The sequence below is a fragment of the Fringilla coelebs genome (genome assembly GCF_963513975.1).
Source record: "Fringilla coelebs genome assembly, chromosome: 9".
In the NCBI taxonomy this organism is placed as follows: Eukaryota; Metazoa; Chordata; class Aves; order Passeriformes; family Fringillidae; genus Fringilla; species Fringilla coelebs.
Window position 1 is genome coordinate 17449533 of NC_140067.1, and position 53726 is coordinate 17503258.

The 53726-nt window shown below is 38.7% G+C and overlaps 2 protein-coding genes and 1 long non-coding RNA gene across 3 annotated transcripts; 2 read left to right on the plus strand and 1 right to left on the minus strand.

The window, feature by feature from the left end:
- Window positions 1–6093: 6093 nt before the first annotated feature.
- ABCD3 (ATP binding cassette subfamily D member 3) lies at window positions 6094–33331 on the plus strand. Its single transcript, XM_084211826.1, has 23 exons — window positions 6094–6333; window positions 16021–16057; window positions 17047–17148; window positions 18601–18689; window positions 19544–19613; window positions 20394–20491; window positions 21059–21182; window positions 22109–22165; window positions 23297–23439; window positions 23757–23826; window positions 24247–24316; window positions 24439–24536; window positions 24615–24706; window positions 25174–25262; window positions 25338–25410; window positions 26380–26443; window positions 26800–26877; window positions 26970–27035; window positions 27138–27227; window positions 27444–27563; window positions 27954–28058; window positions 29409–29465; window positions 30273–33331. The coding sequence occupies exons 1-23, from the start codon at window positions 6221–6223 to the stop codon at window positions 30348–30350; spliced, it is 1983 nt and encodes a 660-aa protein (XP_084067952.1). The 5' UTR covers window positions 6094–6220; the 3' UTR covers window positions 30351–33331.
- Window positions 33332–36652: 3321 nt separating this feature from the next.
- LOC311157052 lies at window positions 36653–43086 on the plus strand. Its single transcript, XR_014616385.1, has 3 exons — window positions 36653–36862; window positions 37234–37483; window positions 42965–43086. It is a non-coding gene; the product is annotated as an uncharacterized lncRNA (long non-coding RNA).
- On the minus strand, window positions 41121–48409 carry F3 (coagulation factor III, tissue factor; the record flags this gene model as incomplete). Its single annotated transcript, XM_084211427.1, is given in 10 exon segments — window positions 41121–43044; window positions 44142–44301; window positions 44413–44594; window positions 44989–45173; window positions 46973–47087; window positions 47976–48067; window positions 48069–48244; window positions 48246–48283; window positions 48286–48298; window positions 48302–48409. Coding segments are annotated over 10 exon segments (1218 nt in total). The 3' UTR covers window positions 41121–42895.
- Between the last annotated feature and the right edge of the window lie 5317 nt (window positions 48410–53726).

Genomic DNA, 53726 nt, shown 5'->3' on the forward strand with positions numbered 1-53726 from the left:
GGAGACAGTTTCCAGGAATATGCCAATAGGGAGAGGAGTGTAAAACTGGACCTTCACTACTGATACTAAGCAAAGAGATCTGCAGATAGAATGTATTAAAATCCTTGTTCTATTAACATTCTTTCTACATTACCAATGTTAAAACCAAATTGTATTTGTTCAAAGAACATGTCATCACGATGTATTTGTGGTCATAGCTCCTGGAAAACTGGAAGATGGGTCTGCTGAAGTTATTATGGTTTAAACCTAATGTCTGATACTTATGACCAAATAAAGAGAGAGAGATGATTCCCTTTTTGAACAACTTTATGATTTTAAGCTCCATCACCTGAAATAAAAAGGAACCATGATGTAAACAGTGATGATGACACAGCTTTCCAAAAGTTTTCATATAAGTTTGTCTCTGCCAAACCCAATTCTGTTGCAAACCATGGTGATAAAATACAATGATCTAAAAGCTTGTTATATTCCCTTAATATACTGAAAAACCCCATATTTTCCCATTGCTTCATTCTGGGAAATAATTGGACCACATTGGCATGACATCTTGTATTAAATAAATTGATATCTAAGCTGAGACAGAAAAGTTATGCAAACTTTCAGTTTGCATCATTATAAGTCAGCAAATACATTCATGGACAAAGATATAATCAGCTGAGAAGCACTATTTATAAGGGAATTATGAAGCAATCTCAAGAAAGGAATTAGAGATGTACCTATGAAAGAGATATTAGTTGTAAACATATTTTAAATGCCTTTCTTTTAATTACTGAATTCAGATATCAAACTTGACAGCTTGACTTTACAAAGATCCATGATACCGTTCATGAATGCTTTTTCCATAAAATGTTCCTTAAGAATTTCTTTCTGTTTTCTCACTTTTGGATGATAAATGGAACACTTTTTAAACCAAACATTATTCTAGGTATGATAAAGAAGTTAGCATCAACAACATCTGGTCTTCTATTTATTATGTATCTAATAAAACATAAAACAATGCAATATTTGAGATAAGCTAGAAATAAATATTGAGCAGTGAAATACCTTGGCTTTCAGACCACCAGAAGCTATCAAGATCAAACTGAGCTCTGATCCGCTTCAGAACAAGCTAAACAGGAACATCCAGTTTCAGTTTCCATTTTTTTACCCACTCACCTAGTCCTAACAAGGTAGGCAAGAGAAGCTCAAAATCATAACTGAAACTGTTCATAAATGCAGAGTACTGTACTTTGGAGGAAAAATCTAATTCTGTACTTTATACAGATTGTCCAATTAAACTAACTCACAAAAGGAATATCAGCATTCTAAGTATCAATGTGAACAGCTTTGTTGAGACATCTTTGTCTAAATGTTGAAGTCAGAAGACAATTAACAACAAAAGCAAATAAAAACAGTAAGGAAAATAAAAGTGAGTTCTTAATACAAATCAGGTGTTTTCTCTCTCTGCAGTACCAGTGTGTTTCCTGTACCAACAGAATATGAGTGATTATGCTTACTGACATGAAAAATTAGAATGGGTGTCAAACACCATACTTTAGAATGAAATAATTGTGTGTTTGAAGTCAGAGTAAAATCCAGTAAGAAAGCAGATATGTGGAGTCTATACTGTCTCTAAGAGTATCTGGTACTATTCACATACAGAAAGAAGACCAGATAATTTCTGAGTCTGGTATAATAACAGTGATTCCTGTGTATTTTCACATTTTCACCCAGACTTATAAATTTATGAGCTCTGCTTACAAAAAAGCAATCTGCAGTCTTTTATATTGGAAAGGCATGAGCTATTAAGCAGAGGCAAGAGTTGCTTGTACAGAGGCTAGTCACATCAAAAAATCCAAGTATATAAAGCAAAACTACAGACAGAAATCAAGGAATTCCACAAAGTAGACTTGTGTGAAGCAATTAAGCACTTGTGGGTTACAATGTCGGTTAATAAAGATTAGAAAAAATACCCTTATCAGTGGAAAAGTGAAGTAGTAATGGCACAGAAGGTCTGCAAACATCAATTTAAAAGCCAATGCTCTGTACATCTAAGGTTTTTTTTCTATACACCCCTTATCTTCTTCTGTCCATGCTACTCCCAGATTTTACTCACTCCTCAGAAAAACCAACTTCTTACATCTAAAGTTCCTGTAACACCCAATCATCTAAGGGGCATGCAGTGGGTGGGTAAGAAAAGGGCAAGAACAAGAAGAGAAAATAGGAGGTGCAAAGAAATGGAAGCTTATCTTCTCTCTGTGTTCTGTAGATCAAAGAAAGTTTATGTCCATTTCAATTTTGCTCTGTAGGCCCCACTGCATCAAACTTGCATTATAATCAGCATTGGAGTCTTATGGGTTTTGAGTGGTTGATACCAGATCTACACTACTTCACCTGCACTGGAGTTTGAAGTTCTAAGAAGTGACTAAACATATAATGATACCAGCTGGCAGACATAAGTTGTATTAATAAGATAATTGAGCATAATCTGTATCATTATTCATATACACCCATTTGCACATATATGAATTAATACATGATATAATGCAGCTCAACTTCAGATGTAAAACCTCCTCCTGTGAAACATCAAGCAACAAACTTAATACCCTGTTGTAGCACTTCAGCGGAAGGACAAAACCTTATCACTTAGTGCTGATGACTGCATTAACAGAACAGTTTAATTATTTCCCTGCAAACCATGCCAGATTCTACTACTAAGTGATATATCCAGGAGATAACACAGATTTCACAAAACAGACCACATCAATCCCTGGAACTTTCCTTCTTGCTCCATTAGTTATTAAGTTTTCAATACCACCGACTTTACTTAAAATTTAAAAACTTAACAATCCCACTGAATTTATATAGACTTTAAAATTAAGCAAATGTAAGTCTGCAGAATGGAGTCCAGGACTCCACAAATCAACTTCAAACTTAATGAACATACATGATACAGTTTGCATCTTACAGTTTACCTCAATTTACATAAATGAATCCCATTTTTCTGCCATCTTTCACAACATCTGTAAACTACACTCCATGATATTTATATGTTACATTGGACCTACAATAAACAACATGATTTTTCATTTAATTATTAGATGACATGCTGTTCTCAGAATATAGCTGAGTGTTGTATGCCAAGTGCCAACAGCAAGTAATACAGGTTCTTCCTGTTCTGGGAGAAACCAAATGGGAGCAACTTCTTATTTGTCAACCTAGACTCCATTAAGTAAAATGTCTTCACATAACTATTAGTGGGACAAATATTCACTCCATAGTAATTTTTTATATTTCTGACTTTGAGTTCTTAAAACTCAAGCATCTAAAATCAAGAGTAGCTGAGGACATGAACTGAAAATCGGAACTGTTTAGCAATATTCTTACTGCTTATTATTATTGGACTGTTTTTTAAATTGGGAAATAGGAGAACGGCTTAGGCAGATACCACTGCTTAACACTTCAGACACAGGAGCCCAGGTTAACACTGCCAGTTATGAGGTCTCCTGATGTCCATTAGAGGGATTTAAGATTTCAGTAGTAAACATATATTTTTCTTCCTACAGTCTTCAGTCTTCCAGAGTGCATGTTCTCATTTAAACAGCTTGCTTGCTATGGATGTTCCTACTTAGCTAGTAAGAAGTTTGAACGATACCATGGACTGTATTAAAAAGATGGTTGTTAGTTTGACCTTGCTTTATCAGAGAAACTGCACACTGTACTGTTAGTACAGGTAACAGAGCTGCTACTCTTTGTCTCTTCCAAGCTACCTTTCCACCTCTAGCTTTTACATTTGAGATACATTGGAATTAACATTGCTCTTATTTGTTACCTTGGAAAACCCTCACAGTTGACTTGTACCAAGAATATCAAGAAAGCAATACGGCTGCAATGTTTAAAGTATTGAAATGCAGCAGATCTCAAACAGAAGGGGGAAAAAAGGAGCTTTTTCACAAAAACATTTGATCGGTGTGGGTGATTTTATCAAGGATATGCTTAGTCATGAGTGCTGTTGGAAACTGATGAAATAATGGATCAATAAAAATCTCATGTTTTGAACTAAGTGCCCATTTGTCCCTCATATTAAAAAAGTTATTCTGAAAAAAACCCAACTTTCAAGAGTCGAGGCAGCAGGAGACAAAGTGGAGGTCTGGACGTATGAGACAAGTTTCTCAGAAAATGATAGGCATGTGTGAAATTATTTCAGGAAAAGTTAGAAGAGAAATAAAATATGTACTGGGTCATGGTATTGGCTAGTGTCAGAAAGTGGGCTAAGGGCACTGAGCAGACAAACAGCAGAACACCAGCCACACGGACGTGCAAACAACAAAGGTCAGCACGGCCCCAGCTGATGGACAGTTCATGGAAAGAAAGTTAGGCTGTACTAGATAGCAACTTCTGTGGAAGGGTACAACCAACCTAAGCTTAAAGAGGTAAGAGGAATTTGTAAAGAAAAGCAGACAGTATCACAATATTCCTGATCTCTGTGCTGATATTGAGATTAAAAGTACCAGCAAAACTGTACTACAAAGATTAGTAAACCTGAAAATTCAAAGAAATTTTCCTTTTTGCAATTATTTTAGGAAGTTTATTTTGATACCAAAAGTACCTCTTTTTAGGTTCTCATACTCACCTCCTCTCCAAGTATCTAAGATTTTAAAAACCAAGGTATTTTCACAAACATTCACCTTCAAAAACATTAATTGATTAATGCTGGGTGATTCTGCTACATATTGAGGATCTGAAATACTTCAAATAGTTGACAATTCCTCCCACCCACACCAAAACCACCAATGTACAGCATATATTTTAAAGCAGGGAGATTACTGATGTGTCTAAGGTCTCAGAACAAGTGGCAGAGAACTAGGTTCAACACTTGTGACTCTGATGCTCTAAAAAAATGCTAACAATTTGAGAATTTGAGACTTCAGCTTTTACACCAAAACATAAACTTGCTTTGTTTGATGATGCCTGATGATACCAAGGATAGGGAAAAGGAGCAAGAAAGAAGAGTATATGTGGTGATTCAGAATGAAGAACCAGGGATTACCTCTCAAACTGCAGCTTCAAACCTCCTACTCCAGGCAGAAATACTTAGAAGAAATAGAAGTACCTGATAAATGGACTGACCTATGCATACACTCTTGTGCTGCAGTAACAAAAAGCACAACATTCACAAGTATATATATACATGCTTTTAAAAGTCTGTATGAGAACATTTTTCAAGACTAAAAATAAATACATTGATTCCACCTGCATTTTGATCTGCGTTTAAATTTAATCAGAGAAATAGTTTTGTCATTTCAGTGTTAACCATGGCACCAATATAGGCTTTCAATATATGACCAACCAGTTTCCACAGAAAATAGAGACACTTCATATACATTATCAGGCATCTTTCTGAGGGATATGACCACAGGGGAAGATCCAGTGTAAACACAGCTATGCTGGCATGGGTGTTTTTGCTGGTATAGCTCGACATGCCAATCTGTTATTAACTCTGCTGGAAAAAGCACCTGTGCGAGTATAACTGGTTTTTGTGGAACAAAGCTAGCTGGTATCTCCTGCTGTACCTGGCACGGCTCTACTCTTTATAGGGATTATTTTCCTGCACTTGCACAGGCGACAACTCATTCCACCCTATGCCTGACAGCCAATCTTGGCAGCTCCTCTCCAGGCACTAACAAAATAAAAGAGAAAAGACAAGGTGTGGCAAACCCTACATCAAAGTTTTTCTGAATTTTTAAAACGTTTTAAAACATATATATTTTTAATTTTATCTTTATTCCGTCGTTGCCACATTTACAAGCCATTTCTAGATCACACTCGGGAATCACACGGTACCCCTACACCCCGGGAGAGTGGCTGACCGGAGCCCGCTCGGCAGAAGTCGGTGCCTGGGAAATTAACCCGCGGGCAGCGGGGGAGGCTCGGCCTCAGCCGCTCAGCCCGACCTCTGGGCGAGGGCGGCCGGCGACAGGCCCGGCCCCGCCGGCGCGGGAGGAAACGCCCCTTCCTCCCCTTCCCTCCCCTCCCCTCCCGTCGGGCGGCGGGTCCGCCCGCTGGCAGGGGCTGCCAGGGAGCGGTAATTGCCGTCCCGGCGTTGCACAACCCGCTCCCGGCGCGGCGCGGCCCGTCCTGCCGGCGGCGCGGGGCCGGGCGGCGCCGCCCCCTCCCGGCATCCCTCGCTCGGCTGCTCGGCTCGGCTGCGCTCGGTCGGCGGCTCCGCGCTGCTCTCGCCATGGCCGCCTACAGCAAGTTCCTCACCGCGCGGCACTCCGCCATCGCCGGGGCCGCCGCCGCCTGCGCGCTGCTCTGCCTGCTCAGCAAGCGGCGGGGGGCCGCGCAGCACGGGTGAGCGCGGGGCCGGGCCGGGCCGCGGGCGGGAGGGGCCGGGCGAGCCGCGGGGCCGGCGTCGGGAGGCCGAAGCAGCGGGAGCTGTGCTCTCCCTCACGGCCCTGGCCCCGGCGGAGGGGCAGCCGCGCCCCTGTGCCACACACAGGGCGCTGCCACCGCCGCCCTCCGCTCGGGAGGCGGCTCCTGGGCACGGGGGGCAGCCTGCTTCACCCCACGCCTTCCCCGGATGCCCCTCTTGCGAGCATCCAACCACGGCCCCCTTGTTACCCAAGTCATGTTGGCTTTTTCTTTTTTGCGGACTAGGAACGAGTATCGACACTTGACTTCTAGGGATTACCGTGTCTGCATAGGCAATTAATGGACTCAGCTGTTGTTTGGATGCTGCCGTGTGACAATAAGATACACGGGCAGTGATTTCAAAGGGGCCGAATGTGGTGATGTTCTCTGTGAGGCTGCCTTACAGGTATATGGTTCTAGGGTGTGTTAATGCCTTATAAAGCACTGGTATTGCAAAGTGCGGCAGACGGAATGTATCGCAGGCTCAGCCCTTCCACGGTTTTACTGTATTGGAGATTGTAAGTTGTTAACCATACGCTTAAGACATGATGTGTTGCGATATTGCAGTGCCTACAGGTATCTTGTAAGGACTCCAAAATACTGAGATGGACTTACTCAACAGACTTAAGTAATAACATATCTGAGATTAAGCAAGGATCCAGTTTTATTTTACCTAAGTCCGCTCATGCACAATATCTGTAGGAGTTTAATTAAGTTAGGTAACTGTCACACAACGTGGCAGACATTGATACTCCGCTGACAAGTCATGCATTTGCTATCTTACATTGTTTCTTGCATGTGCGTTAAAACAAGATCCTGAGCTATGGCTGCGAGTTACTCATTTATCAAACTCATAGGGAGTGAGTTTTTCAAATATCTGCCTAAGTTACTGAAATACCACTTTAAAAAAGCAGAAAAGCTGTATGGAAAGGCACAAAAATGTTAAGCTCAGATTTTCATGCCTAGTATAGTGGTATTTGTAAGAAATACTGGGCCATGCAGATGTTCCAGGAGCAGTTATGTGTTAAGTCAGTCCAAGAGTATTCTTTTAAAGTGAATCTCAGTTGTCCACGCTTACCTTATTCTGCCTTCCTTGAGGAATGATCTTGGAGCACACAAACCAGCTTGCATTCAGATTGGAGCACATTTTAAAACATCGATGCAGGTCCAGTATAGTTTTGAAGTGCATTTAATATTTTCCCACTGTTAGTAGCATTCATTTGATAGAAGCAGCTAGAACTCATCCAGAGTAATCTCCCTATACCTGAAATAGATATTATGTGGGTCCTGGGTTGTCCCCATTAAACTGTTTTGCTTTCATGTCTTATAATGTTGATCTGCAGGACTTGACAATGGCAATGCATGCGTTAGCTTGAGGGTCAGTGTATGGAAAGTGTTAGCCTAAATGCTGAAGACTCCTTGGAATGTGTCTTTCCTGTGTGGATCTTCAATTTTGCTAGGTATAGTGTTAAAAATCTGAGGTATTCATATATATTAGGTGGACCAAACATTATTACAAGATTAGTGGGTTTTGGGAAGGGAGGTTAACTTACGAATTACATTCCAGCTAATTCAACAGATGCATGGGCTTGTGAGAGCCCAACCTCATCTGTCCCTTCTGCTCTTTCTGTACTGCAGTCTTTCTGATACCTTGTCCTTTACTTCTGTTACTACTCTTTAGTCATTTTGCATTCTTAAATTTATTAGAAATGCAGTTGCTAAAGTAAGTGCCATGCTTATAAACTTGATTTTTCCCTTGTGTGTATGTGTTGTTTTACACATTTGAGTCCCTCCACAGCTTAGGTCTTATTTACTGCTGGTACTGTATTGTGGCCATGGATTCCAAACTCTAACATCCAACATTCGGTTGTTTCAATAATAGCTGTGCTGCTGCTTGAATGCTATTTTGAGGATGGTTTTTGCCCACTGGTCTTCGTTCTTTTCTCCATGTTTCCCTGTGAGGCAAACCTTGCCAGGAGCCTTACAGAATGCTACCTATCAAGACTAGGCAGTAGGTAAGCTACATTGCCTATATCACCAGCCTAGACAAAAGCATCTGGTTATTACCATTGCCTCATCCTCCTTTGGTCTCATTAGTTCATGTATCATTCATTTCTTCATGTTTTGTTGCTGATGTAAATTAGAGAATACTTTTGAAAAGGATTGTCTTTGTGCTAAATCTTTGTTTTCAGCATTTGTGTGCTGGAATATGATGCTGACATATATTAACAAGTGCACAACCTTTGACATCTGCAGGGCCTAGGGTGTCCTTGTCTGTGTTGTATATCTCTGACTCTCTGGGAAGAGGAAGAAGTTGGGAAGGCATGGCTGTCCTAAATTTTTGTACTTATTCCTAGGGTGAAGACTTTTACTAGGCAATCTAGATAGTCTGGAAGAGGACTGGTAGTGTATCTGCTGCTTGAGGTTAACTGACTAAAATCCTTGAGGTGATTTAGCTTTTTGTGTGTGAATTCCTTTGTTAACCTTGGTGTATAATGCTTGAAAATGTTGTGCCATGTTAGTGTGAGTTGAATTTTAACTTCTTGAATTCTGGAAGGTGAAATTCTAGTTTTGAGCTTTGTAAAGGCAAAGGTGAATGTTGCAGACCTGAATATAACCCGCAGAATGCTGGGCTTAACATTCAGGTGAATCACTGAAGTGTTCTAGTGCAACTGTGAACTTTACCTGCAAAACTTCTTCCTTCCTCACATAGTTTCAGAATACATTCTTGTACATACTTTGTGTTCAAAATAACATTTTACATTTTCCTATTATTTCATGTATTTTTTGAGTACCTGCCATTTTTCTGTTTGATTTTGTGTGCTTTTTAAATTTTTGCTGGAATGTCAGCAATAGGTTTGCTGCTGGTTAAACTTGGAAAGTAAAATAACATATGAACTGAGAAAAAGAAAATCCATCTTTTAGCAAATCAGGTGTGTTTGAATGTGTAGCAAGAAAGTTATGTGTCAGGTTTGTCATGTTGTATGTGTTTGTTTTTATATAGAATAACCAGTTTATAGCCATGACAGCAGGAAGGAGAGGTAGCAACTTTCACCCATTTTTCTGCTGTCAAATAATAGGGGCAAAGTTCAGTACAACTCATATAAAGTAGTAATGTATGAATAATTAAGCTGGATATGTCATGCCAACCTGCCTTACTAGGTCAAAGATCACTTAATTAGTACTGCCTGGATTAGTCACAGATGTTTTCTCTAAGAGGTATTGCACTGCTCATTGATTTTACAGAACTGAGAGGTGGTGTCACTTGCAATTTACAATGCCTTATTACTACACTTTTCTGAAATCTTCCAAAGTAGAGTGATGTAGAACTGTCTGCTTATAGTGACTTGTGAGTTTTCCATCTTACTTCCTTGGAGTAAAACATGGAGAAAAATACATTGGTTCTTTTTTGAAGTTGCTCTCAAAAAGTCTATTTCCTTGCAAAAGCTTTGTGTCCTCTTGGAAGGGGGGAAGTTGTGGTATCTAAAGGCAGTTATGAGTTCAATTGTAGTATTTGGGGTTTTTTAGAGTAATGAGAAGTTCTTTGAGAAACTACATTATCCTGTTTATAATGCAGGAAAAAAGTCTGTTTATTCTCTTTCCCTAATCTTGCCTCAAACAAGAAGTTAGAGAATATTTGCTTAAGATTTGATTGCTTCAGAATTAAAACCTCAAGGGGTGTTACATAAAGGAGCTGGATATTTTCCATTACCCCTCTAATAAGAATTTTTCCTGAGTATCCATGTAGTTTAAAATAAAGTACTTACACAAGTAGAGAATGATCTTAGCTTACTTTTAAGAAGAAGATATTTAACTCCTACAACTTTCTGCTGGAAGGAGGGTCTGAAAGAAGTAATAGAAGGTAGTTAGGGTAAAGAGTTCGAAACTGCAAGGTTAGGGAAAGGGAATAAACAGTTTAGAGTAATAGGAAGGTATTTGTAGTGAATGGGAAGGTGACAACATGTTTTAGAATCTGCTTGTAGGGCCTTTCCTATCACCTAGCTGCATTCATTAGAATCCAAGAAGATGCTAAGATGTGGACACAGTTTAATATAAACTGAACTTCTGAAATCCCTGTGATGGCATCCCACCTCTGGGGAAAAATGAAGCAAGAATAGTGCATGCATGGGGCCTTAGAGGTTAGGCAAGCCTAAAGCTCACTCAGTGGAGGGAGGCTGAGTTACAGACAGTCTATGTCAAATAGGGTTTTGTACAGTTCATCTTGGGTGACACTTAACCTGTGCTCCTGCCTGTCACTGTGCTCCTCAGCCATTGTCTGCTGACAGAGTGGCAGCACATGTCACTCGCTCAGTCGATGTCACTGCTTGTGTCCTCAGCTGCACAGCCTGTGAACATGCAGTGGCAGTGATAGTATTGCAATCAGAGGTGACAGACACGTGTCCAAATGTTCAGAGGTGCTTTCAAACATAAAATAGGAGTTTAGGTATAGCAAGTGGCACTTGTAGCTTGAAACAGATGGTGCATTTTTATTCCATTAGTGTATATTTAGAATGTTCTTCTCTCTTGTTAGTTTGTGTAATTTCTCTAGATTCTGAATGTGCTTGGGTGGGCTTTGCCAGTGTACTTCAAATGGAGGAACCTGTTCTGGTTGAGGAAGGGTGAAATTACATTGCTGCACTTTAATAGACTGCTTTTGTGTATGTGAAAGCCTTAAAGGGAACCTGTGTTACTTGAAGGAAAGGTGGCAGGTAACAAAAACAACTTTATGCTAACTACAGTGAAGTAAATGTATCCAGATGTCTATGTGACTGTCCAGTCTACTGCTTGCAGTAAGTGCACTAGTGTTGAGGGGGAAAAAAAAAGACTAAATATGCAGATAGGATTACTAGAAAATACACTGAAAATGCAGGTTTATAGAAAAACCTGCCTGGGGCTCAGGAAACCTGAATTCAGCTGGAGGGTATGGAGATAGGTGAAACCAGATGACTCAGCCCTAATCCTAGTGTTTAGACAGCCTTTGTTTGGGGCCTGGCTAGCTAATTAGTGGTTTCTCTCTTAATTAAGTTGCATAAAATGCTTGCTGTCTAAGGCAAGATCTAGTGTAAGTGTGTGTGACAGTGTATAAGTTTTTTAAAAATTATTTTAAAAAAATTTTTAGGAAACTAGCTAGAAATCTTTTTCCACTGTTATCCATGAAGGAGATCTGCAGCCACAGCTCAAGCCCAAGCACAGCTTAAGACAAAATTAATAGTGCTGAGGTTTTTCTTATATGTAAGATATGTTATTGAGATGCATTCTTCTACTGAAACTTAGAATTTCCTTTCCAACAGTTCTGCTTTATTTTCTTCTCATAGGTTTGTAGAAACCTTTTGAGCTTTAGCAATCAGAGCTCCTGTTTGCAGTAACATAGCTCAGAAGCTGTGACCTTCTGAGTCCCCTTCTTGCTTGCCTGAATACATTCCTCTCACATTATTTTTGGTTATGCTGCAACTAGCCACCAATCTAGAGCCAAGAAAGTTCTGTTCTTGGTTTCTGTGTGTGCTCAGATTGTACTGTGTAAATGGGCATGCTTTTGGACTGTGCCCAGACTTCTGAGTAGGGTTGCTGCCCTTGACCTGAAATAACTGTACTGTTGCTCTCTACCCCTCTGTGTGAGATGTGCACTATGAAACGCTGCCTGCCAGTTAGCTACACCAGACTTTTCTCACTATAGCTGTTATTTCTTCACACTGTTGCATTGCATCTTTAGTCATTTGAATTTTATTCTCTCTTTACAATGTCTTAGTGACTCCAAAACTAACCTGAAAACTGCACAAATAATCATGAACTATTGCAAAATTGTTTATTTTGTATGATTTTTGGAAGCTGTGAAAACTCTCCAGTGCCATTTCAATGTAAGGTCTGCAGGATACAAAGGTTGCCTAGAGGTAACGATTCTTTGAAATGCTACCCTTGATCTTTGCACTGTGTTGAGTAGACGCAAGTCATCCTAACTCTATAGAAAGAAGGTAGCACGATGTGAAATGTGTAGGGTTTTTTTCAGTTAAGGACAGTGTATCACTTTAAACCCTTACTTCCTCATAATGTGTCATTAAACAGCAAGTCTTGCTTATCACTCTGTTCATCTGCAATTCCCCGTTGTACTAGGTTCGGTGTAGATTGCTTCCTCTGAACTTTGTTCTGGATGGAGACAGGTATTTCTAAAGACAGTAATCCTTTAACTTTTTCCTGTTTGCTAGTAAATACCACAGAACTAGTGTGCCTGAGACCTTTCAGTAAGAAGACTCAGGCCTCTTGAAGGCTTTTTACAGTTTCTCAAATCACTTTCTTCTTCAGTAGTGTTGAGAATGATTCTGTTTGAGTAACCAGTATTATTGCATGTTTCTTTAGAGAGAATAGCCTCACTGATATGTTAATAGAATCAAAAGAGCCAGTGCTCTGACCAATACTTATTTGGAGACTGGAATTGCATGATTTCTCCCTCCCCGCTGGGCTACCATACTGCCCTTGAAGTTGGATCAGCTGTCAAATGCCTGTACAGAGTCCTGAGACTCCATTAGTTTCTTTAAAGCATCTTGCTGGTATGGGCTGATCATGTTTCTCAGTGTAGGAGAAAGGTGTTTTGTTGTATTGCCTCCTGCCTACTGGGTAATTGCTTACTTATTTACTTCTCTTTAGAGAGTTGCTATTCAGTTACCATGCACCTATGAATGGCAAGTTTGGTGTAGTTGTGTCAACCCAGTTACTGCTGATGCCTTTCTTTGCTTTTTATATCTGTGTTTGCTGTAAAAGCCCTGTGCAGTTAAATAATGGGTAGCAGGCTACATCTGAAATGCTGCTTTTCCTGAAACTTTGTCAGGTGATGTGTGTTCCATTATACCTTTAGACTCTTTATGGTCTTAAAAAATTTTACACGTTGAATTCAGACTGCTTTGTTGAAGGCTTTGTGCAGTTAGATCTTGAAAATATATGGTGGCAAATTCCACTGTTTTTGATGCACTATTAGAAATGTTGTGCTACTGTGTTTTTTCTTTTTTTTCTAAATGTTTTCTGGATAACCCTTTTCAAAAACCTTTTCATTGTCATCCGCCCTTGTCTGTGAGGGCCCGAAGGAACAATGGCTCTGTACCAGGGGAGTTACTTGCAATGGAGAACTTGGCCAGCATGTAGCACTTACCTTCCTTCACCACTGAGGCTTGTGATGCTCCAGCATTATGTAAATGAGAGGTCTGGAATAATGGAGAGCTTGAATCTATTCCAAGTGTTAGAGCTCTCTGCTGCAACCAGATAGTCTTGCTGTATTCTTGCTGACTAATTGAGAATATTATTTAGTCTTTCAATTCATTGGGAATGCAACCACCATTCTCACAAAAATGTTCTGCAGTAGTACAATGGAATCTGGAGTAGTGCCAATAGGTATTGGACTGGAAAGGTTTTATTCCAGGCAGAATTATGGCAGTCTTTATTTGCAAATAAAATGAGACCTATGTAGGCGCATTTAATTTATTTTTTTCTTCTAGACTTCATATGTAAGATTGTTTCCATTCTTTTTGAAGTATTAGTCTTGTTTTGAGATTACACAAATATTTTTAGAAAAAGAGAACAAAACACTGTTAAAGCTCTTTTTTTATTAGATTTTAAATTTAAAAATGCTTCATTTTTATCTTAAACTTTATAACTATAAATGCCAATTAAATGTGAGTTTATTATTTAACGTAAGATCTTGATTTCTGAACAATCCTTTCTCTTTAATGGATAATCAGTTTCAGATCAGTAATTTCAGCTGCTCAATTTCTCTCAACAGCTACTGTAGGAAAAATGTATCAATAAATACATCAAAGATAGTCAACTAACTGACAGAGTAATTCTGGGCCTTATCTACCTAATAGATTATTAATATATGCACTTCTCATCCTTTTAAAGCTGAAATAGTTGTGTATTATGACTGTTGTGACTTCAAACACTGGCAGAACTTGAAGCAGTCAAGCTTATAGGAATCATTACAGCGTATATGGAAGAGCAGCGTGCTTTCATCTTACATTATGACAAGTCATGAATCATCTAGGGAAATAACCACATAGTTTGATCACTACTTATTCATGCTTAAGAATACTACTTTCCTCCTACTGCCAAACCAAGTGTGATTGGACTGATCCATATTCAAGTTTTATAAAATTGCAAGATGTATTGAGGAGTTTCTTGTACCAGAAATGCATTGCTCTTGCATCACCAGGATGTAGTCTCCAACTAGATTGTTTCTTAGGCTTTACACCCTGTTACCATTTCCATGGGTGTTCTTCCCTCACAGCCTGATTGAATGTCGTATCTCTTCTGAACTTTTATTATTTATCCCCCAATCTGGCCCCTGCTGCCCTTCATATTCATTCTTTGTTTTGTCTTTTACACAAGTAGTCTTACAAGATTTTTATCTTCTCTCAGGCTTCCATCTCTATTACCTTAATTAAGTTCTTGTTGAACTGGTGGATCTCCCTTCTTGCTTTCATGGTCTCCTCCTTCTCTTCTCATGTTCCTCTGCTACCTTGCCTTTTTCTTTCATAGTAATTAAGTTATTTCTTTTTATTGGTCAGTGACATTCATAGATCTTTCTAATAATCATAAATTAAAATAGGCATGGTTTCATTCTAGATATTTTCTTGGCAGAGCTTTAAAACACAAGTGTGTAAGGGCGCTGTTGATGAAGTTATGGGATAGCTGGTTGTGTGGCAGTCTGCTCCTATTTCGGTATTGTAGACTGAAGGAGTTTCTGTTTTCTTAAAGTGTCCTGGGTTCTGCCTTGAAAGTGTATGAATGTTGTAGTTTTAAGGCAGCCTGCTCTGAGTGTTATATCGTCATGGTTAATATGGTTTCATATGGTTGGTGGCCTATTCTACACTACATAAATTCTCCAAACAGCTTCTGATGCTTGAGTGTTCCAAAAGGAAGAAAGACAAGCTATAACTGCTTTACTGTTCAGCTTTTCTTTCTTAAAAGTAGAGGCAAAAGAATAGTGTTGTGCTTTTGAATGTTTGTTTATCACCAGTTGATAAATATTTTTCTAAGTGTTCTGTTCAATGCAGAGGAAAAAAAATAGACTAAAAACTAACTCCCCTTTTAATGGACATATTTGCAGGAACTTGATTTCACAGAAGCTGGCTTTTTTTCCCCTGTAGCACATGTTTATGAACAAATAATCTCTCTGTGTAGTAAATGTGTTATTTTTGAAGTCAAATGCAATGCGAAACAAATCTGGTTAGCTTATGTAGATAGTGTGAAACATCAAAGTTGGATTGCTGGATCTGCATTCTTGTAGTTTTCATTTGTGGTCAGTGGAACCATGTAGCCATGCTTGTAAACTACGTGTGAGAAACAGAAAAACTCTTGGAGTTCATGATACAGAGCCAAGGTAAAGCAGAACTTGGAGATGAAAGGGTGAGACTTGGTTTTCCTACGTGAAACTGGTTGCTGGAATGAGTGGGGTTTCACTGCCATCACATATGTATAAAAGCAGCAAGTAGGTTTGACATAGGAGGTAGCCCTCCTGTATTGCTCTGAAAGAAATAGGTAGCAATATAATCCCAAGATTTCCTCTCCGTCTTTTATATGTAGAGATCCAGACAAAGAAAAGTGCGTTAATAACAAATAAATACTTTTTTCTTTTCTCTGCAGTAAAAGAAGTGGAAAACAAGCATTGCAGAATAATGAGGTAATTATTTCTTCATGTCAAATATTCTTTAATAACTTTGAATAAACCTGATTTTTTAAAACTTTAAGTCCTATCACTGTTGTTAATCTTGGCTACAGTGCAAGTATGGTTTGAATGATACTTTCAGACTTGCATTGGTGAAACAAATGGAAGTATCAAGTTAATCATGAGGCTGAAGTTTGACTCCATAATGATGGATTCTTTATGTGCACAATGTCCTTGTATCTCTTATTGCCCTATGAATTTGTCAGGACCAGTGTTGTGAGATTTTCTGTATAGATAGAAATGAACAGCTGTGTGTAGAGTTGGTATAACCTGTGTTTATTTTATATGTAAAAGAAAAATGTATGGAACAAGATGTTGAGTCTAAATTAGAAACTACTTCAAGCATCTGGTAGGAGGTTTGTCATTTCCCTGATCTTTTGTGTGTTTGTTAATTAAATTATTTGAAAGGGATATACTAAATCCCTTTAAGCTAAGATTTTTGTTTCATAATCAAATGAAATAGACCAAAAGGCAGAGTCTGTGATTCTGGTGTTACAATGGTATGAATAGATTCCATGTACATACATATTTGCTGAAAACTTAAAAAAAAGCTTGCACTGAATAATAGAAGGGTGTACATTGTATTTTCTGAGACCTCTGACAAAGGGAGGAAATTATGAATATGACTCCATGTTCTTAGAAGGCTAATTTATTATTTTATGATACTATATTATATAAAAGAATACTAAACTATACTAAAGAATACAGAAAGGATACAGACAGACAGCTATAAGTACAGGTCTACTAGTACTGTACTCTTGCAGTTTGTTTTGATAGCTCCCAATTCCTTATTTTACTTGTCTGAACAAGTCTCAGGATGGCAGGAAATATTGCAAATTCTGCAGAAAGAAGGTAGCTGTAAATTACTTGGGTAGGGAAAATATCACATCAACAGTTCAATAATACAAACAATTCTCACTTTTCTTGTTTTGTTCTGTGTGCAGCAGAAAGAGGGAAAGAAGGAGCGAGCAATGGTGGACAGAGTGTTTATTGCACGAATATGTCGAATCCTGAAAATAATGGTCCCTAGAACCTTTTGCAAAGAGGTAAGCATTGCCTGCAGTAATAAATAAAAAATAAAGCTGGGGTCAAGTCTCTTTTGAAATTACATCAGAATATATTACTTAATAGGACAAAATTGTGCTATGTACTTTAAAATAGAAACATAATAATATAGCTACTGAGCATAACATAGACTTTTATATCACTAAAGGTTCTGTTTTCAACTACAAGATAGGCCCTTTACTGTCAGCTGATAACTGCTGTTGTAGTATAACTTTTAAAAGGGCATCTGGGTTTGTCTTGTACAAGGCAGTGCACTGCTGTGTGTGAATGCTTCCTGTCTTTAAATAGAATGCAGTTCATTCATTATTTGATTTAGTAACTTATAGCTAGGCCAACCTGTATTAGAAAATGAATTTGTCGAAAATTCTCTTCAGCATCATTTCTGGAAAGCTATGCAGTGTAGAAATCAGTGCCTCCATCTTTCTCAGGCTCTCCTGGGCACTTTTAAAAGAAAAAAAGGTCCAAAGCAGTAGTTGAGCTTGGAACTTATGCAATGAACTGTAAGAACTTAAATGTGCATCAGGCACAAGAGCAGTGAATTGCGATGTCCAGAGGGTAGAACAGAGACCTTCAGCCACCTGATTACAAAAAGGAGGTGCATAGAAGGTAGAAGCATGGATGGAAATGCCTGTGAGAGTGCTCACAGAGCTAGCCTTTATCAGCTGCAAAAGGTCAGGGCCATTAGAAGAGGTTATGGATAATCCCAAAAAAGCTCAAGCCTTGCTCCCGTATTTGAAAACAAGCTTACTGGAAGCTACAGGCTGGTCAGCCTCACCATATTCCTGGCAAAACTGTGAGCAAAAATTCCTGTAACTCTGGCCACAAAAGGGACAAAAAAGTGACTGTAAGCAACCTGGATTTACCAATGACAGATCATGCCTTACTAACCTGATTGCTTTCACTGATGGGAGAACTGGCTGTGTGGACAAGGGAAGAACAGAGGATATTGAATATTTTGATATCAGGTCTCCCTTAATACCCTAACAAGCCAAACTGAATTGGCTGGATGAGTGGACAGGGAAGTGCATGGAAAACTGTCTGCACTGTTGGTCTGACTTGTGACTGGTTACTAAAGGCCCTGTTTTGAATAGGGAGTTGAAGTAGATGATGTTCAGAGGTCTCTTGCAACCTTATGGCAGAAAGGTGTCTCAGAGTAGCAGTAGCTTCTTTATTCCTGCAATCCTCCATCTTATGTGTCCAGTATATGTATCAACCAAATACAGCTTTTTAAAAGGCAAACTTTCACCATCAAAATGTAGCCAGTACTTTATTTAAGTTATTGTATGCTAATGTGTTTCCAGCAAAGTAAGTAAATATTACATTAGCTAGGGCAGCAGGGTAGTACTTTTCTGTTAGATACAGTTGGACGACTTACTGAAAAAATGGTGAATTTTAGCCATTATTTAACTGTTGCATTTCTGTGGTTTTACTAGACAGGTTATTTGCTGCTTATTGCTGTGATGCTGGTTGTCCGAACTTACTGTGATATTTGGATGATTCAAAATGGAACAGTCATTGAAAGGTAACTATACATTTGTTAATTTTAAACATTCTCTCGTGTTTAACAGGGAAAGTTGTCTATCAGAAAACATATTTGGACATTTTATAGCTTTCTTGTTTAAAACTGATGTAGTTACAATTTGGGGAGAGACCACTATATTTTGGTAAATATATTAATTTTTTTTTTGTGCATCAATAAAATTATCTGATTAAATTAATATTTTTAAACTATTTATTAAATATTCATTTGGTAACATTTTGTACACTGATGACTCTAAATCTTGTTGATCTGAATATCCAAGAAGGTACTTCAGAATAGTGGTTTTATGTCTTAGACATGTTGTGTGGCTATTAGGACTTTTATTTCTTCCCACTGAGCTGTTTGCTCTTTAGATTGATAAAAACAATGCTTTTGGTCCTAATATGTTAGAAAGTAGCTTTTAGACTTCTGATTTTTCTTGCTGGTCTTGTTGCTAACTGAAGCCAGTCACAATGTGTCTTGAACTGTGAATTCAAAATGATACTGTGTTTGGGGAGAGACATTTGGTGCTTTGTAGAATGGAAGGACGGCTTTGTTTCTCTTGTGAGAATCTGGGAAAGCAGAGAAAGGAAAGGACTGATATTTTGTGACCATGAATTTTTGAGCTCTTAATGTGGGCAGTTACAGAGGAGCAGAGAGGAGATAACTACTCAGTCTGCCTCTTGCCACTTAGCTTAGTCCAGCGTGTCAGACTGGATCCTAGAGCTGATGCTACAGGTTTCTATGATGATTTTGTTTTCTCTGTGTGGTCCCCTGAGAGTTTATCCACTAAGACATGCAAGTTTATACTTTGTTGTTTCTCTTGTAACTGACTCTTAGCTGGTGGTCATTTACAGTGCTATCATTGGCCGCAGCAGAAAAGATTTCAAGAAATACTTGTTCAACTTCATTGCTGCAATGCCTGCTGTAAGTGCTTTTCTTGTGCTGACCTATTAGTAGAACATATTTTAAATGTAAATTAAAGTGTTGAAGAAAAGATCTCAAAGGAGTGTCTTAAAACCTATGGAAATAAGTTGTTTTACATACAGGTCTGTATGAAATTAAATGTGTTTTCATGTATGAAAACACATTTAATTTTCTGGCTCCAGTGTGTGGGAGACTTTATTAGCATATTTCTTTATTGGTAGCAACTATTTTTTTAACAGATATGTTCAGGTTTTCAGGTTAGTTTTGTTGGTGGCAATTTTGACTATAGGTTTGGGATTCTTTTGGCACCATTGAAGATGAAGATTTCTTTTAGACTTTAATTTTTATGTTTCTTACATTTGTCACAGGTTTGTTATGCTTTCTTCCACGCTTTAACTTCCCTTCAGCATTTTGACATCTCTGCTCTGCACCAGATAGAAATAATTGTTGCTATCTGGTTTGCAATACATTTTAAAACTAGCTGACAGATTTAAAGCAGTGATTGTAAAATGGTGGCTCTTTTCTAGAGTTTATCAGAAGAGCTGAAAATATGTAATATGAATGTATTTTATGATAAGTGGTGAGATCCGCTGGGACCTGGAGACAGAAGCCTAAGCAGTGGTCCTGTAGACGCTGCCTGATTGGTCCTAGGTGTGTTTATGGCATTATTGACTTCAAGGGGAGAATTGATTTGTTTTAAAGTGTTTACACAATTTATGCTGCAAATTGATCTAAGTATATTTGCTCTTGTTAGTTAAATATTATTGCCTCTTATTTTAGATCTCTTTAGTGAATAACTTCCTGAAGTATGGTCTAAATGAGCTGAAGCTCTGCTTCCGAGTAAGACTTACCAGATATCTCTATGAAGAATACCTTAAGTAAGTAACACCTTGTCTACAGATTTTAAATTTGATTCAAGTATTTTTAAGTACATAGTAGGAAGGTTGCAAGGTTGCAATTAACTTGCAGTTGAGGGTGAGTGGCAGGTTATATATGCCACAGATACAAAGACAGTAAAGTTGGCTCAACTTGGGGACAAAATGCACTGCACTGCTTCCATGATTGGGTCAGATTCCAAAGTACTTCAGGTGCCTTCATATGGTGAAGACTCAGTTGGATGCATGAGCTTGAGTAGCTCCTTCTGGACTCAATTTTGGTTGTCAGATGTGCTGTAGTAGATTGTGTGAGGGTTTTCTAAGTTCAGTAGCAGCACAGCATGAGCCTGAGCTTCAGCTCAGACATTCTGGAGCCTAAATACCTAAACAATCCTGCAGCATTTGATGTGGATTTAGTCAGGTAAAAGCACAAGCTGCGTTGATTCCATACAGTAATTTAATGTTTTCCCTACTTAGCATCTCAGTTGTATGAAGCAAGGGTGTTCCTGTTGTTTCAGATCCCAGGTAACAATTTTTTTTCCCTGACACTTAGCAATTGTTTTGTTTCAGAACTTATACATACTACAAAATGGGAAATCTGGACAACAGAATAGCCAATCCAGATCAACTCCTTACACAGGACGTGGAAAAATTCTGTAATAGTGTAGTGGACCTGTACTCAAACCTTAGCAAGGTAAGTCTTTTGAGAGAGAACTTAGAGTAGTAGCTGTAGACATTTAGTATGGGGTTATCAGCTCACAAGAATTGCTTGGAGTATGATACTAAAAAAATGGTTTATGATGCTGTAGTGTTTCACACTCTTTGTGGCTTTCATGACCAAAGCACTATTGTGAGTTGTTATAATTTGTATTAAATTTTCTTTTAAAGAACATACAGCATTCTTTTGCAGATGAACAGTGATGATTTTGCTCTCTCAGGTAGATAGTTTTCAGAAGAAAAGCAATGGCTAGCTCTCAGTTACATAGAAATATTTTTGTGTGTAGGGAGGTGTGGTTGAATAAGCTTTTCCCTGTTTCTGGTGTGAATTTTAAGGTGGCTGGGTAGTGAATGAGAAGAATGTTGATGTTTTTAGACAAAATTTTTTGATGCTCTGTGTTTATGCAAGCTGAGTATAGGTAAACTACAATTTACTTTCTTCTTAACCTTTTGACTACAAAACCTGTAGTTCAGCTGTTTTAGCTTCATGAGGAAGGTTATAGAACTTTGGAATGTTCCTTCTATCAGGTACATAGCCAAATATATGGCATTATCTTTTCATTCAGTATTTCTCATAATTACTTCAGTTAAATTATTATGGCTTCTGGCCCACCTTTGATAAGTGAGCAGAGTCATTACAGACCTAAATTAGCAAAGTACTCTTTTCATATGGTATGTATTTATCTGAAGATCATGATGTTTTTATGTTCAATTCTAGAGCCAGTGTTTTCAGGGAAAAGTCATGTGACTGAGCATCCTTTTGTCTTAGCTTTTAGTTTGTATAATAGACTAGCCAGTATTTTGGTACAGAGCTGTAACTGTTCTTGGGGTGGTACATGGCTTCTGGACCGTTTTACATTGGTTTTGTGTTTGTGTTCTAAGGCTTTTTTCCTATGCTTACAGCCCTTCTTGGATATAGTTTTGTACATCTTCAAGCTAACAAGTGCAATAGGAGCACAGGTAAATTGAGTGGGTTTTTTAGAACTATAAGCACATTTTGCCTTCTTTGGTTACAGCCTTGTACGTGTTTGGAATCGGAGGAAAACTCTAGGTGGTAGTTGGGGATTCCGGCATTATTTGAAGTGCTATACTGAAAATAGGCATTTACACGTAATGTTTTGTGTGCTGTAGTGTCCTCTGTTTTGAGGCAAGCAAAATAAAAACCAGTACTTTCAGGTATTTGATCAACAATTTGAAGGACCAAGAAAGTTCTTAATTTTCTTCTAGTACTTATTTAGAAATCCTATTTAGGACAACACCCTTTTAACTGTTTATGTCTTGCATGAATTGCATTTAAAGTTGAAAATAAGTTTTCTGTTTCTGTGCAGCCTCTGTAAAGAGGGAACCATTTCTTGCATTGAGCTCTAAGACTCAATAAGCTGAATAATTGCAGAATTAATTCTTCAAATTAGTGAAATGATGCATTATCAAAACTGTTCAGGAGTTGAAAAGGAGTAGCTGTGGGTCACATGGTGCAAGTTTTGTTGAGACAGACTTGCAGTAAGGCTTAACTGAACCTTGCTAACTATCAGTCTCAGATGTCTTTGTTCTGCTCTCTGTAGTAGTTATTGTGCGCAGTTTATGCCAAATTCAGTTTATGCCATTCCATGCTTCAGTGGTATTTAATCATCTGTCCTTCATCTATGGAAACTTAGGATCCAGGACTGCTTGAGAGACCAGGAAGCATGTATAGTGGACAATGGGATTGAAATACTGACTGCTGTGTGACACTTCAGCAAATGTACAGAAAAAGAAGTAGGAGGAAAGGAGGGAGAAGAAATGAGAGGGTATCAGTCAATCATTAATGAAGTAATCTAGGACAGTAGGGGACAGGTCACACTGAGTAGTAATATAAACCTGAATGGAAGGCTGGGGTGGGAAGGACATCTAGGGACAGAGAGTTAGTAAAATGAGTAAAGTAGATCTACAACACCAAAGAAGGTGACATGATGGGAATTGCGAACGTAATTGAATTGGCAACATAGGCACATAGGAGGTGAGAACTAAGGGATTCATGCTTTATGGGCACTTTGGATACAGATACTGTCATTTGAGACCACCTAAGCTTTTATTCTTTTTTGATATTCACAGGGTCCAGCTAGCATGATGGCGTACTTGATTATTTCAGGGTTTTTCCTTACACGTTTAAGGAGGCCAATTGGCAAGATGACTATCACAGAACAAAAGTATGAAGGGGAGTACAGATATGTCAACTCACGGCTCATTACAAACAGGTACACACTTGCTTGGCTGCTAAGAAACAAGTGACTTTACTGTGGGGTAAATGGAAGTTGTGTGTTAGAATATGCTTGGAAAGTTATCAGGTCTGAGCCAAGTGTTTGCATCTTTATGTACTGTAAAGTAATTTGTATTTGCATTATATTCCATAGTCAAGACTGAGTGGGGCACAATAATTCCATGTTCTACTGTTGTGGAAAAACACAAGCCCTTATTTCATAAAGTAACTGAAAGCGCTATATTCCCATATTTTATGGCTTTTTCAAGACTGTCTTTAACAAAATGAAGTTGCATTATTTTTGTTTCTTTTTAGTGAGGAAATTGCTTTTTATAATGGAAACTTGAGAGAAAAACAGACTATTCACAAGACTTTCCGTAAGCTGGTAAGCCTCTTTTATTTCTTAAAACATTTTAAGCAAAACTTAATTCTATCATGATGATTCTTGACATGTGCTCATAAAAGTTGGCTTACAGTGGCTTTATATTTTTGCTGCTACTTTCATTTGATTAAAAAATTAACTGGTAGGCTATAAGCAGAACAGAAGTTTCTGTTAGAATGGCCTTTCTCTTGCCACTTACCTCCCTGTCACCCACCACAATTATTGTTCTCACTGTTGTAGGTTGTTTAGATCACAAATGTAAGTCTTTGCCAGCAGAGACTCTTGTGCAGTGCTTACCACACTTAGAGGCATGTTAATGTATCTGAGGTACTGAAAATTAATTGTTTGGAACCAAATGTCTAATAAAAGATAGTAAAACAGGTACTGGTAGAGTTTGAACTTCTTTCTTCTGTAACTTACCAGGTGGAACACTTGCATAATTTCATCCTGTTCCGGTTCTCTATGGGTTTCATTGATACTATCATTGCCAAATGTAAGTGTGTCAAATGCTAATGGATTCCTATAAATAAAAAAACCAAACTTTTTACATAAGAAATGTCTTTTTTCTTACTGTTTCAGTTAATGTGCAGCTTAATTTTTATTCTTACACTGCAGACCTTGCCACTGTGGTTGGCTACCTGGTTGTGAGTCGTCCATTTTTGAACCTGTCTGATCCTCGTCATCAGAATAGCACTCATGCAGAACTTTTGGAGGTAAATAGACCAGAATTAAAAGAACCTCTAGATTTTAAACTTTGTTAGTCCACATAAAGAAACTTTATTCTACTCTAGGATTACTACCAAAGTGGAAGAATGCTACTGAGAATGTCTCAAGCTTTGGGCAGAATAGTCCTAGCAGGCCGTGAAATGACAAGATTGGCTGGGTAAGCTTAATAGTAAGAATCTTTCTCATCTCAATTTCAGAAACTGATTGTAGAATTAAAATAAACTTATGTGCTTTGTTCCTTGCAGAGTGCTAAAAATTTAGTAATTAAAACCATTTTATGCTGAAAACACATCTGAAGATGTACTGTTATGTCCACTAGAAATTTCACATCTTGATAGTACTAGCATGCAGTTTGAATGTGTAGTTGAAACCTTGTCAAATGCTCTTAAGTCAATTAGGTATTGATTATTTGCCAATTTTAATTTTTTTTTTTACATTATAAGAAGTAAAATTTAGGTAATACAGAAAAAGGAAAAGGAGCTTTTAAAATATGGGGCATATTAGACACCCTAGTGCAACTCTAAAATGTAAACATTCTGCTTCTGTGCTGTGTTGAATAATTTTATCATTTTAGCAGTTTGACAGAGTTCTTATTAGACCTTCTGTGGATTTTTTTTCTTTAAGTTTCACAGCTCGAATCACGGAATTAATGCAGGTTCTGAAGGACTTGAACAGTGGCAAATATCAGCGTACAATGATATCACAAGAGAAAGGTAGATGTGCTATAATATGCAATATGTCATCTCCGTGTAGCATTTCAGTCACTAATACATTTTTCTTTATTTAAGATGGAGATAAAAAGCAGCCTTTGTCTTTGATACCTGGATCTGGAGAAATTATCAACAGTGATAACATTATCAAGTATGTTTGCAAAGTTTCCGCACGTTCAATAGTTCAGTATTTTTAAAGTAGACTTTTTAAAAGTCTTTGTCTCTGTGACCATTAATAGAGGGCTGAATACCTGTTATTACAATTTGCAGTTCCTGTTGAACTTTAGTTTATTTATTAGTAATCCCACCTCAGCATTTCTGTTCTGTGAGCCAATCCTTTTCCTCTCATATTAGCCGAAGAGGTAATCTGCTCTCTTAACTTGGGGGTTTTGGTAACATTCCTACTGTCCTTTAGAATATGACTTCTCAGACCATCTTGTTTCCTCTTAGAAATATATTAGTTATGGATTTTATCCTCTTATATTATTCAACTGTAAAAATCAAGGGCAAGTCTGTATTCATTTACAAAGTACTTGCTTTTACTTCTGCATGCTTAGAAATTTTGTTGATGTACTTGTGCTTGATGTTCCTACATTCTTTGCAGTCTGAGGAAGGTAGCATTGATGTACTAGTACTTAAAGGCAGTTAAAAGATCAAATAATCTCAATCTGGACACTGTGGGAAGCAGATAGGAAGGAAGAGGGAAAAGAGATGATATAGCTATTTTTATTCATTTAAAAGCAGACAAGGGGGAGGTGAGCAGAGAATTCACTCATTGCATGTTGTAGAACTACTGACATACACTTCACTACTAGATTTAAAATGCCATGCATCCTTAAATGTAGGTTTATATCCACAAGATGTTTTGGAGACCAAAGGCTTAGAAGGGTTCAAAAAAACCCCAAACAAATACAGGGGATAAAACCAAGCCTGTAGATGTAGATGTTTAAAAACTAGGCTTTCAAGAACTTCTTTAGATGTTCATAGCTGGAAACTGGGAGAGTGAATTAAGTACTGGTGAGGTGTTTCCCAGTGCCTTAAATCTCTCAAGTAAACACACAGTATTAGCTTCTTTTAGACAGCTGTTGTTTTTTCTTTTTTAACTTTGCAATACATACAGGTTTGATCATGTTCCATTGGTGACACCTAATGGAGATGTTTTGATTGAAGACCTTAACTTTGAGGTAAGATTTTACTGTCATAGGAAACAATATTAATATAAAATTTTCAAGGGAAAGTGATAGCTTGAAAGGTCATCCTGTGTATAAAAAAAGTACAAACAAGTTGTCATGTTAGTTTTAAAAAAAGGCAATAAGCTATTTTACTCAAAAAAGTTTTCATTGTTACAAGTTCATTTTCTTCCAGCTGCAGTTGGTGCTAAACCAATTCGGGAAAAAACTAGTTTTTGCTGGAAATTGCTGATTGTAATGTCAGAAAGTTGTGAACAAGTATATGATGATACCAGATTGTCCTATTGATTGTAGAAACTTTCAGCAATACTTTGTCTCTACCATTTTATGTGTTGACTTTGCAATTTTAGGTTCGATCTGGTGCAAATGTGCTGATTTGTGGGCCAAATGGGTGTGGGAAGAGCTCCCTGTTCCGTGTGCTTGGTGAGGTAAGGGAACTTTATACAACAAACGGGGGAGAATGCAGAGCATGGTTGTAATTGGACTTTTTTGTCACATTTTAATCTTTTTCCCTTTGCAGTTGTGGCCTTTGTTTGGTGGGCGTTTAACAAAACCCGTAAGAGGAAAGTTGTTCTATGTTCCTCAGGTGAGACCAAGTACTTTACTTGACAATAGAGTTCTCTTTCTTTGTACTTTGACTATGTTTGGAAATGTTTGACATATCTTTTTGGTTCTAATTGTATCTCAGAGACCATACATGACTCTTGGAACGCTCAGAGATCAAGTTATATATCCAGATACTCTGGAAGATCAGAAAAAGAAAGGGATTTCTGACCAGGTAATGCTAATTAGTTCATTAACCCTTTGTCTTGCTCAGGAAGAGTAATGCTTCCAATTCAGAAATACTGAAACTGCTGTGAAAAGCACTGCATTTAATAGGACTTGAATATTTACCACGGTTGAAAATGTTATGGTGTAATCCTTTATAGCTTTTTCAACCACTTGTCTTTTAAGTTCATGTAAGCTTTATTTGTCATTCCTGTTTCCATAAAAGGTGCTGAAGGAGTACTTGGATAATGTTCAGCTGGGTCCAATCTTGGAACGTGAAGGAGGCTGGGATAGTGTTCAGGACTGGATGGATGTACTCAGCGGGGGAGAGAAACAGAGAATGGCAGTATGTCTCAAAAGTATAAATGCTTAACAAATACAGAACATAAGTAAAAAATAAAATCTGAACTGTAAGCTATTTTTATTTATTGAATATTAGTATTTGGCTTAGAAGAAACTCCCAAAATGTGAAATACCTAAATACTGAGTGAACAACTGGAAACAGTGGGGTTTGTACTCAAAATTTAAAAGGAAATACTGGCTTTTAAACATTGTCTTGGAAAAAAAAAGTATGAGATAATGTGCAACTTTTGGATTTTCAGGTTTCAGTGGGTACCAACTTAATTCCCTTTCCATAGTAGATTTTTGGACACTAATTCTTAGTTTAACTTCTAACACTGCTCCATTGCTGGTAGTTCTGTATCCACAGTATCTTTTTTTTTTGCTTGCATTCCAGATGGCAAGGCTGTTCTATCATAAGCCCCAGTTTGCAATTCTGGATGAGTGCACAAGTGCTGTTAGTGTGGATGTAGAGGGCTACATTTACAGCCACTGCCGAAAGGTGAGCTCTTTGTTTCCAGAATTATCTCTCTGTGCATTAACAAGAAACCTTAAATGGTACAAGGTTCACTCTTCCTTTGGCCTAATGCAGACTAAAAATTAAAAAAAAAAAAAAATCTGGAAAAAAGCTTAGAGGGGCATACTACTTTCTGCCTGCTAGAATTCAGTAATCATTTTGTAGTCCCAGGATAATTTAGATGTACGTGTAGCCTCTATGATATACACAGAACTCTTACTAACTGCTAAGTAGCCTTAATTTTCCAGATAGAGTCTTAGAATGTCAAGGAGCACCAATAACCTAAAATTGTAGCATGCTTTCTTGTTCAAAAGGCTTCTTTTGGCCAGGGCAACAGAAGTGAAATGTTGAAAGTTAACATTTCCATCTATTTTGAGATATGAAAAGCCAAGCACTCTAGGAAGATGTGATGATATAGCTTTGTGTTTCCTTGTTGTCTTAAACTCACTGTTTCAGATTCTCTGTAGTGCCATGTGAAATCAGTAAGATTCAATTTCACACCCTAGTTTGGGAAAGAAAGGGCTTGAAATGACGTTAGTTATTGAGTAGCAGTATTCCAGAATGATAACAGAGCCAAGCTGTGCAAGCACTGAAATAGGTGCTTGAAACTAAAGGAGCTCTCTGGAGTAGTGAATGGATATTAGGTGAGGACTCTGCAGGACAAGGAGCATTACTTCATGAACTGATTTTTACCACATTGGTATCAATACCCTGACAATTTTTGAAGCATATTTTCCACATGCTTCTTATTCTACAAACATGAACATTGATTTGTGCTTTCCAAGTGGCTAGTGCATGTTGCTGAAAAAATAGAATTCCTGGTTAGGCTGTCCTTCCAGAAAAAAAAAAAAATATTATCTTGCTTTATCATCAGAGTCATTTTGTCCTTGCTCCTACTGTTGGGGATAAATAGTTGGCTAAGTTGAAAGGAAACAAAGGAAGGTTATTCACTTCAAATTGTCACTCTAAGTGTGTAATTGATTACTGCTTTTGTGGGTTTGGAATTTTTTTTGTGGTTAGAATTCCTTTATTCACCAGCTTTATTGTTTTACCTTCTTCCTGCCTTGTCCCTTTTACTCACTTAATTCTATGTTTGACAAATCTTTAGGAGCAAAAGAATAGTGAAATCAATTAAAAACGATATGTCCCTCCTGATTGCTTCCCCCTCCACCCCCCCACAAAACCTTGTAATAAAAGCTGTGTATGTGTAGTGTTAATAATAGTCTGGAAGTTTGTGGTTATGAATTTAAGATCTTCTGATACAATTACTGAAAAATTATTACCACCTTAGCTGTGAGAAAAATTAACTGTTTCATTGGTATTTTTGTCATATAGGTTGGCATCACTCTCTTCACTGTTTCCCACAGGAAGTCACTCTGGAAACATCATGATGTACGTAATCTTAGCTTTATTAAGAATATTTCTGGGTTTTGTTGACTGACTGTAGGAAACTGACTTGGTGATTCAAGCTTTTATCATTTTACATCCGAATAGGTCATGTTCCATTTGGGTTTTTATAAGGTTTTACTTTTCATAATCTCATTTTACTCTTTGAAATATTCTTATGTTTTTAGTTATGAAAGAATGCTATCCAAAAATTTTTAATGTATCTATAAAATATGAGAAGCTTGCTTAAGTCTTCTTTCTTAGACTCAAAAAAGTTCTTGAACTAGAATTCAGTACACAGCATAGATTTTTTTGCTTTCATTATTTCTAATACATTTATGCTTTTAAAAAAAGTCTCTAAGACATGGATTTTTTTATTGCAAACTAAGATTTTACTGTTCTTTTTATGCAGAGAGACTGTACCTGTGGATAAAAATACTGAATTCGTACATGGGGATGAATCTGTGCCCCACAAAACTCAAGAGAATAGTGTTAAGTCTAGATATGGCTGTTAGCAGACTGATGTATGACATGCAAAAATGCAGTTTAACATTTTTAAAGAGGCAGGTGAATTTAATGATGTGTGAGGTGAGAGCAGCTTACCCTCTGAGTTGAAGTTTACCCTCTAAAACTTTTTAAACATTTTTTGAAGAATTTTAAATATTATATTTCAAAAATATATTTTAAAATTTTATTACCTATATATTTATATTTTAAATATATACATTTTAAAATTATATTTTTATTATAATTTATTTTGGTCTTTATAGAGCTGGTAATTTTTAGGTAATAACATATGTTGATTTTTTTCAGTACTACTTGCATATGGATGGCCGAGGAAGCTATGAGTTCAAGAAAATAACTGAAGACACAGTTGAATTTGGATCTTAAAGTCATGAACTGAACTGCTAGAGATGGATGATTACAGGAAATGTGTAGAATGTCAGACAATGTACCATAAAATTACTCAGCTTGTTAAGCATTTACTATTATGTAGGATATTGCTAATTGTGTATATGTTGGTGTAATTATTGATACGTACTAAGAATGTCCTTATTCTTGTGGTTTAAAAACCTGCCTAAATTAAATTGGGCTTAAATTAGTGTAACCTGATTCATCCTGGGATGCAAACCATTTGAAATCGGCTGATTTGACTTTTGTAGACCTTCTTTCCCTTTGGTGAAAAGCCCTGTTAAAATTAGGGTTGCTACCTCTCTTGTTCCTGCAAAGCAGTCTTGGATTTTTGCTCTGTTCTATGCATGTTTCAGAGAGATCTTGCACGGTGCAGGACATTGTCCCATCTTCAGATCTGTGCCCTGTTCAATGAAAGAGCCTTTTCCTTGTCCAAGCCAATGTGCCCTAATGAAAAAGGATGAACTGAAACTAAAAGACAAAACTAATTCCTTCTGGTGTTTTAAAAAAATTAAGATTGTTTTTTGCTGGGATTTGGATTTATCTTTAACATCTGTCTGTCCATGCAGTTCTCTCTGCAGTTCAGCTCCCATTCTCTCTCAGTTTAGCAAAAGCTTCTTCCATCTTTTGGCCCAACTGTCCTTTTTCTGTCAAAGAAATATTGTGGTAATGAAGAGTTGAGAGGAGGTTGAGGGAGGAAAGGACTGACCCACAAGAAAAAATGGGAGGGAAAGAAATGTGATGATCCTTGTATCAAAGAAGCTTGTGAGTGTTTTTAGCTCTGAAGAAATGAATGATTCCCACAAGAAGGAACAGAGAAAAGAATGTGGGTCCAGTCACTCGTCAAATCAGTAGAGGTTATAATGAGCTCAAAAATGTTAATCTGTGAAATAGCAGACAGTTATCCTGTGTTCAGTTCTATAAAAAGTAACAGTGGTTACTTTTTCCAAGTTCCTCCTTTTCTCTCTCTTCAAAAAAATGGTGATCCTATAGTTTTAGCTGCCCTTCATGTCTCAATTTGAAAGCTGGTGATAATGGTACTCTCTGTTTGGTCTTCTGGACTGTGAAGCCTGAAACAATGCTTTCATTCTTCATGTTTATTCTCTGACTGTCATGATGTTTCTTGATTTCCGTTGCAAATTATTTACTAGTGATTCTCTGTGTTTTGTAAGGATTTCCAGTCCTTGCTGGTTTTCTTGTTCCAGCTTCCAAATCCCCTCAAAGGAACTATTATTACAATAGTTTACTTGTAATTGTTTTTTCCATACAAATATTACTGTGGTTATCATTTGACTTTGACAAGCATAAATGCAGCAAGGTGTTTTTTGTGATCAGGGAATAGGAAGGTGTAATTCAAACTGAATTGCTGTTTAGGCTTTAAAACAAAAAAATTACAATACCTGTTGTACAGTGAAGGTCTAGTAGTTTTTTAGTGTTCCATGTAAGATATAATATAGGAATGCACTACATGAAGGCATGCATAAAATATGCAATACATCTGTACTTTGTGCATCTTTTATTGAGGGTTTAGATTTAAAAAAGCCCCCACTTTTTATAAAATTAATATGTACTTGGATGCACTGCTGTTTGTTAATTTTTATCCAGTTTAATTAGGAAATTTCTTTCATGTTGAAATTGCTACCTGTGAATATTTTTCCTTTTATCGTAGTTCTTGCCCCTACCTGTCAGTATTCTTTCAAAGTACTCAAACGCAAACAGCTGTCCCGGTACAAGAATCTAGTGACCACAGTGGAATCTGAGTATAATGCATCCATGAAGATCATAAAAGCTTCTCTCTGAAGTACAGCATATTCCAGAGAATAAGGTACCAGAATAATTTTTGTTCTTGTTTTACAGGAAGGCAGATAGGTACCTGATTTCACTCATCTCTTGGTTCTGTGCATTCAGGTTCTCACATCAGCCATAACAGAGCAGGTAGCAGCATGCTGTGTGTGAGGTCGTAGTCTTTCAAAGTGTAACCATGGAAATAGGGATGCCACATAGGTTGGTGTGGGATGGTTTTTTTGTTTGGGTTTTTTTTTGTCCAAGTTCTCAGCACAAATACAACTTCTTCTCTTGGAAGGGATGTTTTAGTAGCCTTTTAGAGAGACAAAAAAAAAAGTTCTCTAAACTGAGGAAGTTGCTGTTATCTTTGTGATTAGGGCAGTCTTTTGCAGTGGAGTAGTGAACTTGGGATACTTTAATATGTTTTTAATGCTAACAAGTAAAACCATACACAGTACACTTACATTGCCCCAGCAGCCAATCCCAATTGTACTTTACAGTTTTACTGGATGTAACAGAATTTTGTGTAATCTTGTACTTATTTTTAAAACTAACAACAAGCAAACAAAAAAATCCATCTCCAAAACCAAGGAGGAATAGGTTTGCCTTTAGGTGCTATGAAGTTTGTTGAAACTGAGTGTGCTGGTATCTCCTTAGGGGCAGGACTTGGTCTTTCTTATTATACTGGAAGGGAAAAAAATAATCCTCTGTGCTTGATTGTAAGGGAGGCTTATAAAGAAAATAGAAAAAAGAATGATAATTTAGAATTATATTCTTGAAAGGCCTTACATTAAATTGTTTGAGATAGACTTGATCTAATGAGTGATTGTAAAAAAATCTAATGAAAATGATCGACGTCTCAGTTCTGTTGCAGAATTGCACTGTGATACTGTATTTTAGTTATGTTTCTTTAATAGCACAAGTTGGAAGTTCATGAAGTGGAATTCTGAACTACCTTAATAGACAACATACTGATGAATACTTTCAGTCTCAAATTGCTGGTGTTTTGAAGATGGTACTGGAAATAGTCAGATGGCTGCATTTCAACGGTGGGAAACATTCCTGTGTGTAAATACTGTAAAGTGTTTTGGAGGGGGAAATGGCGCTATGTAAATGTAAGACATTAAGTGCCTCTGAAATAATAATAATAATAAAAAATCTAAAGATAAAATGTATGTAGGCTTTTCATGTTTCTTAATGATGTGATTAGGAATTCTGTAGTAATACAGTAAATGCATATGCAACAAATGCCAAGTTGCTCAAAGAGTTGATTGTCTTTGTGTTCAGCCTTGAAAAGCTGCAGTGCTGTCTGAAATTTGCCCTGGAATCAGCCAGGTGATGCCATCCGGTTTAGGCTTAACCAAGTAGGTGAGCTCAGCTCTTGAAGACACGTGCTAAGAGCAATGGGATTATAGATGCATTAACCTGCTCGAAGTCTGCACTGAGGTTGGCTCAGTTGGCTGTAGTGTGTTGCTAATTATGTATGAGCCATTGACCTAAGAGCTGGACTTGATCCTTGTGGGTCCCTTCCAGCTCACAATATTCTGTGATCCTGGCCTCTCCTTTGTCTCCTGGCCACTTCTTTTCCCTTTGTTGATTTTAGAAGGGCCTGAGTAAGATTAACATAATATCAGTATGTAATTCTTTTGAGTGCTCCCTAATCTTTGTACTTTGAGGATAATAAGTTAATATTTTTCCACATTTATTGTATTTGTAATTTTTAATTGTTTTCCTTTGTTGTGGTAGACATACCACCTATCAGGATACTTGAAACACAGTAGTGTAAAAGTGCAGCCAAGATATGCTTGAATTGACTTGATATTTAAGTGATCAGTGTTTTTTAATGCTAACAAGTACGGATTTTTTCTTTTCTTAACTGAGATTAGTTGTGCAACAAGTGTATTGTAAAGCATTCTTAAAGGGTAGACCTCCCTTTGAAAGAAAATGTCTCAACCAAGAATGCAGTCTTACAAATCAAAATGTTGTTCAATTAGATTGATGAGTTAGAGGAGGAAAGAGAGGAATTTCTGTGATGTGGTGGGGATGTTTAATACGTACGTTTATTTTTTAGATACAATGAGGTAGAAGTTAAAAATCCATTATTAAAATTTAAATTTAATTGTCTCTGGTACCATGAGATGTCTATAGAAACATCCATGGTAATGATCATCTGAAATCCCACTGCAAAAAATAGTGGGGTGGAAAGGTTGCCTAGGTTTTATAGAGAAAATAAACCACAACAGAAGAAGAAGAAAATCAACAGTGTGCAAGTTCAAATTTCTGCTTACAAGGCTGCTGTTCAAAACAGTTATTTCTGTGTATAATCTATATGCTTCTTTACTAGGTGTACATAGCCAGATACTTTGTGCAAATCTCTTTCTTGAGCATGGCGAGAGGTTTCTTGAGAGGTTTCTTGATTTTACTAATCAGGGATGTGTAGCTGGGCCAGGAGGAGGTGGGTTGGTGGTTTTCCCTTCACATGTTGTGGTTCAAGGCTCTTGCCAGTGGTCTGGACACAGTCAGGTTTTTATTGTGATGCCTGAAACTTCACTGGGAAGTTGAGAATGGCTGTGCACATTGCAGGTCCCTATGTTTGTTTATATGTTCTGATGAAATCCAGCCTGTCACACCTACTCAGAGGGTGAAACTGATTTTATTCAACCATTCTATCATTCAAGTTGGGTTATTATGAAAGCAGCTTGTCTTTCATGTTAAAAACCTTAGAAAAAATGTTATCTTCAAAGCCGCCTTTGAACTTCTGCATAATTTTCTTTCCTTGAATTCAAAAGCAGAATCAGGTGACAGATAGCCTGGAACCTCATAGACAGAAGCTGTTTTAAGAGAGTAATTTGGAAAATACAGTAAATTCAGGGATTAAATAGGAATAATAGGCCTAAGCAAATTCCTTGGGGATTGACTTGGGAAACTGAAGACATTTTGCCAGTAATCCTGCAATGAATGCTACAATGCAAGAATAATCATCTAGTTGGCATTTTAAAGTGGGAGAGAAGGGAAACTTGGACACTTTACTTTTGTGGAATATATCTTTCACAAACCAGGCTTAACAGTTTAAAAACTAGTCTCTCTTAACGCTGCTTAGAAACCTCACTCTTAGTGGCCTTTGGCAAGTCTGAACCACAAAGAGTGAACACAATTGCTTTTACTGGTGGAAGGAGCACATTAGTTATGTGCTCAGCCCTGTTCCCTGCTCTGCTTGTCCACAAACCAACATCTGTCATTTCCCACCCATCCCTCATTTTGGGAAACAAGTGGCATCTACACATGATGAACCAAAATAGAACAGAAGTGGAAAAATGAGGTCAATTCTGTCTAGACAAAAATAAAATGCTGAGACTGGTTTACTTGGGTGGAAGTAGGGAACTCCACCTACTAAGCAAATTTTCTCCATTAAAGTGACTTAAGAGTTTGGCCCAAATCAAAGCTAATTTTTTAATGTTGATTATTGAAAGTTTGGGGGAGGCTGCTTTGAAAGACAATCCATGTGTGCAATTGAAGAGGCATTCTATAAAACCAAATATACCCTTAAGCTTCTTATCCTGAGTGGTTTAGAGCAAGTAGGTCCTAAAAACAATTGGCTACTTTTAATTACTGTGAATCATGACAAGTGTAAAGGTGCTCCCCGAAATAAGCTAATGTTTCTTGAGCTTAATTTACTTAATTGTAGTATTTTACTGCAGGAATGTGTTGGCTCAAAAGCAACAGTTAAACACAGCTGTATCAGAAGCAACTGATGGGACAGACGTGGTAACACGCTGAAAGGTGAAGTATCTATAGAGGGTTTAATGTGTTGGGAAAAAATAATGGTTAAAAAGCAAAGCATGTGTGCCAGAGGCTTCTTAAAACTTGGATGCAATATTATGTATTGCAACAAGACTTCTCTGAAAAGCCAGGAACCATGTGCAAAAACTTTTTGGAGCATAGTAGGGAATTAAGGGCTAAGGTCAAATCTCAGCCCATCCATGCTAACTAGATTAAGAAAAAAAAGCTTTCCATTTTTTTCAATTATGAAAATAGTGGTGTTGGAATTTTAGTAGGGCTATGTCTGACAGACAGTAGTAGCTCCTGCAGGCACCATGTATTTTGTTGTCTGCAAGTTTATTCTGTAGGGACCTGCTTGATAGACAGGTACAGAAGAGCAGCCTCTCAGCTGAGGCCTGTTTTGACTTCTTGTGCCTATCACTGGCTGTGGAGTGGAAAGTCATTTTTTTCCAAACGTGTTTTTGGGGTTGCTTTTTCAAGACAGGCTCAGCAGAACTCAAGGCACATATGGCCCAAAATAGCCCCGGTTTCAAACACAGCTGCCTTCCAGCTATTCCTATCCTTGCATTTCTTTTCCTTGCCACTGGAATAGCATGTTATCACAGTTCCAAACATAGCTTGTACTTTAGCATAATTCACAGGGCTTCTACAGCACTATTTATGTCATGTGCATGCAGCAGTAGTAAAACATTCTCCAGTTCTTCTAGACAACTACAGTTCTTTCTGTAAGGTACTTAGTCTGTTCCTCTGAGTTAAAAAGGCAGTAAGAGGACTCTGTTTGAAGCAGGAAAGAAAGTCTAGTAAGAAGCTTAACAGTCAGCATGAAAATCTAATTCTGAGCTATTCCTGAGATTCTGAGACTGAAGTTTGTCAGGAGAAGGGAGTATGGTTTTGTGCAGGCTTCAGCATCAACTTGCAAACAATAGGTAAGTACTGATGGATTGTTAACTGGGGCCTTGTTTCCAGCAATGTTTGAATATTGGACAACACAGGGTATATTGCAGTCCAAGATTCCTGAAGAAGCTGTCAGAGGGAAGCGCTGTATAGGACATGGGAGGTGTTCAGGAGGAGAGGTGTTCCTGCCCTTAATATCAGATCTTACTGAGCTGTTCATTCTCTCTGTTCCTTTTCATTATTAGAAAAGAGAGCATCTAATAGATTTCTCATGCCCTTTTCCTCCAAATTTTGGTGAAATCTCGATTCAAACTGGATCTCAGTGTGTTAGTCATTTAGGAACATTTGGATTGTTACTGTGCTGATTATGCCCCTTTTTACCACTTGGTGTCACCTTTTGTAGGCTCACGAAGCGCAGAAAGCAGGCACAGATTGCAGAATTCCTGCGGAGGCGATGGCTGACGGTAGAAGCTGTACGTGCAGGGGCGCTGCTCCCATGGATGGCTGCGGGGGGAGGGAGGAGCGGGTGACGGTCCTGCAGCACTGACTGACACACGGCTGTGGTGGCACCCTCGGTGCTCTCTGGAAGCAAGCCGTCGTGTAAGAACCAAGTGGAAAGCCGGGAAATCAGACTGAGTGTTATCTCTGGAGATGTACGTATTTGGGTGAATGGATAGTAAAGTATGAAGGCAGCAGAGGGAAACCTTTGTGTTAATCAAGGATGCACTCTTTAAAATGAAAAAACTCAACTAAAAAAACCCACATTTTTCCCTGGAATAATGAGTGCTTCCTATTGGAGTAGGTTTTAAAATCTCATTTGTCACTCTAGCTCTTCTAGTATGTTAGCTGATTGAGTTGTGTAATTACTGAATAGCTAATTAAAAAATTACCATGTGATCTCACTGGGAAAATATTTCTCTGTTGAAAGGAAGGTGAGTTTTAATTAAACCTCTTTTAATGATTTTTTTTTTTAATTTAACAATGTCCAATGTCAGTACTTTGCTACTTAAATATTTCTTGAAGTAATACGGTAGAAAACTTGAAAATAAAAGTAGAAGAAAATGCTGGAACTGTAAAGCTTCTGTAAGTTCGTGTTAATAACTTCATTGCTATTTTAAACAAGACACTAAAAAAATTACACTTAAATTTAATTGTGCAGTGAGGTACTTGGAGCAGTGCTAGTGAATGATCTGAAAGTTACTGTCTCAATAATACTGACCAAGGGGAGCTGTAGAAGATAAAAAAATAATGCTTCCATGCTATTGATATGTCTATATTATGATTAAAATGGGATCCTGCCTACCTTTCTGAAGAAATAAAGCAGAGGGTTCATCTCTCATGAAAAATAAGTAATGAGAATCAGTAGGGGATGGAGGAGAGGAAGGGATACATCAAGAAAGGAGCAAGGGGAAGCCAGGAGCAGAAGCATTTCAAGCTTCTTACAGGAGCCAGTCACACAAATATGTTGCTTTTGACAAGATGAGAAATAGGTGCAAACTCTGCAATTGGACATCTGGGACAGCCTGGCTGTGAAACCCTGGAGGCAGTCAAGGTGGCTGCATGTTTATAACCAGGTACTGGCAGGTTTTTCTGGAAGAAACCACCCCTGAGGGAAATCTTGCTGTGAACTTGGCTAATTCAGCTACAGTTAGAGGCTGAGGAGTTACAGGGAAAGATGTTCTTTCTGGGTCCTTTGGGGGGGGTGCTGCAAGAGGTTCCGTGGGCTGAATGAGAGCCTGTGCCAGAAGAAGCAGAAGGATCTCATGGTGGGAAGGTTTCTCAATATATGTTGCAAGGAAGAGATCTGTAGCACATCTTTTTGTCCTGAGCTTTGCTGAAAGTTCTGCTGTAGAACCCTGGAGGACACACGCATCAAATAAGGGAAGGGCAGTTCTCTGTGGCAGTTTGTCTTTGTAAGGGACAGACTGGGCGTAGTCTGTGAGGGAGCATATGCCATGGTGAGTAACACCACACCTAAGGGTTGTGGAAAGATTTTCAGCTGACCAGTTCCTGCTTCTGTCCTGTCCAGCAGGTTGTTCTTTTCCTGTCATATTTTCAAACATGCACACCAGGACAAACATAGGCTATAGAAAGCATGGTTAGTTGTATGTGGATAAATTCTGTGTAATTAGAAGATTATTCAGTTGACTCTTGGGTCTGATAATGTGTATTACAAGGTTCTGAAACTGTGGCAATCACTACTAACCTGCAAAATAATCAGTTTTACGAAACTGAACTGACAGGGTAATCTATCACAGCTGTTTATTCTCACTTCATGCAGAAAACTTTGTCATGAGTTGCCACATAACTAGTGATCCAAGTTAAGCTCATAATCACGTTCTTATCATTACATGCCTCTCAGCAGCAGCCTTCTCACACTGGAAAGCTGAGTCTGTTTGCTGCCATATCCATCATGCACTTTTGAAGTCCTCTACAGTTGTTCAAGTAAAGGCAGTAATTTTATTGTTTGTGTTGCTGTTAGGGCTGACAGAAAAGTAGCAGAACAGCATCAGCCTTTATTTGCTTGCCTGAAGAAGAACATGGTTTTAAAGCAGGCTTGTTAAAATGTACAGTGTTACGCCTTCACTTGTACAAGGAGAGGGCACAAATACTGTGTGAGGGAAACAATGTAAATGTATTTATCCACTTGAGATATTGAATACCTTTTTCCGATGGTGGAGCTAAGTGGAACAGAGGAATAGGGAGCATCAATAGGAACATGCTTGCTTACAGAAGCCTGCTTAGAAGAGGAGCCAGGGAACTTAGGTGCATAGGAAAAGCCTTCCCTTCCTCATATCCATTCCTTGTGTGTCTGGCTTCATCTTAAATCCGTACAGTGCTGAAGTGGCCGCATGTGTGGGCCTAGTCTTTCTTCCTAGTGACAACACCTTTATTGGTATAACAACTTCTGTCCAACCCAATACTCTGAGAAAGTCTCTGCATAAAACATTTTGTGTGGGTTCAGCCCAAGAAATAGAACTTGCAGAAGTTTGCAATTAAGAAGCCCCTTTCTCAACTGTCTCCACAAACAGAAAACACCCTCTTGAAATAGGATCTGTGAGCCCCGTGACTCTGGTTACTCAGCATTGTTGGATGATAACATACTGCAGCTAGGAAACAGAAGTGCTTCAGACTTCCAGAACTTGTGCAGTCAGGGGGTCTCTCTTTTACCATTTAAGGGACTTGTTTGCGATCACGTGGGTGTCCCTTCTCCCCTCCTTCCCTCCCCCCATATTCAGAACAAACCCAGAATCTCTTTAAGTAACGAAGTATGATTTATAGCATACTGTGTCGTTTATGACAAGCAACTGCATGGCCTAATTTAATAAATGCTATGCTGTAATTACAGGCTTTCCTTTTCCTATTAGCTCTTCCCTTTTGTGAGTCTGGCACTGAATGAAGCTGAGGAGGCAGAGTGCCTCAGGGAAGGGAAGTAATGATGACAACTTTGGAATGTTTTTAAATTGACTCCCACGAGCTCTCGTGTTTTTGATTGCTGTTGTAAGAGTCCTTCTCCATATAAGGCTTATGCAGAAAATTCATTAAGCATTTATTGCTCAACATGAAGCAAACAGGGTTTTGGGGGGGAATTCTGGTGCTCTTCTTCCCTCCATAAAAAGAGGAATTAAAGACCCAAGAAAACCCCCCATAAACCACACTTTCACATTCCCAGGAGTTTTAACCCATACACAGATGATAGCTATAGTACAGCAGGGATGAAAAATAAAAATACAATTCTGTGCAAATTGTTAGATTGGGATATTAATTTTGTAAGGTATTCCTTCTCATGAATACAGTGGGTATCTTCTTTTAAGGCATGTATAAAGTGTTGAGATCCACGACCACTTAGTTCCAGCTACAAGGTGATTTTTTTCTATTCTGTTGAAATTTTGTGTTTGTGTATGCTGACCACCCATCATTAGCAGTTCTCATCTCTGGGGCAGGCCCATAATGCCTTGAATGAACATCAGTAGCACAAGCACAAGTACAGGCAGCACTGTAGGAATGGAAGGAGAAGCTGTGAATGCAAACCCTGACCCGTTGCTCATGTAAGAGGACAGCAGAAATGTGACTTGGAACTCTTCAAAACCTCCAATTTGTGAACTGTGGCTTCTCCTGGTTTTATCCTTGCAGGTGCCCTGGTAGTCTGCTTTATACACTTGTTAGATTGTGGCAGTTTGCCTACACTGCTGTCCCAAAATAAGTTTCCTAAATGTATATTTAATTTAGTTCTGGAATTAATACTGTACATTGTTTTGAAAAGGAAAAGAAAGACTTATGTTTCCAGTCACCTTTATTTCACTAGAAAAGTATAAATTACCATCATAAATACAGATAACACCAGTATAAAAATTAGATTCTCGTTTATAAAATAAATACTAAAAGTCAAAGCAATGGATATCTCCAAATCCCATCACCAAGATGATTTGTATCTACACCATAGAAACCATTCAACTGTTAATTAAAAATTATGTTCAAAATGCAGTAAATAATGCTACCTATACAGTGCTTGCTGAAGTGAGTTACTGTTGACTCAAAGCCTGCAAAGTGTTTGTTTGAACACTTAGTTGGAACTATCAGACTCCCTTGTCTATATAACTCTAGGTGTAGTGTAACTGGATATACTTTCCAGGTAAATAGCAAGTACCTGCTTCAATAGTGTTTCTTACAAGTTGCCAGTGCAGTAGTTTCAGTTTGTTTACCTTTGTCTGCATCCAAAGATAAACAAACCAAGTTAATTTTATCCAAGAAGTGCAAAAATAATAGTAGCAATTTTGTGGCATCTGAACTATTATTTCACCAGTTAATATTGTTAAGAGGCAGATAAATACAGAGTTTGTTTCATAGAAACAGAAAAATATTCCTTTTAGTTAGGTAAAGGACACCTTTTTTTCAAAAGTAGTGTTTTTCCCCTTACAAGTACCGTAAATATTCTGGCTCAATAAGGCCATGCTGATCAAGTTAAAAGTACCTCTAGTTCAGAATCCTGTTTGACAGGACAATAGAAGGGGCTTGGGAACAGTCTAGGAAAAATCTCTGTAAAGAGACCTTGGCAATTTAGAGAGGAGCAATCACCAGCCCCAGGAAGTTCTACAGGGGGAAGTGCTGGGCTCGGCACCTGGCATGGAGCAACCCTGTTTGTACAGACAGACTGGGGAATGAGAGGCTGGACAGCAGAGAGGGGCCTGGGGAACCTGGTCAAGGGAAAGTTGAACATGAGCCAGCAGTGCCCTGGCAGCCAGGAGACATCCCTGTCCTGGGAACATCGGGAACAGCATCACAGCCAGGCAAGGCAGGGGACTGTCCCCCTCTGCTCCGAGCTGGGGCGGCCTCACCTCGAGTGCTGGGGCAGTTCTGGGTGCCACAATGCAAAAAAGACATTGAGCTGTTAGAGAGAGTCCAAAGGAGGGTAACAAGGATGGTGAAGGCTCCAGAAGGGAAGCTGTGTGAGGAGTGGCTGAGGTCACTTGGTCTGTTCAGCCTGGAGAAAAGGAGACCGAGGGGAGACGCTTCAACAACCTCGCGAAAGGAAGCAGAGGGACGGGTGCCAATCTCTTCACTCCTGTGACCAGTGACACGACTCAAAAAACCAGCATGAAGCTGAGTCAGGGAAGGTTTTGGTTTGGTATCAGGGAAAAGATTTTCACCCAGAGGGTGTTTGGACACTGGAACAGGCTCCCCGGGGAAGTGGTCACAGCAGCAGCCTGGCAGAGGTCAAGAAGCTGTGAGACAACACTCTCAGGCACAGGGTGTGAGCTGTGGGGATGGTGCTGTGCTGGGCCAGGACTTGGACTCAATGATCCTGATGGGTCTCTTCCAACTCAGCACATTCTATAATGCTATGATTGTAACAGATAACCAGAATGCTCTTCCAGCCTCTGGCCACTAATGACATTAGTGAATTTTTCGTCTGTACTGTCTAGTGGATGTTTTTAATCCACATAAAGTTTGGGCTTCAGAATTCCTATTTCAGAGAGCCTAAAAGGCTCCACTCAATTATTCAATTTTGTTGCTGGCATTTTTTCTGCTTTGGCTCTGCCACTAGTGTCTGCAATACTTTTTCCTTAGACACCATTAAGCAGCTCCTTTTCTCTCACAGCTCTTGCTTTCTTTGCTTTCTTGCGTTTACACAGAACCACTGGAAGGACAATGGTGAGAATGATGACTGCAACTGCTACCACTGCTAAGATGATAAAGAATTCTGTTCCATATTCTGTAGGGAAAAAAAAATTCCAAGACTCAGTTTTCAGAACCCACAATGTCACAGTGCTACAAACTCTTAGCACTCATTCCAGTGAACGAAAAAATGCTTTCTATATGTTAGTCTCACAGAAGTGGAGTCACCACTTCAGTGTGAACTGAATACATTTTAACATGAATTTGTTGAACTGAAGTAAAGTTTTATTCTACCTGGTTCACTCTAGGTTTTAATCTAGTTTAGTTAGTGCACCAAAGTACCATGCTAACACTATAAGAATAAGTTAAACCACTCCCCCTGCCTGTACATTATTTCTGTCCAAGTGAAAATCTATTCTAGGTTACAAGCTAGAAAACACCAAGAGAAGATTTTTCTGTTTAAATTTTAATAAAATTGCAATTTATCACTTTTGTGGTAAATTCTCTGGATTAGAAAGCTAATTTGAGTTCATTTGCCATTTTAGAAGAGTTTTTCTAGAGTGCAAATATTCTTACTCATGGAGAAGAAAGATACAGTACAGCAATGTGATATTATTTAAGTAATATTGACAACTGTATATTGAAAAGAGTGTTATCCAAATGGCTAGTCTGAAATGGCTGGCTGATTCACCTACACTTGCTAAAGAAGTCTACGTGCCAACCTCTGACCTTGGAACAGGAAAGAAAGACTTATTCTCATCATCTGCTTTTGGCATAACTAAAGGTCATTTCATACTACAAGTAAATGGATATACAGGTTTCCTGAACTTCTATGTTTTAGAGCTAATCCTTCAAGCACTTACTATGGCACCTGCTATTGGAAGGATCCAAGGAAAACAATTGGAAACAAAAATGAAGCTGAAGGCTAGTGACGACATCTGCAACCTCAGACACCAGTCATCAACTCAGACATTTTAACCAAAACAGTTGGGCAAAACCCTAAAACCAGCTCCAACTAACTAAAGATGGTGGACTCGTACTTAAAGTGAGTTCTTCCCATGAATTTCCATGTTCCAACTGTGTATTTAACTTACATGGTAAATAGTTTATTTTATTGCCGGCACCAGAATTTAAAGACGTGGGGTTTTTGTTAGAATAGTAAAGGCTGAATGACAAACCTCACTTGATACTTACCATCTAAGATATTCCTTTCTACACTGGTACAGCGCACCCTGCTTTCTCGGCCACTACGATTTTCTCTGCGAGAGGGAATGATTCCCTGGACATAGAAGCAATAGTTCTTTCCACTGTCAACGCTTACTTCAAAATTATGGCTTTTTGTTGTTACATCTTTCTGTAAAGGAAAATAATATTTCAAGTGTCAACTCTAAAGGTAGCACAGAAATTGTGTAACTCCATAGAATGTAACAATTATTACAGAATGAAAACTAGAGTTAGACCTTACCTTTCCAGAACTTTGATCTTTCCAGTAATAGAGTTTGTATTCCAGGTCATGCTGGAAAATATCTTGAATACTCAGAAAGCTTCCATTAGGAAACATATATGGTGTAAGTGGATCTTTGAACATGACATTCAGTTTGGAACCTTTTTGTGAATAATCCTTTATCTCTGGTTTTCCAATAACAGCTAAACAAAGATTTTTAGAATTAAAAAAATGACATCATTTATATAGTACATGCTCTTTTTCCTTCTGCCCTCCATTACCTTCCCGTCTCAAATCTATTACAAGTTTACCAAGCCAGTGAAGGCCTAGATTGTAAACAAGTATCCTCACCTAGTACATAATATTAACTAAATGGTCTACTCAGTGCAGTGAGAAACAAATGGTAACTAAAATCTTTCACCCTCCCCTGCAGCAGGGAAACCTTTATGACTGAATATCTTCTTTTCCAGTATCAGCAGGGTTACTGTAAGAATGTATAGAAAAAAACCTTTAAGCTCAATCTAAACCTTGTTTAGATCAACAGAAGTAATCTTGAAAATACATTTATAGTAAGATTAAATTGGCAATCCTACTTACTCTGGCTATAGGGTATAAATTTTTCAGAGACTGCAAAAGGTGGCTCTTCAAAGTTATCCATCTCCGCAAGCTTTACAGACAGTATGTGCGCTGTATAGGCCTCCTTTACATTCCTGAGCACATCAGTAACATCACACTCTGTTTCTGATGTCAGTATGCATTTTCTCTTCACATCAGATGTCTGTCTGAAAAGAGCAAGAAGGAAGTGTCAACACTTTTGAACCAGACATATAGGTATCATATATTTAGATATGTTAAAAATATTTTCCCACTCAAACTGTATAGATTTCCCTCATCCAGTAGAACAGCCTTGCAGGCTAAAAGGAGAAGAGAAAACCTCAAAAACCACTATCTTGTACAGCTGTATTTCACAATTCAAAGCAGAATTAAGTAAATCAATTATGATCAATAATAATTACAGAAATGTGCTATAGGACACATTTGGTTTTGCATCTATGCAAATTCTACTAAGAACCAGAGAGTAGCAGCAAATTTCAAAGCAGAATTGCAATTTAAAAACATTGACAAAAAGCATGAACCATGCACTCCTCTTGATTTTTAAATGATAGAAAGTGGGTCCATTTGCTTGCAAAATGACAATGAGACTATGAAAAATGTCAATTTCTCATTTTACTTCCTCACAGGAAGGAACAAAAAAACAGGTTAGATATTACTCCTTCAATTCTTTTCCCTCTTTTTGCTGGTGAATTAAGGAGAGCAAAAATTGTGTGATCTCAGCTGGAAGAGTGAGTGCTGACTGTTTGAATATTAACAAAGTGTTTTTTTCTCAAAGTAGATCAAGTTTCCTTGTTTAGAGCCAGCTGAACTCACTTCATCAGTTTTCTTTTGTCACAGATCAGTGAGGAACAGTCCCACAAGAAATGCACTGAAGGGAATAGAGGTTTGACCTTTTTGATGAAACAAATGTACTCTGTAAATATACATACACAAGAAAGCAAACATTTAATCCCTTTACCTCCATAACAGCAACTTTAGTTAAAAGAGATGCCTCTGCTGCAGAACTACACCTGATTTTATACTGAATCTCAGGCAAACAGATTTCAGTTTTTTGCAAGCAAAATGTCTGGAAAGAAACTCCAGACTCAAAAATTCCATAAAATGTGTTCTGCTAAGTGTGTGCTTTTAAGTCAATTAATCAAATCACTCCTAAAGAATGAAAGAGAACATTAAGCCATTACACTGGTATTTCAGTTTTTAGTCATGAGAGAACACTCATTTTTATGCCACTTTTAGAGACAGTAGAGACTACAGTACCACTTTTTCATTAATATGTAGGAAGTTTGATGATGCATTTTCCCCTTAGGGCACATTTAATAATGCTCTATGTATTAAAATGGGAGCTAAAACCAGCACAGATTTAGTACTGAACTTCATGGAAAGTTTTGTGCAGTTCTGAAAAAGGTATTAGGCATTTCACATAAGCTGGCTATGTTTTATGTCCACAATATTTTACAGCTTATATAAAACATGGTATCTTGACAGAGGTAGATGAACAAAGGTAATTTTTAGTATTACCCAGCAAGAAAAAATTATTAATTACTGTGATTCACCAATTAGAATAAAATGCAGACTCATTTATTAGGCACCTCCCAAGACTGAAGACACAAGTCCAGACACCTTGAAAGACATAAAAAGGTGAAGTTCTGTCTAATACGTGGTATGTCAGGTTGAGTATCAACTCCTTCAAGTATCTTGGCTGGCTCTCTCGAGCAGCACCAAACCCCACAGCTGAAATACTGATCTAAAGCTCATCTCTCCATTTCTAAAGTGGGCAAAACCAGAAGTCTAAACCTGATATTTTTACAGCTGGACACTTAGAAGTATTAACACCTGGGTTGGCAGTTTTCCTAAATCCTAACATTTGGGCACTTTTCCTGTTGCTTTCACTTTTAGGAATACTCAAACACACTCTTTTCATTTTCTTCAATTGTCATTAATGAACATATCACAGTTATCTACTTACCCATGTATTTCTACAGTATAGAAGTAGCCTGATGGTTTTGGTTGCCACTGTAGTATAGTTTTAAAATTGATTGAAGACCAAGTTATATTGACTGCTGTTGGTAGGTCGTTATTGCCTTTTAATACAGAAAAGAGTGCCATCAGTCATATTATATATAAGTCCTGTTTCCCTGCAGTCATTGTCCCGTTAAATGAATCAGTTGCCATTAATTGCAACTTGGAAACATTTTCTTGTTTCTCAGTCCGGCCCTTAGGAAAACACTGTTCATCTTACTAAAGGAATGTGTCCTGGCAGAAGTGAAGAATGAGAAGAAAATTATTTTCTGTCTTGTAACTCTGAAATTGATGAGTTAATTTGGAGTTCTGTTTAATGCTTCATTTATCCAAGACCTCTGCGAAGATACAAAAGCTTGAACATGCACGAGAACGTTCAAGCACTGAACAAATAAGGCACAGCTCAAAATCATCTCTAGTTGTATCTGCTGCAGAAGGCGTTAGCTCCTAGATTCCCATTTACATATCTTGGAAAGATAAAGTCTTTTTAAAAATCAGTGGTTACCCTACACACCTACAGCATCTGAGAGAGGCCACCCCGGCATGAGTTCGTGTCCCCCTCAAGCGCATTTTTGGCCAGCCACATCTGCTTCGGGGAAATGCCTAGGACGAAGCCGGACGGGAAAACCCCTCGCAACCCTGTAACCTTTGGAAACCCCTCGACAAGCTCGGACCTGGGAACAACGGGAGGAAATCTTGCGACTTCACTCCAGCTGCCCACCGCCGAGGACGTCCCCGCTCCCAGCACGGCCGCGGCCAGTGAGGAACCCGGCAGCCGGGCGGCGGAGCGCTGCGCGGGGCCGGCCCGGAGCGCGTCCCTGTCCCCTGCCCGCCAGCGCGGGGGCGGCTCTCCTCGGACTCCCTCAGGGACACCCCGTCCTGGGGCTCCGAGGGACCGACCGCCGGCGCCATCCCTCCCATCCCGCCCCGTCCCGCGGGCCGTCACTCACCGGCGGCCAGGGGCCACAGCAGCGCGCCGAGCAGCAGCGCCTGTGGCGGGGCGGTGCGCAGCATCCTGGGCGCGGTGAGGGATCTGCTGCGGGAGGGCCGCCCCGGCATATATGGAGCAGGGCAGCGCAGAGGCGGGACCGAGGCCTCGCCCCGGGGCCGCCCAGCTTGGCTGCGGAGGCGCTCGGGCACCGCTGGGTTGAGCAAGCACAGCGGAGGTCTTCGAGGAAAGGGAGGAGAGAGGAGTTGAGGGACGGACGGGCTCCAGCCCCCGCCACCGCATCCCCCGGCGCAGGCCTATCTGGACATGTGCACCTGGACATGCCTACGGTCCGTGTCCCTCTGCCTGTTTGGTGTCATCAGGCCCTTGTACCACCCCTCCCTTCTCCTCTTGGAATTCTGGTGAAACTGGACGCCACTGGATAGCCAGCTTCATCCTCTGCAACCCTTTAGCTGGGTGTCGAGGGACACCCCAGCTCGGAAGTGGCTGCTCTGTGGGGCAGCTGGTCATGCAGCAGCGATGTTGGGTTAATTAACTTTGATCCCGTGCATTCTGAAGGGCTAAATATGCGAGTCCTTCCCTCAGCACACAGGACTTTGGACGCAACTGCTCAGCTAGATCACATCCTCTATCCCCTCACAGCCTGCGTAGCGGACCCTGTCAAGGCTCACCGGTCACACAAGACAGAAAGTAAGTTTCAGGTGTTCAGGGCTTAGTACCTCACCTGTCCTATAAGCCAGGCGCTGTTAACCCTTGTCCTGTAAGGTCACATTGGGAATGTATGCCATTTTCAGAGGAGCAGGGAATTTCTGCCAGAAGGCGTTCCCAGTCTCAGCCTTTGCTGAGGCTCAGGCTCCCGGGCTGTGCGCGGCCATCGCGGGATGCCCCGGGGCATTCACCCAGGCCGGGGCTGCGGCTCTGTGTAATGCTCAAGCTCTAGAGGGAGCTGTGCTCGCGGGAGCTCAGGAGTCTGCGGCAGGAAGGTGGGAAACAGACCGCGCAGTAGAACCTGGGTCATAATTCAGGCGGACGCACGCATTTACAGTCTTAGACTGACTGCTTTTCATTTTGATGCTGACTTGGTACCATGTACGTGGAACACGTAGGTAAGAGAAGAAGACTAATGGAGAAGTTGAATATTTCATTACCTTTAATTTTCATGATTGACACATGCTTGTCTGCGAGCAATGAGTTCTCTCTCATAACGCAAAATAAATGCATATGGAACAAATTACAATATCCATTCAACCAGAGTCTGCATCAGAATTCATATAATTCTAAGGCACACCTAAACCCTTGATTTTAAGTTATTGGCATACCTTCATTAAAATCCAGCCATACACCTCATTTTCCTGCTTTGTTTTTGATCAAATTTCAGCACTGTCTGTATGTAGCTGTATGCCAACATTACCTCAGCCAAAAATACTGCCTGCTTTTAACTTGATGTAGAATACAGATCTTGTGGTGTTTCTAGCTTTTCAGGATGGTGACCTTATAAGATCACAGTTGATTTTCAAAGGACTTTAAAAGAGACTTAGTACACACATGTTTAAAGAAAGAGATGCTTATATGAAACTTTAGGCTTTAATTCCACTTAATTTAATGTAGTTCAGTCACAAAAGATGGAAAGTGGGTCAGCGGTGGTTTCCAGTTTTTATGCAGGTAATCTCAGGATCCCCTTCTCCTGACTATTCCTTCTTATTCACACCTCTTCTGTCAAGAGCTCCCACACTTGAGAGCGTGAGGAACCATCCAGACCTTGTTCAAACTAACCAGTGTGACCACTGCTACTTATTCCATTTTCCAGCAAGGCATTTCACTGTTCACTAACCCTAGGCTCTTAGATGTCCTCCTCCTTGCTGCAGCATGAGAGAAGGAGGACACCAGTTTGGCAGAGTGGGTCAGGTTGACATGGCAAGGGTGTGATGGAAAAGGGAGCACTGAGGTGAGGAGCTGCTGCTGCTACCTCTGGTCTTCTTTCTCTTTGGCCAAGAGCAGATTTGACCACAGAATGAGAACTTCTCAGGCTTGCCTGGCTCCAGGCACAAACCAGCGTGGGAGAGGAACCTCACACAGCCTGACATGGGCTGAAGCCTCTGAATTCTGCTCAGCAGCCAGTGACTTCACTGTGACATTCTGGTCACATTTCCTGCCCACTTTATGGTGTTTCAACACCTCATTTAACACAGAAAAATTGTCCCTTTTTTCAAACACATGTTGCTACATGCAGGCGAGCCTTCTGCTGATGTAAAGCTCTGGCAATTTGTCTAGAAACTTAGTATTTGGCTCCCAAAGTGGAATGCCAAAATGTGGGCATTGTCTCTGTACATGTCTCTAAGGCACCTAAAGCAAGCCAAATGAATCTATTTCAGTGTTGAAATAAATGGAACATTTCTATTGATGGAGACAGAGATCTTGCTGGCACTGTTAAGAATATGTGGGAGGCATGCAAGAGTGCAAGCCTGGCTGCACAATTTAGTTTAGATGACCTCTTCCACTCTGTGACATCTTCAGTCTGATGAATGGGGTGGAATCATGGTTGTTACCCATTTGGAGAGTTTGTCAGAATGCAAGCAAGTTCTACAGATTTTCTTTCCTTCATACATTTGCTATGGAACCAATTGATTATGGGAAAAGTGAGGAGGAAAGCAAACAAAATCTGAGAAACTCCATTCTTTTTTAAAGAGGTGCATGCATTTATTTTTACTGTATCACCTGCCAAGTCTCTAAACTGGTTTGTTTAGAGAGAGCTACAAATCTTTGCTTAGCAAAGAAATTGCCACATCATGTTTTCTGTACAGTCATATATAATTATTGAAGTAGAATGCCTCAGGTGACATCAGTGACAGGTTTCTTTACGCTGGTGGTTTTGCAAGACTGTAAGTAAAATTTTGTAATAGTTATTAATGTTTTGAAATTTTGTCGTGCTATAAAATGTTCATCCCTCTGTGCTAACATCAAAGTCAGCAATATCATCATATCTGATAGTGTAAAATTTACTTGTGTGAGCAGGATTTGAAATCACTGAGAACTTCTTCCACAATGAAATCACTCCTGATATTTTTCTTAAATGTAAATATTTCTATAATTTGTATTAGTGACCAATATGATTGGGTAAATAATGCAATTATGCATTTAATTATATTTATTAGAAATTATATTATTTAATTCTATTTCATTAGAAACTTCAGAAGTTTAGGTAACAGCTGGTAACTTGGTACATGCTTCCATAAATATCTTGGCATTACTCTTGCAGATCTGCTTTATCAAATACTGTGTTATAAATGCCTTCACAAGCTTGCAAATACCACCGAGATAATTACAATACCACAGTATTTGTAATTAAGAGGAATTTATAATGTTGCAAAATTAGTTACTAAGTTCCCTTTTTGATGCACAGAAACTCAATTGGTGTGTCTCTCCTTGGTGAGCAAAGTCATTGAACCAGTGTAATGGAGTCAAGAAGGAACTTTAATACCTAAAAGTTGCTGTGTTTATCCCTGAAATCTCCATACCAATGAAAGTCCCAGTATCAAGATTTCCTTGTTAATCCCTGATTTTCTTATTATCTAAACTATTACAAATTATTCTGTGATTCTAAAGCTACATTGTGATTTTATAAAATGACATGTAGCTTAACAGAAAACAGTAAAGTTTCACTGGGATAGAACTAGTTAAAAATTAAAATCTAGTTCTGACATTAATGAATCTTCCTTTCACTTGTTGAAAAAAAGTAATAAATAAACAAAATTGATAGAAAAATTGAAACTCACAAAAGATATTTCTTACAGGGGAATCACAGGTACAATATGAATTTCTTGCTGATAGTAGAAATCCCAAAGTGAATATTTGGGATATTCTACTTTCAAATTGCAAAGTGATATTCTGCTTTCAAAATTTGTGTTTTTACCATGTTGGCCATACACATACCTCCTGACATCATATGGATGTGTTAGAAAGAGACACTAGCACAGGAACAAATCTCCTGGGAGTCCTTGGGTCTGGATAGGCTCTCTGTGGAAATGATGCCTGCTTGGGAAGCAGGACAGGCATCCCAGGGAGGGAGGCTTTGAGCCTTTTCCACTCTGAAAGTTCTTGTTAACGTTGCTTTGGTGTTAGCTCCAAATTCCTGTTTCTCACTCACAGACTGATGTGTGATGAGTTTATTACCCTTTTCAAAATCTTGTTTTGCAGCACTATTTCCTGAAAAAGAATTTGACCAACTTATCTGGTGCCTTTTATTTCTGTGATCTTGAGAGATGCCTTGGGGTAAATCAGATCACGTAAATGAAAATTTAAACCGCACTTTGGTTGATTTGGTGCATGGCGGATTTCCGAAAGAGAGTGGCTACAGCAGTAGCACAGCTGTGCTGTGAGGAGTGCCAGGGTCCTGGGAACAGCTGGGTTTGTTTACTAGAGACTCTCTCCTGCCAGAGGACAAGCGATTGCTAAAGTAGTAATAAATGTCACTGGAGCACAACAGAAACTATGGAGATAGAGACACTAAATGGTATTAGTTCCTTCCATGCCCAGAGGCTTTAGTTTAGCTAAACCAAAGTGTTACAGGATCGAACCTGTTGACACCGTGACGCAGTCTGTCTTCCCTTTATTCCAGGTGTTCCATCCCAATTGTGAACTATCTTCTTGGGGCATTTAGCTTACCCTGTTATACCTTAATGACATAAATTAATCTCGCAGTTCCTGTGCATCTCCACCATAAAATTTATTTTTCACAAGCGTTGTTAGACACAAGGGCAACTACCAGACCTTACTTATTTAGGTTTTCTTCTCATGCCTGAGTTTGTGAGGACGAAAAAAAAACTGAAAAAAACCCCAAAAAGCAACATAAATATTAAATAAAAATAAAGAAAACTTATTTTAAAAGAGACAAGTACATTAAAAGTAGCCTCCTTTCTTTTCATATTGAATCCAGTCTCAGTTCATGAGTCTTTAAATTTCAGGACTGAAATAAATCCATTTTACTAGACAGCTATTTATAACTGTTAGTAAAACTTACTCCCTTTTCTTATAGATTATTAAAAACCATGGATTTATTAATATTAGATGTGAAATATATAGCTTCTCAGTGAAGGAAGTGCTAGTCAAATTTAGTGTTCTTTAAAAATGACACAGATGGTATGAGCACACCTTAAAAGGTTAGGCAATTCCATGGGTAAAGTAAACAAAGCTTCAGTTTGAACAAATGTGGTCCCTAGACTGTCATTAAACCTATTCTTAGGAAATATGAGAGAGGAAAAGATAAACAGCACTCTATTTGACTTTGCTATTGTAATGTTCAATCTTTGTGTAGAATGGCTTTCTCTTTTGGAGAAATTTGATACAACAAAAACCCTGTTCTGTACTAACCAGCAAAATTCAATTGAGTTTCTTTTATACCCTGCATCTCTGTTCTTTGCCATTACATTACTTTGTTGATGCTGCCTTTTTTTGCTGAGGTGGGAGTCAGTAGATTAAAGATAATTGAAAAATTGATCAGATTAGCTATTACATTAAGTGTTTTCCTTAGAACAAAGAAAAACTACAAATTAGTAACACTGATCAATTATTATCAGAATATGTCCTTTCAGTTATTTTATTAACAGCTAGGTAGTCTAGGATTTTAAGTTTGAAAAACTGATTTTATTTTAGTCCAGTTATCCTGTTCTTTCCCCATGATAATCAACTTCAAAATAACATCAGCCCAGTTTTTGTTTCCTGGTATCTGTCTCCATTATATAAACCACACTGACTC

What these genes read in the sequence shown, in the direction of transcription:
- ABCD3 (XM_084211826.1), top strand. Translation starts at nt 6,221, where the DNA reads ATGGCCGCCTACAGCAAGTTCCTCACCGCGCGGCACTCCGCCATCGCC. An exon ending in CGGGGGGCCGCGCAGCACGG is followed by an intron (nt 6,334 to 16,020) that starts GTGAGCGCGGGG and finishes TTTTCTCTGCAG; the next exon opens with TAAAAGAAGTGGAAAACAAG. An exon ending in GAGAGAAACAGAGAATGGCA is followed by an intron (nt 27,564 to 27,953) that starts GTATGTCTCAAA and finishes CTTGCATTCCAG; the next exon opens with ATGGCAAGGCTGTTCTATCA.